Here is a 66,386-nt window from a genome sequence, read left to right on the forward strand (position 1 = left end):
GGAGAGGATTTCATTCCCACCCACTCTGTGCTAGCCCCAGCCCCATTCTTTGCTCTCTTCTTGGCCAGGGAGAGCTGGGGAAGAGAGTCCTGACCCCAGCCGGCCAGGAGACAGAGATCCTGTGGTTCCTTAGTGCCCCCTATAGGCCTAGAGGGCAGTTACTCGGAAGCTGGAGTTGTCCCGCCAGCCACCTGCCCCCTGGGCACCCAAGGCTGCTTCCCCTGCACAGCCTCGGGTTCAGAAGTCCACGGCTCAAACTGGCCACTAATTTGGGGAACCTCTCTTTCCTCTTAGCCTGGTGCTTTAAAACTCAGACTAAAGCCCCTGATACAATGGCCACAACAGTCTGGGGGTGAACACGTCTAGGGGACCTTCGGTTTGGGCACAATACAGCACGGGTCACCAAATAGGAAGTACTGCAGACTTCTGGCCCAACGCCCTGATCTCACCCACCCCCACCCCTACCACTCCTCCCCTCCACTAAATCGCAGCTGATGCTTGCACATCTCCGGTGAGGAGGAGCTCACTACTTTGTGAGTCAGCATGAATCAGTTGGCATTTTGTTTGATTAGTAATTGAGTCCAAATCACACATTGGGGGCTTATCAGCTCCTCTAAAGGGTGTCTTTGAGGATAGGCTGTAGTCCTCGAAAGCATCAGGAGCTAAGGCTGTTTCTAGACTGTTCCTTAGTCATTTCTAGAGCACAACTTCCTTATGGGCCTCACAAACCAAGATGAACCCCTTAACTTCTAGCCAACACCTCTGCACTCCATAGAGGAAGAGGGGAAGGGTCAGGGTCTGCATGGCTACTTCCCAGCAGGTCAGGCCCCCTTGAAGACCTCTCTAAGGACGTTTGCTGGCATCTCATTGGCCATTCTGGGGGCAGGTGTGGCGGAGAGTTAGTCTCCTTGACTCTCCAAGTCAGCTTGGAGTCTGTCACCAAAGAAGAAAGGGAAAAATGGATTCTGGGTCCACGAGGACTAGACCACAATATGGCCATGTTTGTTGAGGGAAGCCATGAATGGTTGGGCAGTTCTGTTGTTGCCTCTTACAGACACCAGTTTCCCTCTGTCTGCAGAGGAGACAAGGTGCTCTGTGTGCTGGCTCCCTCGAGAGTGCTCACCTGATCCCAGAGAACACCTCACCTCCCCACACAGGAGCAGACTCTCGCCAAGCTGGTGGGGAGAGATGCTATCTTCAGATTGCTCTCTCCTGAGGAAGATGCCAGGCAAGTGAACCTCCAACCTGCTCTGAGCGAGGCCTCTCTAGTACTTTCCCTAGAGAGAACTACGCCAGCGCACCTGCAAGGACCCAAGCCCAGCTCCAGACACCGCCCCTCCACCACCTGTCCCTGCCTCAGTACTCCCTACCAGGTCTGGGACCAGCGAACAACTCCTTTCCAGCAGACTCTCATGGCTTTGTTCCAGTTTCCCATGCTGCCTCTGGCAGGGGGAGACCACAAGAGGATGTACCCTCCACTCCGGGGAGAGAGCTCACTGCTTTCTCCTCAGATTTGTTCTGCCGGGAGCCAGTGTTACCCATCAACTCAAAGGGCAAACCCTCACATGTTTAAATTTGGTATTTAGGATGGTAGACAAAGAATGTGAGGCCAACCAAGATGGGCTTGGCCCTGTGGCTAACCTCTTCATTAGCTGCTTTCTGCCTTTCTGCTCTCCTGGCTCTTCAGGCTTAGAGAGGGGGCTCTGCACCGGTTGGGGAAAGTGGTCCCTCCCTCCTCAGGAGACCCATGAGCGTTTTCTGGAGTCTTATCCTTGGAACACCTTCTGGTGTTTCCACACAGGGCGGCTTCCCTGGGAAGGCAGCTGAGGCCCAGAGCGGTGGTCCTTTCTGCTGGACCCAGGTGTGGAGGTAGTAGGGCCCTGGGGGATGGATGACTTCTCTTGGGGGTCAGCGGAGAGGGCTTCCTTGGGGAACCACTTTCCAAATCTCCCCCAGGGGAGCTTCACTCCTCCCTGTGTGTCTCAATCGCTATTTCTTTCCCTTTCAGCGGCCATCTACATCATTCAGTCAGCACACCGACTACTTGTTACAATAAACCTCATTCTCTTTCGAGAGCATTATTTGAAGCAGGCTTCAGTTTTCGCCACCCTGGCGAGACGTGGCCTAACAATACCTCTTCCTCCTCCCCGTCACGTTCATCCATTCACTGCTCTCATGAGACTGAATGCGCTTGAAGAGAGAAGCCCTTAACCATACGATTAAAGCAGGATTTCCCTTTAAGATGGAGTTTCCAGGAATGAACTGTGTTTAAAAAGCAGGGACCACCTCTTTGGGAATGTGAGGGAGAGAAATAATCAGCTTCAATTTGTTAAGAACCATTTATCATGAATGCTTGAAAGCTATGTCTGTTTTAGATCTTTTCTCCGGTATAACTAAGTTATTGCACATACATCATGGAAGGTTTCGAGACTCCCAGGCTCTGCAGACGGCCCCCAACCCCGGAGGCCAGATATCTCCATTTCTTGTAACATAGTCGGGCAAAGACAAAGTGTCATTCTTACATTTGGCTAGGTAGTATTTCTTTTTAAAAGAAATTGTTGTGCTGTTTAATGTTAGGTCCTTAATACTTTGGAGCACTTCAAATCCTAATAGCAGGTTGAATTATCACTGCTTTGCAGCCACAGAAGATAAAGAAAGCTTAAAAAAAAAAATAAAATGGGCAGGTGCATGTTCTGTCTTCAGTTCAAGGTGGAAGCCGGAAGTGAAGTCCCATGACTATCACAGTGACAGCTTGAGCCCTTCCTAGCACGGCTCTGTATACTGAAATTATTATGGAGGAAAACTCAGCCAAGACTCCCCTCTCTCAGAGACTCAGCTCTCCTGCCTCCAAAGCAGAAAATCAGAGTAGCTGAGATAGAGCAGCAGCTTGGTTTGAATAAATAATTTAATTTCCTGGATAATTATTTTCCGTATAAAGTAGGATCCCATCTCCGGAAGATTTATGCCAAGTCCCCTGAATTCCTGGAAAATGTACATGGGAAGTGTGAACAAGAGAATTGGTACAGTAATCTACACCAGGATTATTTATTTAATAAGCCTTGATGGATGGTTTCATCTGCATTGTCTTTTAGGTGAGCCAAATAGGGTTCAGGCTGGACCACTGGTGTTACAGAGTAGAAAAGGGTCAATTTGACTCCCAGTCCGTAAATTGGAAGATATGAATGCTCAGTGAGAAGAAAAAGGAAAAAGTGTGGAACAGTGGATATAGTATATGACATTACTATTTAAAAAAAAAAAAGAAAAAAGTATATGAATACACACATATTTACTCATATTAATGGCATGACAGATATATTTGATAGCACCGGTTTCTAAGAAAGGGTAAGAAAAAAAGATTTGAAAAATAAGAAAGGATAAGAGGTGGTGGGAGGAAGGGGTAGGGGTAGATATTTTGTAACTTTTGGATTTTAAACCATGAGAAAATATTACCTATTTGTAAAAGAATACATAACATTTCACTAAAAGCACAATGTGACCCCTGAATGGTTCAGAGGCCTGAAGGTTGGGAAGCAGGACGAAGAGGGGACTGGCTCAGCCAGGCCAGCTGATAGCGGTGATGTCCCCTGACCCCAGCATGGGTTCCTCCTGCTACCCTGAGTACTCTAACCAGCTTAGGTCCAGGAGTCAAGGCTCTGGCTAGTTCTTCATGCAAGCAAAGAAGTAGTCACATTGGTTACTAGCTGGCATGTAATGCTTTACAAGCGAAGCGACAAGAATGCTTTTGTCCCCATCTGGAAACCTTGCTGTAGAAGGAGTCAGATCAACCAGAGGGTGATCCAGAAGCCGACCAGGTTGGGCTACAGCCTGGACGCGTGTTCGGGAAGAGAGAGTTGAAGGCATCAGCATGCAGCCTTGGGACCAGAGGGTTTGCAGAGCACCCCTGTCTCCAGCCATCTGAAGGGAAGCCAGAAGACCAGCTAGATGAGAGACCCCAGGCAGTCTGTGCATCTGGGGGCAAGCTACCCACCTCTCTGAGCTGCATTTCCCCCTCTGTGTTGAGGAGACAGTAACACTTATAACAATAGTACCTAGGGTTTTCTCATTCAAGAAATAACAAGGCAAGATACCTAGCACTTAGTAGGCACCCTGCAGAGCCACACCTGTATCACACATTTCCTGTACGAGCAAATAAGGTGTCCTGCATGGCTCCAGTGGGCAAAATCTGCGGGAAAAGGGACTTGAACTCCTTTAAGAAAGTCTTTGCCCTGGGACTGTCAGAGGAGAAAGCAAATCTTTCTTAATGGGCATCCCGGACATAGGGGTGCTTTGAGGAAGAAGCTGAAGGCTCTGCCTCGGCTGTCTCTCTGGCTGCCACAGAAGAAGCAGGATCAGGGCACCCCAGGCTTGTCCTCCCCAGGCTCCTCTCCGCTCCTGTCCCTCCTCCAGCCAGCCTGCTCCCAGAAAGGCTCAATTAAGAAGGCATTTTCAGACCTCTCTGCGGCTGGCACCACCACATTTTTTACATTCCCTGCTTCTGCTGCCTTTGGAGCTGTGAGGTGTGTGTGTGTGTGTGTGTGTGTGTGTGTGTGTGTGTCTCACCTACCTCAGGAGACAAGGACAGGAGCCCTGTGACCCAGACTAAGAGGGATTTTTCTCCTTTGACCTCATGATTCCCACTGGTAGAATTTTCTCCAGGTCCCAGTGCTATCGAAGAGAGATAGGAGTGCCTTCTTCAACAGTGTTCTTAATTGTGCCTTGACACTCTGGGATTTCTGAGCAGACCCTGTTGGGGGTTCGTGGGGGATTTCAGGATGAATAGGGTCTGGCCCCTGGCCTGGGGTAACCACAGTCAAGCGGGGGTGACACAGACTGAAGCACGTCAGTCTCCTCCCTGGAGAGCTATGACAGAAGCCGCACGCAGGAAGCTGAGTACCACGGGGCCCCAAGGAGCTGCTGGTGATGAATTCTGACATGAGGCTCATAGGTCCGCCAAGGCTTCGCACAATCCATGAGGCTGAAACCGGGGTTCACAGCTGAGTCAGAGGCTGGGAGTGGGAAGACGGACACGATTTCGGAGCACTCGTTGGCTTCGTTTCTGGTCCGTGAATCCTTTTGTTCTCCTGGGTTTTCACACCAGTGAAAGCGGTTCCCCTTTCTGGGTGTGACCTGCCCTGGCTTCAGACACCCCTCTGGGTGGGGCCTGGCAGGAAGGGCTTCTCTGGCCGCCAGAGCGGGAGCTGGCCGGACCCTGCCCAGATCCTGCCCAGATCCTCCCCACACCCCAGGGACCTGCTGCCCCACCCCACCCCCTTCCCTTTCCTCTTTCCCCCTCGAGTGCCCCGTCTGGGGAAACTTATCCAAGTTCCAAGCAGTAAATTTAAGGCCTTGGCAGCCCTCCCACAGATGACTCCCAAATTATCCCATTCCGAGGGTGGGGGCAGGGAGGCCAGGAGTTCAGGCTGGAGGGCTGGGCCCCGCCGTCCGAGAGCTGCGGGCGCCATCTGCTGGTGGAATCGGGCAGCCTGCCTGGAATGGGAGGCCAGGGACAAGCCAGCGGGGCAGGAAGAGGGGAGGGGGACAAGCCCAGGCTCTGACAGGGAAAAGAATTCACTGTTTAACAGCCATCAGACAGAAGAAGGAGAGCAAGGGGGTGTGCTTGCGCCTGCACGTGTGTGAGCCCGAGTTTGTGCCTTTGCAGATTCATCCGCGTTGACCGCCCGCCCGCGAGGCTGTGAGTCTTTGGGAGGGTGTGCTGGGATGGTGTGCGTGCTTCTGTTATTGTTCCATAGGGTGAGTCTATGGGACGGTCTCCAGAGGGAAAAGACAGTAAATAAAAAGGTAATGAGGCCCAGATGTATCCCTCCCAGGGAAGTTCCAGATGTCCTCTCCTTAATCCTCAGCCCAAACGTGGGTGATATGTGAGACTCAGTTGATTGCATTTTCAGTTGGGGAGAGTGAGACGCTGCCAAGTGATCAGGGCTACAAGCATCGTGGCCTGAGGACAAAGATCCTAGAGGTCACTCAGCCCATCCTCACCATTTGCAGAATAAAAACCATGCATTCAGTGAGGAAAACGCAAAAGAGAGATCAGCTTAGATTTCCTGGAGGGTCTCCAACCCTGAGTTCTGATGGACCAGCCACTTTCCACCCAACCCAGTCCTGGTGCCAGGAGGATCCTGGGCAGCAGCTCCCCTGCCCTGACTCTAATCCACCTCTTCTCTATTTACCCTCCTGAAGGAATTTCCTAACCCATAAATCTTGAGAGATTTATTATTTCCTGCGGCTCCTTTAGTTGGAAAACGTGGCTTTACAGTTCCAAACTCAGAACCACACTGGGATCACAGCTCTGAAGTGGGAGCAGAAGTTCTCCTGGCTGGTGGTCGGCAGGACACCAGCCTGCCATTACCCACGGAGGGGCCACCAAGGACACGGCTGACCTTTCCTGGCTCCCAACTAAGACTGCTGGAATAACCAGATCAGAAGTTTCTCTCTGCAGGTTGTAAGAGCAGCCCTATGTCCCAGGAGAATTGAAGGGCTTAGTCCCTCTCCTCACCCTACCTGGAAGAAAAGGGGGCTGGGCTCTCCCTGTCTGTTCTCTAAAACCTCTGTCTTTTCTCCCCGCTGTGAAGAAAATCTTCCTGAAACAGCTCAGCCTGATAGCCTGGCAGCCAGGGCCCCCTTTTTGCCTGTAGAACAAGTCCAAACGCTTTATAGGGTCTCCAAGCCCCGTAAGATATAACCCCCACCTTTCTCTATCACTGAGCTTTCTTGCCATGTTTTCGTGCCTGCACTGAATACCAGCCACATGGTTCTTCCCTGTCACCCGTCCTGCCTCTACCACCTGCCCCCCATGCTGAGCTTCTCTGCGCTTACCCTGGCCCTGCTGTCTTCCCCTGCTTCTTGCCACCTCATATGTTCTTTCTTCTCCCTCCACATGGTGATATTTTGTTTTCCAAAGGCTGATTTCAAAGGTCACCTCCTCCTGGAAGCCTTCGGGGATCTCCTCCTTAACTAAAAAGAATCTCCAGTCTACTGAGTCTACCAGTCTGTACTTGGTTATACCCCTGCAGGTTCTTGTAGACTGCTTTATTTTATAGCCCCACGCTCCCATGGATTACAGCCTCTCATAGATTTCGAGCACCTTGAAGGCAGAAGCAGCATGGAGTTCTCCTCTATCTTTTTCCTCACTCCCTTCCACACTCCAGTGACACTGTCCCCAGCAGTAAGGATGCTCTTAGGGAACCTTGTAAGTGATATTCAAACAACCCACTATTTTGACTTTTCCAATCTCTGCTATGCTTCCTTAGGACAAAGGAACCTGGAAGAGCAGCATACTTAAGGGAAAACAGACAAACTCTTCACCACGGTCATCCTTCTCAGGAGAGAGCATGGCCCGGAGTTCCAGTGGGTAGGGAACGGCTGTGCTATGGATTCACCAGCTCCCGACGTGTCTACTCCAGACTCAGGATCGGCAGGGAGGTCTCATTCCAGAGCTGAGGAGCTGCACTGAGAAGAAAGGAACCTGAACCCTCAGAATTCACACCTGGAGAGCTCTAGAAGGAAATCTCAATCCCCAGCACCCTCCATAGCTGACGGAGAGTGAAGTTCTTCTCACAGCACTGGTCTAGAGATGGGAGTCGAAGTTTTGAGGCCTGACTATGCTGTGACCAACTCTCAGCCTCAAGCTACTTCCTCCCCCATCTGCACGGGGTGGGGCTCATCATGAAGACCTCTGGGAGACCAGCACCCTGGCGTCACAAGGACGCACATCAGGCAAGCAGCCCTTCATTTGAAAACCTTTGCGCATTTGGTCTTCAAAATGCAGCCATCCAGAGCGTGTACATATCCGTTTCAGTCATCCATAGTTCTCATTAAGAATGTCCAAGGGGCGCCTGTGTGGCTCAGTGGGTTAAAGCCTCTGCCTTCAGCTTGGGTCATGGTCCCAGGGTCCTGGGATCAAGCCCCACATTGGACTCTGTGTTCTGTGGGGAGCCTGCTTCCTACTCTCTCTCTCTGCTTACACCTCTGCCTTCTTGTGATCTCTGTCAAATAAATAAATAAATAAATCTAAAAAAAAAAAAAAAAAAAAGAATGTCCAACCAATAAATCACTTATGGCCTGACCCTTTGAGATTATTATTAGTTGCCATTTCATAGGTGTGAAAAGTGAGATGGGAAAAGAACACACATATTCAGCACCAAGATTTCGTTTCCCTTAAATAATTTGTTATTTTTTCTGATTCTTAGAGTGACACATATTTATTATAAGTGAATGTTGGAAATATAGAGACGTTCACAGAGGAAAATAAATCTGCTAGAATCCTACCCCCACCAAGGATCTCTTGTGAACCCTTTGGTAGAGTTCCTTCCAGACCTTTGTCTAGACACATTTATAGATATTCTTTTCCAAAACTAATGTCGTGTGAGAGATGCTCTTTAGAAATCCTGGATTTTTGCATCACAAAATACTGTAAGCATTTTTCCATGCCTTCAAATATTCTATGGTGTTATTTTTTTTTAAATAGGCTCCACACCCAACATGGAGCTTGAACTCATGATCCTGAGATCAAGGGTCACATGCTCTACTGCTTGAGCCAGCCCGATGCCCCTACAATGTGATTTTTTTTTAATATTTTTTATTTATTTGACAGAGAGAGCGAGATCACAAGTAGGCAGAGAGGCAGGCAGAGAGAGAGAGGGAAGCAGGCTCCCTGCTGAGCAGAGAGCCCAATGCGGTGCTAAGTCCCAGAACCCTGAGACCATGACCCGAGCTGAAAGCAGAGGCTTAGCCCTCTGAGCCACCCAGGTGCCCCATGGTGTGATTTTTAATGGTGTCCTAGTATCCCATTAGGTAGATATACAATGTTTTACTTAACCAATCCTTTAAGGTCTCATAACTACCCTTAAACGCATTTGTCTAGTTACCTCCTTGGGTTATTCTTCAAAAGAGAATTACTGAGAAGAAATTCTCAGGAATAATGGGTTTTCTGAACATTTCTGATATTTTAAAACTCTCTTCTTCATTGACCTCCTTGCTGTAGCTAAGTCACCCAGCCTGTCTCTGGTGTTTCCGACTGGCTGAATGATGGGATGTCAAAACCGGAAGGGAGCTTAGGCATGAAGATTTACGGATCGTTTAACAGATGGGAAAACAGAGGTCCAGAAGGGGCAAGTGCCCTTCTCCAGTTCCCAAAGGGAGCTGGCGGCAGAGTTAGGGCGGGGGCCTGACTCTCTGTCCGCGGGCTGCCCTGGGTAACCCCTCTTCCCTGACGGACCCTGAGGAACATCAGCTTGAAGCACATTTCTCAGGGTTTGAATGTAGGTGCCACAGACCTGGACATCTACTGAGCTGGCATTCACACCAGAGAAAGGTCTAGGCTAAATGCCCATGAAATAGAAGCATCGCCAGCTGGGACACCAACTTCCCATGATCTCCACAAACAGAAATCCTCTCCTCAGGATAAAATGTTTTGTTTTCTCCTTTGAGGGATAAGACTGAGATGTTGAAAACAGCTGCCCAGGGCTGAGCCTCCTATAAATGGGATTTTACAGGGAACTCTTAGGAAGTGGCTTCAAGATTTGGGAGATTAGATATTCTCATTAAAATGAAAGACAGGGGCACCTGGCGGGCTCATGGGTGGAGTGTGCAAGTCTTGATCCCCGGGTTGTGGGTTCGGGCCCCGCGTTTGGTGTGGAGATTACTTAAAAATAAAATGTTTAAATAAATAAATGAAAGGCAGACCCAGTGTCTGAAGCCCCGGATGGGTGCAGTCAGCCCATATCTTTTCTTTGGCCTCCCAGGCACCTGCCATGCTTGTCCTAGGTAAATTCCTCACAGCTCTGGAGAAATCCTTCCATGGGGAAGGGAGCGGCTGGGGAGGCCCTGCTTATGCTAACAAGGCACTAAATTAGTGCATTACACGCCTCATTTAGCACAACTGTGCAAAACCTAAAAGTACTAATAAGTTTTCCTTCTGGGGTCAAGAATCATAAAAGGATTGATGATCAACCATTAATTAGCAGAGAAATTAAAGCTTGACGGCTTCTGTTCTATCCCTCCCTTCTTTCAAATGGCACAATTTGTCCAAAGCGCTTTTTGCAAAGCAGGCTTTCTTAGATGGGGTGGGGGGGTGGGGGGTGAGGGGGTGGGGAGTGGGGGGGTAGGGGGTGGGGGTGTGGGGGATGCAGGCAGTATCAGCAGGAGAGTGGCTTCCCTTCCCCTGTGACTCTCGGAGAGGTGACCGGTCTAGAACATGAGCCCTGGGCATTTTATCAAGGGAGAAGGACTTTGTCTCCTTTTAGTTATTTTTCCTGTTAGCCTTAGTGTAAGATACAGGTCTTATATTGGGAGCAATTTTCAGAGAAGGGCATTCTTCTTTGTCATTTGCACTAAAAAGTCAGTCCCTTTGAAGGATCTCAGCGGCACCTGAACTTGGCCAGGTGCTGCAAAGCAGACCCTTCTGGGGAAGAAGGGAACTCCATCTTCTGCATGAGTTCACCAGTGACTCCCAAGGACAGGTCTCGAACAATCCATTGTTCCTTTTCTTTCCCTTCCTCTTCGGATATGTATTTACGTATTACAGGAAGCTGGGTGTGCAGCTTTGTATACTTCCCAGCTGAAAATCTTGACCTTCCTGGAGATCTCTTCTGCAGTCAGTGCTATCCCCGCTTGGTGCCCTCATGTGCCCACTGGGTTTAAAGAGGGGGATACCCAGTTATAAAACACAAAGTGCCCTTAAGGGCACTGCGAAGGTAACTTATGCAGATGCTAAGTTTCCCCAGGCCTTGGCCCTGCCAGAAGGGCAGGTGAGTGTCCCAGAGAGCCAGAGGGGGCTGACCCTGAGGCTCTCCATCCATCACTAGATCTCCCGGGGGGCCTCAAATAAATTTAAACAAAAGCCTAGAGGAAGGTTCAGCTCATTTAAATCCTCGTGTGTTTCAGTCATGGCTTTGGAGGTATAAATACACCCAGATGTTTTAAGCTTTTCCCCTGTTGTATCTAATCACCAGAACAACTGGGCCTTCTGCACCGCCCCTCCCAGCCCCTGCAGGGACATGCAGAGAGCCTAATTAAAAGGGTTCTCCTTTGTTTCCTTAATAGCTCTCAGCCCTGGGGAGCCCAGAGCATTTGGTCAACAAGAGAAACTCTAAGGCGCCTTGTGAGGTGACTGCAGCTGGGCCCCACAGGGAATTGAGGGGCGAGAAGGGGCAGAGGCAGTACTGGGACCAGGTTCCTGGGGAGCATCCCCGGAGATGGATCTGGGTGGGGCCATCAGTGGGAGGGAGGATGGAGCCCGGCGGGGTTCCAGGTCCAGTTCCTAGGAAAATGTACAGGAGCTGTTGCTGAACTCTCATTTGCCCTGAGGGATCCCTTTCTTCTCTCCAGAGGCTCTGCTGGAGCACCCCCCAGGCCCCCTCTGTCCAACCAGCAGCCACTGCCCAGTTCCAACCCAGGAATGGCTTGAATGGGGCTCTCCTTCCAGTCTCTACCACTCCCTGAAATCGCCGTCAGCCCCATGCATCCCCTCCACCACCGCTTGGACCATCTTCCCCAGACACAGACCTTCTCACTCCCTGGCTCAGAATTCACTCCTGATCCATCCTTGCTTCTAGAATCCACAGCGAAGCTGCAGTCTTCTAGCCCTAGCCTCACCTTTGCCCCCGTCTCCCCCCACCCTCGCCCCAGTTATCCCACTGCACTCTCGGTGCTCCCTGAGCACCACTTGCCTTTCCTCTGGCTCTGCCTTCTACATGCAAAACACTCTCCACAGTTTGGAATGGAAAAAACCCAGGAGCCCCTCAAAATCAAATTACGCAGCCTCTCCATGGTGGAGGCAGGCTCTTAGCACCCCCTTCTCCATGTCCCATCTCTGTCAATAATGACCGCTACGGTCGTATGACTGCCGCGATATGATCTGTCGATATGTTCTCTGCAGGTAGTCAGCTCCGTGGAGGGAGGGGCATGTTCCATTCATCCTCATGCCTCCCCTCCTGGGCACAGGGTCAATATCTCTGTATGTACCACACACGGAAGGGGGACCATCATGTTGGACCACTTCACAGGAATTTCCTGGGTCGCTAGTCTGACTCTCCAGATCACTGCTAGTTAGATGTCAACTTCTCGAGTCCATCCAACGGTCCATGGAAGTCCCAACAGTGCAGCACGGGGCCCAGCAGGGCATGAGCTCTGTCCAGCCCAGACCACCACTGGAACATACACGCCTCCTTCCCCCTAACACCCCTTGTCAGAAGACACCCGCAGAACGGGCCAAAACTGAGTCTCTGAGTCAGGCCAAGGAACACCCTAGCTCAGAATACATATGGATAAGAACGCAATGTTTGGACCCCATCTCAGACCAATTAATCACAGGCTTTGGGATGAGGCCCAGGCCTGAGTGTTTCTGAGCTCCCAATGTGCAGTCAAAATTGAAAATCACTACTTCAGTCCAAAATAGCGAAACCCTTGCAATCCACTTTGGAACTCTCGAGAACATAACCAAAGCAGGCTTTCCGGGCAAGTTCTGCAAAATATTGCTACCCCCGCCCGCCTCAAGTATTTGAAGGAGTCAGACAGAACTAACACAAGTGGCTTCTCATTACGTGAAACCAGCTGACGCCTTGGTCATAAAAAGTTACCAGAGAAATGAGGAAAAGCCCCTCCAGACTGCAACCATTCAAAACCACGCAGGAATAGGGCTCCAAAGACTGGGATTTAAGCTCACGCCCCACCAGTTAACTAATTTCGGACAACTTCTCTGAGGGTTCAGCAATGTATATTGCTGAAGACTGGGGAAGAGGCTTGGAAGTATTCTGTAACCATGAAGGGAAGATGCTCCTTGTTGCTATTTTTGGTGCTGTGCTCATACTCTTCTGGGAAACATGACCCATGCCGTATTCATCTCTGTGCCCTTGCACTAGACCCCTGTGTGAGGCTCATGTCTTACCCAGAGTGTATACGGAGGATGGCAATGAATGATGAGGTTAAGAGTAGGTTCGCAGATGAGTTAGCAAGTGAATGGATAGGTGGATGGACGCTGGAGTTCTGTGTACACAATTCTCCATACCAAATCTCTGCAGAACAGAGACAAAGCTTGTCCCCTCCCCTGCCTCCCAGCCTTCAGCTGACATGACTCACACATGGAGCAGCTTAGCAGAGAAGCAAACATCTGGGACCCAGAAGCCCTGTTACACAAACCCCCCAGACCTGATCCCGAAGCTCAGGAAATGTACGTAGCGGGGCACTTCCCACATTAGTCCTCATGCCCTTCCCTCTGTAGTCCTGCAATCTCTGGGCAGCAGCAGGCCACGACCAAATAGATAAGGATAGGGGTCAGGGCAAGAGAAGCACAGGAAATGGGTGGCCTCCCCCAGAGCCTGCAGTGCCCTGAAGCAAAAAAGCTGTGGCCCGAAGGCAGAGACCACCGAACAGGGGCATGGGGCAGGACTCCCGCCATCCAGAGTAAAGAGCACTGGACTTGGGACCAAAGGACCCATCTCGAGTCCAGGGACCGTCACTCATCTTCCACGTGGCCTCGGACATATCACTGACTCCCGTGTCACCGGGCTGTGCCAAGTCAATGGGAAGAAAACATCTTTCTGGAAACTCCTAACATGATGCCTCGCTTTAAACATTCATTCATTCGTTCTTCCACAAAATTCATTTATGGTGACGTTCCAAGTCCCAGACACCGTTCAGGGACACAAGACATTCAATTAGTCCACCTTCCCTCCCTCCCTCCCTTTCTTTTTCTCAGAGTGGGAAGAGGACTTGGGTGTTATTTGGTTTAAACATAAAGGCAGGAGCCAATGAAATTATCATTGTTTTCCCTAAGAGAGCTACTTCCCCGGCACCAGAGAGGGGAGAGGCAGAGCTGAGAGTTGTGCAAATACACCCTGAATACCGCAGACAGCGAAGCATACACATCCTCAAGCTGTCCCTCCGCAGGCTGGAAAAGGGCAAATCGAATCAAAGCCCTTGATTGGAGAAGCCCGCCCTTGGCCGGGAGGAAACTCAGCGGGGCCAGATGTGTCCGGCGGTCCAGGAGGGCCGGGAGAATTCCGTGGGCTCTCCTGCATGTTCCACGTTATCTCCCATTTCCTTTGGGAGCCCAGGAGACACGGCCTTCCCAAAGCAGCCTCCGAGGTGGCCTGTGAAGCTTTTGTCCTTGGCAGCAGAGAAATTTCTGCTTCAGTGGTTGCAAACAAGGCTTGCATTAACTCCGGGCCTGTGAGGAGAGCACGTGCAACAAAACCCAGCACCGTGTCCCAGCCCTCAGACAAGCACAGAAACAAATGGTGCAGGAATTTTTCCGAATAGAATCATCCGCTCAATGTCACTGCATACATTTACCTACCTCCGTGCCTATTCACGGCCCCCTTTAGAGGGGGCTAGCAATAGAGATGGATCAGACAACATCTCTATGGCAACACCTCCACTGAAAAATGGTGGCAGCCACAGGGAGAGGAGTGATGACCTTTTTTTTTTAAAATATACGCAAATACAACGCTACTCACCCTGGAGGACCCCTTGGCTCCCAGGGCGCAGGGTTGTGTTTAAAACAATAGCCTACGGGCTCATGACAAGACTAATTAGGGGCACAAGGGGGACAGGCAAACTCAGGACCGAGAGTTTGCACAAAGAATTAAGACCTGGGGCCTCGGGGAGCTGGAATTTGTCAACAAAACTTACATTCTCTTTCCTGGAAACTCTCATGCTGAAGGAGTTCATGAGGACCTGATTTTAAGTGTCCAACAGTGAACAGGGAGTGAGAGACAGTGAAAACAAACAGTCACCAGCAGCAGGTCCCGAACAGGATCCTAAATCTAACAGAGGGTTGGAGCCCTCTGATGGGCACCCAGTTACTCCCTCTTCTGTGGGCCGGCACACATGGGCATTTGGGGAAGGGGTGGCCTTCCCACCTCAAAATTGTAGTTCTAAAGGGCTGTGGGGGAATGAGCCTGAGACTCTAGAGCTGGGAACCACCATGATCACCACCACCACCACCACAATTGTAATGACAGAACAGGAAGGAGGGGCATGGGTGCAACTGACATCCTATACTGAGTGTTTTAGAAAAAGACTGGGCACCATCTCTGGAGAGCAGTGTTTCCAGCTGCCCGCAAGGCGAAGACAGCGAAAATTGCTCTTTCATTTTGTTTCCTCCCGGGTTGCTTCATGGGTTCCAGAACAGAGCTGGGAGGGCAAGCGAACCCCAAGGTGGGGGAGCCTGCTGGGCAGACAGGCTCCGTTTCTATTAGCCCTACTTTCTTACCCCGTGACCTTGGGCAGGTCATTCACCTTGCTTGCCTCTCGAGCTCCTTCCACAGAACGTGAAGTACTCGCGGATGGGCGGATGGCTGGATGACAGATTCTAAAGCAAGCTCAGAGTATGTATACAGCACCCTTTACACCCGACACATGTAGGAAATGAGCTGTGAGAGGCGGGGCATCGGGCGGAGGGTGTGTGGGTGGGGCGCTCACCAGGCCCCCAGTGCTTGGACTCTGGAACTTTGAACAGCCTTGTTTTAAGAAACCTTGTTAGGTCTGTGGCTGATAGCATGGTCATCTGTGCTGGAGACCAAGTTCTGGGGTAGGGTTTGCCGGATTTGCCTGCCGATGGCTGTCCCGTGCCCTCCACAGCCCTCACCTGACGTCTAGGCTCCAAAAGGCCCCTGTCTGACTCTGGTTGGCTCTTTTCTTTCCTTTCTGTTCCTTCTTTCAAAATAGATACTCCTTTTATGGAGGGGCAAGAATTTCTATGATAATTTGTTTTCTAACACAGGAACCTTAATAAAAACTTCTCGGGGCACCTGGGTGGCTCAGTGGGTTAAAGCCTCTGCCTTCAGCTTAAGTCATGATCCCAGGGTCCTGGGATTGAACCCCACATGGGGCTCTCTGCTCAGCGGGGAACCTGCTCTCCCCCCTTTCCCATGCCTGTCTCTCTGCCTACTCGTGATCTCTGTCAAATAAATAAATAAAATCTTTAAAAAAAAAAAAAAACTTCTCATTTTCTTTCTTCCTTGAGAGGCTCTTGAACTTTAACACATACAAATTAGACTATGAAAATCATTCTCTTTGCTGGGATCTAGACTTCAAAGCAATTATCTCTTACAGAATTTAAAAAATCTATTTACACCATTGAAAGATATATTTTATATCCACTTGAGACATAACAAATATTCATTGCACTATATATATTGATTTTTCTCACTAATATTTTTTATAACTAATATATATTTGTTGCGTTTTCTGCAAGGACTACAAAACTATGATGAGGATTTGAAGCATCTCATTAAATTTAAAAGAACAACAGTTTTGAGTTCAAAAGCAATTGGTACCATTTTGTGCACACCATGAATTTTCATCTTATTTAATAAATTCCCTCTCTGGCATGATACACTATAAAGGCTTTAATAAACTACATCTGTTTAAAGGACTGATACCAAATTTCATAAAGTTATTATATGTTTTTGCTCTTTTCACAGTACTTTTTAAAGTGAAAGCAAACTTTTCTTCATTTGTCCTCTGTCGGGAGTTGGTTTCAGCCCCGGAGGGAGATATGTGACTGTGTGGTTCAGATCCACTGACGATAAACACATGTTGAAAGTCTTGGTGTTCGACCTTGCATTGTGTTCATTGAATTGGTGACGACGGTCATCTCCACAGGCTTTAGTGCCTCACATCGTCAGCTGCATGCTCTGGAGCTTGGCAAAATCATGGACTGAGCTTCTGTTTATGTTTTGTTTCTTAGGGCGTCTGTGGATTTGTGGAGGTCTCTGTGTCTGGCTCCCCCCGCCCCGCTCCCTCTACTGTCCTCAAGGAAACAGCAGGAAGATCACAGCCCGAGGTCACATAAAAATGTGTTGGTGTACAGGCCCCAACCCATCTTCTCATGACCCTTTAGAAGTTCTAGGAGATGGTCATGAGCTTGGGACTACAAAAGACAATCACACAATGAAGTTAGTTTCAAATGCTTAAGAAAGGCATTGTCTGCTGATTTGCTAACAACTGGGGACAAGTTCATGAATCTGTTGATTTCAACAGACATTTACTCCACTTCAGAGCATGTGGGTGTGGAGGTTGGGTGGGGGGGGGGGGGAGGTGTCCAGCATTAGGGATGTAATAACCCTATAATGCTATCTCTTGATATATCTTCTTCCAAATCTTCCAAATCTTTTCCCAAGATCTTACGGTTCATAAATCTCACTTTACAGGTAGGAAAACTGAGCCCCAGAGGAGGCTGTACCTTGCCCGAGTTCATTTGGCACGCGAGACGAGAAGCCAGGTGTGCTGGCGGTGCCCCAAGGTTACATTTTGTTTTTGGAATATCTCCATTATCTCCGTCATGGGCAGTATTAGATTCCTATGCTGTAGGTTTCACACCAACAATAGCGATTAGGGTCACAGACAATCTGAGTTTACTGAGATTTACACAGTCCCTTTTTGCTCTTGCTAATATCCTGCTGACCTAGGCAGAGAGCTGGAACGGTCAAATGCATAATGGATGAAGAACTGGCTTGCAAAGTGAGAGCTGAGATACAATTACTATTACGCCAGCGCTTCCTAGGGCCCCTGGCCCCAAGAGTGAGTGGCAGCCTCTCTCTCCCCACACAGCCTACTTTGCTGACTCAGCTTCACAGCCCAGGAGCCAGAAATAGAGCAGCTGCATCTGAGCGGGGGATGGGGCAAATCCACGTGGCCATTTGGAAGCCAGAAGCGTTTTGATACAGCCAAAAGAAAAAAAAAATTAAAAAACCCGCACATCTGTTTGTTTTCTTCTTAATGACCCAGTAATATTTCCCACAGTAAGCCCTTCCCTGCCCTGGGGGCTCGGGAGTGAAGTGGGGTAGGCTGGAGAGAGGGTCAGGGCTCAGAGGTCTGCTGCGCAGACCACTGGTACTTGAGGAGGTATCGTTGTGGCCGGGCCAGAGCAGCTGGGTCCCAAAGGCTGCATCCGTGGCTTACAGCTTTGTCCTGAGCACAGGCCGTGGCCATCCAGGGAAGCAGCCAATCCCCCTCTGCAAGCCCCTGCCTCCCTGGCCTCTGTTCTGCATTCTAAGAGGGTCAGCTGGGATGGTTAGAGGAAGTCAGGGAGAGAACTGGTAGAAAAGCGTTAAAAGAGGGGCTTTTGCGTGGCTCAGTCCGTTAAGCCTCTGCCTTTGGCTCTGATCATGATTCCAGTGTCCTGGGAGTGAGTACTGAGTTGGGCTCCCTGCTCAGTGGGGAGCCTGCTTCTCCCTCTCTCCCCCGTCCCCACTTGTGCCCTCTCTCTCTCTCTCAAATGAATAAATAAGGAAGGAAGGAAGAGAAAAGGAGAGGAAGAGAGAGAGAGAAAGGAAGAAAGAAAGAAAGAGAGAGAAAGAGAGAGGGAAAGGAAGAAAAACATTAAAGCCTAGACCAGCTGGCTGGAAGCACCCTGGACAGAGACCTGTGTTGGCACCCTGGCCCTACCTCTCATGGGGCCCTGGAGGCTCTTGTCTGCTTTCTGGACCTCACAAACAGGAGACCATTCTCCGGGTGCTGGAAAGCTCCCGCAGCTGCTGGAAGATCATTGGCAAAGGCAATACCAGGAATCATTAGGTGGAGAACATGTTCATGTATTTCCAACAGGCGTCTCTGAGTCCTTGCCATGAGCCTCCTACTATGAGGATGCAAGGGACACAGAGATAACTAAGACACTCGTGCCTCAGAGAGCCTTAAGACAAAGAAGTGGTAACATGTTCCCGGGTCCAGTCTACCTGCGGGGAAGAACTGTTTAGGGCAGAGGCACGGGTTTTATTTCTCTAAGCCCACTCTCTGAGCCCACCTAGGCAGAGAGCTGTAAGGGTCAAATGCATAATGGATGAGGAAGTGCTTGGATGAGGGATGGGCATGAGCTTTCCCTTGGAGAGGGAAAGCTGCCTGGCATGGGGGAGTCCCCGGGGTGGGGGGAGGGGAGGGTGGCCAGCTGGCTAATCCACCTGGAGAATCGATTTTATTTCAATCTGTATAACACACTGTTCTAACTAATCTGATCCTCAAAAAGGTTGTTCTGTTATGAGCTCCATCCTACAGAGGAGGAAACTGAGGCATGGAGAAGTAAAGATTTTTGCCCATCCCGCGGTGAGCTGCTAAGTGACAGAGCAGAGATTCCTACATAGGCAGTCAGCCTCCAGATCATCTATGGAAAACGTCATGTGTGTGTAAGTCAGAAGACTCATAGAGGCTAGAGAGAATATCACACAAGGAAAAGAGATTTTGTTACTTGACTTTTGTCATTTTGGTGTTTTTAAAAATTAGTTTTTATTGAAAATTTGAGTGAAGAGTTTGAAAGTAAGTTACCAAGGCTGGGGTTGCAGAGAAACTCGTGTTCAACCTTAAAGCTCCAACTTCCATCCCCGTGCCCACTGCAGTGGGTTCCCAGGGCCAGGGTGTGAGACAGCAGCTTCCTGAGGTCCACCTGCCTCCTTGCTTTCCTCCCATCTTCCCCAGCCAGGTTCTCTGTCACCTGCCTCCTCTCTGTCTGGCCTCTCTGAGCTTCATCTGCAAACACCAAATTGTGCATCAGCCCAGAACGTCTGGGTCTAGGATTTAACCTACAGAGGGCGACTCTTTCGCACAGATGCATGGATTTTAGCACTTTTTTTTCCCTAAAGTAAGTTATTTGCTTAATCCATCTCCTGCCTCAAGCAAAGGCATAGAGATCAGGATGCCGGCCATCACTTGATAAAAGAGAAGATGAGAAGATGGTCCCACATATTCTGAGGTTCCCCTGCAATTGTGTGGTCCCCATGCCCATAGAGTGATCCCAGTTCTCTTCTTTCATCTTCATAGCTGGTTGGAAGCAGAGTCACACAAGAGCTACAACTTAGAGCAAGATTGCCATCTCCCTAGAGAAAGCGACAGACCCTGTGCAGAGATGGGGTAAGCCAGGACCTTGTGTCTCTCGTGCTCTCCATGGAGATCATGCTTCAGCATTCTTGCTCCCACCTTGGGGAGCCCCACGAAGCAGGGGAAGGCCTTACCCACAGGCCTCTGTCACGGATACCACTCATACAGGCCAACCCTCTGGCCGGGACACACTGCCTCCAGCCTGTATGTCTACAAACTTTACTTCTTCTGCAGTGCCATAGAATTCGGAGTCGTGCCAGACACCGGCACTTGCCCACTGGGCAACACCACCCCACTGGACAACACCACCCCACTGGAAAACACCATTGCCCTGTCAAGGGACATAAATGTCTATACAGGGGCAGCTCCCCACCATGGTCCAGTTCCATGACACGCTCAAACCCATGAGAAAGCCCATGACCCCCAAGCAACCAGCAAGAGGGGAAGGGGCAGTTATAACCCACGGTGACTGTAAAACCTAGACTTTAGTTGATTTGCTTCTGCCTTTGCCCTGAAAGACATTTGAGTGAATGAAGAAGAAAATGAGAAGCAGGGAACCAAGATGACTCCAGTCTGAAGTCTGAAATGGAAAGCGAAGTTCTGATTTGAGATAGCCTGGCAGCCAGTCATTGTTTGCTCACAAAACTTACATCTCCTTGGGGAAAACTGGGACTCCAAGTTCATGGGGAGGCAGAGATCGCAGAGCTGTTCGGGGCTGCATGACTGTTACTCCATCCTTGCTCTTAAACGACCCTCTCTTCAGCCCTCACTGTAGAGTCTGTGGGCCCAGGTGGCCTGGCTCCTGCCAGCCCACGCTCCTCCTGGCAAGGCTCTGATCTGCCCAGATTCTCTGCACAGACTCCCAGGGATAACATCAGGAAGACACTGCTTCTACTTTGACTTCTCTGAAGGCATTGCCTGCTGTGTGGCAGGTGTGTTTTTTTCAATCCTTTCCCCCAGAGACCTCTGGGATGGGCCAGGCTGAGCTTAAAAGGATCTTAGCCTTTCCACTATTAGACTGGTGGGTTTTCAGGTCACAGTCCTTGTACCAGGTGCCATGCTGTGCTTTGAGGAAGCACTCACCCCGCCTCAAGCCCTGGATCCTGAGTCTTCCAGGACTGCTCAAAGGCCACCAATGCCATCTCCTCCATGAAGTCACTTGCAATCACTCAAAGCCACCAGGAAGACAGAATGTCTCTCTCCCTCTTCTGTGACCTCCTATGGCACTTTGAACTCATATTGGAGCACTTCTCAGTTGGCTTTGTATTAAAGTTAGGTGTTTGCCAGGCACCTGGTGGCTCAGTCAGTTAAGCCTTCAGTTCAGGTCAAGATCTCATGGTTCTGGGGTTGAGCCCTGCCTTGGGATCCCTGCTCAGGGGAGAGTCTGCTTCTCCCTCTGCTCCCTGCTCCCCAACAACCCCCAGCCACCGCCCAGCTTGTGCTCTCTCTCCCTCTCTCAAAGAAATAAAATCTTAAAAAAAAAAAGTTCTATGTTTCATGTCAAATTCTGACACCCATTCTAATGCATGTGGGTTTTTTCCCCCCACACCACCAAACAATCTTCAGACACCAGTTGGGTATCCTATAATTCATGTCAATTCTGATGCTATCTACTCAGAGATAGCATCAGATTTCATAGGTTAAGGGCTTGCTTCCTCAAGACTGCCCACTTCACATGACATTTGCCAGTCTGAGTTGTTAGCTGTGCTTCTGATAGACTGTAAATAGTAACTACTATAAATCAGAGGTTTCCATGACACCTTGGTCAATTAATTTGCTAGAGTGGCTCAGAGAACTCAGGAAAGCAGTTACTTACTGGATTCCAAATTTATTACAAAGGATATTAAAAGATACTAATCAATAGCCAAATGAAGAGATACATAAGGCAAGGTCCTGAACAAAGGAGCTTCTATTCCATGGAGACCGGGGTCTAGCATGGAGCAACATGGAAGTGTTCTGGTTCCCCAACCTGGAAGTTCTCTGAAACATATTCTTTTGGTTTTTTTACGGAGGCCTCATTACATAAGCACAATTGATTGCATCATTGGCCATTGGTGATTGAATTCAATCTTCAAACCATCACCTCTCCCCAGAAATCAGAGGGTGGGACTGAAATTTTCAACCCTTTATTCACATGGCTGTTTCCACTGGCAGCCAGCCCCCATCTTTAAGTGGGCTCCAAAAGTCACCTCAGTAGCATAACAACTCATCTCATTGTTCTTATCACAGGAAATTCCAAGGATTTTAGGAGCTCTGTGCCAGGAGCTGGGATGAAGACCAAATATGTATTTCTTATTATAAATCATGATGTCACAGCACAGGTATCTCCTCCAAAGACTGTGAGCTCTTTGTGGGCTAGGCTCAGAGTAGACCCTCAGCAAACATTAAGTGACTAAATTAATTAAAGAGTAGGTGCAGTAAATGCCACATTTCACTGACCTCCTGGACCATAATATATGGGGGGGGGGGGACTCTTTTCATTCACTCAGCAAATATGCATGGAGTCCCACTATATGCCAGGCACTGTTCTTGATTATAGAAAGTAACATAGTAGACAAAAATGTTTATCCTCCTGAAGTTTATAGTTTAGAGGAGGAGAATAAATTATATGGATGGGGAAAAACAATAAACAAAACAAATATATAAAATACATAGACTGAGAGCAACAACTAAAGTAGAAATAAGCAATGGAGAAAAATAAGGCAGAAAGGGAGATAAAGAAGCTTGGGATGGGGCCCTGGAGCATGTGGGCTGGACTGTAATCTATGGAGGTCAGGAAAAGTGGCATTTGAGAAAATACCTGAAAGACGAGAGAGTGAGATACATGGATATCTGGGAGAAGAGCCTCTGAGAAAAAGGGAACCACATGTGCAAAGGGCCTGAGGCAGGAATATGCCTGACATCTGAAGGAATATCCAGGAGTTCAATGTGAAGGAGAAGGAGATAGGAGTTCAAGTGAAGGAGATAGCTATGGGAGGTGAGGCCTGAGAGATAATGAAGACACAGGATGTGTAGGGCCTAGTTGGTGTTATTAGTAAAATAGGAAGCCATTAGAGAGTCTTAAGAAGAAGAATAGCATGATCCGACTCAGGTGTTACCAGGATCATTCAGGCTACTGTGTAGAGCATAGAGCACAGCAGTGAGGTACAGAAAGCTAACAACAGTTAGGAGGGTATTGTGATAATCTGGGCAGACTATCATGGTGACTTAAGACAGGCTGATAGGACTGGAGATGGTATGGAGTGGGAGGATACTGGTGCATTTTTCAGAGAGATACAATAGAATTTGCTGCTGAAATTGGATGTGGCTTTTAGGAAGAAAAAGAATAATTTGGGTGGGGAGGTCAGGGGTAGGGACTGTGATCACAGCAGCAGCACCAAGCAAGAATTAGAGGAGTGGAATTTGGTGTTAGAGTGAGACGGCAAATCTTTTAAGGTGTTTGGCAGGACAGGGAAGGAGAGAAGGAGGGTGTAGTCAAAGGGCATTTGGGATTCTATTTATGACTTCTGTTTAGGCTGTTGATGGTGGACTAACAGAAGGGAAATTGAGCATGTAGGAGAGGAAAGCAACTGGAATACTATCCTTGGGTAAAATCTGAACTCCAACGGCCTCTCCTCTTCTGGATCCGTGATTCCCCACCACCCCTCTCCCCAGGCCCACCCCAGCAGAAGTCTTCCAGTTTTCCAGTAGCCTGCAGGTCAGCAGTGCTCCACCTGGAGGAGGCAGAGCTGAAGGAAGAAAGGCCACTTCTCAGACAAGACCTGCCTTACCTTACCTCTCTCTGCCAACTCAGAATCCTTGACTAGAGAAGACGACCCTGAGAATCTCCTAGAACACCACCACCCTTGTACATGTTCTGAGAGTTAGTATACCCTGAAGGGCCTGGCTCCATCTAAGAAGGATATTTCAGCTTCACATAGAAACATATTTTTTTATGGTCAAGCATGATAAAAAGGTGGTCTTGTTCCATTTTCTCCCCCACTTTCAATAACATCAAGCTGTTAGTTTCCAGTTTCCTTAATGACACCCAGAATATTTCTCCTGCCTTCTGTAAATGCTCTCCTGCCAGTCATGCCCAGCATTCTTCATTACCATTGACCCCATCCCAGCTGACATCTCATGAAGATGTTAGATGGGGCTGGATTCCTGTGTGGGAGCTGAGAGTCAGGAAAGACTCATCCCTTCTTCAGTTTTCCTAACAGTAAGTGTTGTCTATTTGAAGTAGTGCATCATCAGTACCCCCCATGCCAGGCCTTGTCTAAAATGCCAGAGGTATTAGGATAGGAGTAGCTAGTGACTTTGAGATGCTCAAATTATCAGTTGGTTTCCTCAGGGCTCTCATTGGGAGGTTCATATAGCTGATGTGAAAGATGTTGATAAGCATTGGTCCAGAAACATCTGTGGAAGTTTAAAAGGACTTCATAAAACCTTTACCCTGGCAACCTTATGTTCCCATAAATAAACAATTTAAAGAACATTTTAGGTATTTTTTCCTCATCAAACAAAACTCTCATCCTAGGATACAAGTAATAGTCATGAATCGTTTGTTTCTGTGTTTATGTATTGAACTTGTAGATAGAGGTTGCCATGAAAGGGAGTTGCATGGACTTGCACGTGGATCGGAGAAGAAACTGGAAATAGAATCCTGATGTTCTGAACCCCAGAAGAAGGGTTGAGCAGAGAAGGTCACCTTTATCCACTTTGTGGGGGGAAGAGACTTTCTGACTGCCTCAGGTTCTGTCACAAGTCCACTCAGTTTGCTTATTTGGGATACAAGTGTAGATTTCTGGATGTGTATTTCTGGGGATCTCTTCTGTTTCTTTTTTGCTTTCCCAAAGATTTTATTTATTAATCTGAGAGAGAGAGAAGGCAAGCACAGAGGGAGAGGGAGAAGCAGACTCCTTGCTGAACAGAGAGTCTGATGCAGGACTCGATCCCAGGACCCTGAGATCAAGACCTGAGACAAAGGCAGATGCTTAATCCACTGAGCCACCCAGGTGCCCCATCTCTTCTGTTTCTGAACCCATACAGAGAAACAGGGATTCTATAAATCTACACATGGTAGTTTACATTTTTTTAAAGATTTATCTTTTTAACTAATCTCTATACCCAACATGGGGCTCGAGCCTACAACCTCGAGATCAAGAGTCGCATGTTCTACCAACTGAGACAGCCAGGTGCCCCATATCGTATACATTTTCTAAATGTGCTTCTGGTTTAGAATAAGATACAAGTAAGATGATCTATTCCAGCCCCTTATTCACGGATGGTAAAATAAGCTTCCTCAGTTCATGCAACAAGTCAGAGACAGGATGTGCTCAGACCTTTCAGCTCCTGGGCTGCTTCTCTCTCTATCCTGCTCTGATCCCCACCACAGCCTTTACTGATTCTAAACAGTCACTGGACTTTTGACTGAGGTCTCACTGCCCGGGAGATTTCACACTTTCCTAGGGGTATGTTGCCAAAAAAAAAAAGGCTTCTGTTCTGATCCTCTCCAATGACATGAGATTAGGAAGTCTCCTGCCCTTACTTGGGAAGATAAATGACTCAAGTTGAAACACAGCCTTCTATGTTGGCAGGAGCAGGTGGGGAAGGTGGAAGGGAGGGGGGACAAACACACAGAAACAGCCTGAGCTAGAGGTAGATGTCCCAGAAAGTAGACCTTGTGCTGCTCCTTACTCCCTAGGTGCCCTTGGATTCATTCTGTCCCATCTCAGTCCCTAGTCCAGGTTTCCCCCCTGACGAGTTGAGATGTTATGACAAATAGTCACTAGTGTTGTAGGTCTAGGGCTCTTTCAATCAAATAATGTCCTGCTTTTGTTCTTGGTTTCTTCTGCCACCATAACTAAGAGAAAGCAAGATGTTCACTAAGCCATACATGGAAGGCTCAGTGCCCTCAGAGTTATTAAAACCCATATATGTCAAGCCCTCCATAGAAAAGAAGAAACCCTTCCCTGGTATGTGTCACTGTGAGGGTGGGCCAATTTGGGTGTACATTCCTGGGACCAGATTCAGTGTCACAAAAGCCCCAACAGAGAGCCTGGACACAAGCATACCTAGTTCCCATCAGCAGCATCCTTCTATTGACTCAACTTCTGTTTCCAAGAAAAAGTAGCCCTACACAGTCATCTCTGGCCAAGAGGTCTGTCTTATAGATTAAAAACTACACATACTCAGGAACTAACCCTTCCTCTTTCAATCCTTTAAGCCCTTCTATTTTTATCCTTTTTGGTTGAGTTCCAGAGGAATCTGTTCATTTGTGGATTCACTCACCAATTCTGTGAACATTCAATGAACAATTCTTGGCTCCTATATGCCAGGCACTTTGCTAGATCTGGAGCTATAGGCAAGGTTTCTGCCCTCAAGGAGCTTACAATCTATGACAAGCAGATGAGTGGCGGCGGGGTGGGGATCACATAATACCTGTGTTTGTGTGATCCCAAACGGCTTTAAGGGCACTGAAGTTCAAGCGGGGGTGGGGGGTGGAAAGTGGAAATAATGGGTGGTCCAGTGAGGAAGTACCAGCTTATGCTCCGACAGAATTTTGCGAGGATGTGTAGTGCTCACTGGTTTCAGATTGATGTCAATTTTCTGTTAACCTGGAAATGAGGACTCTGGCAGAAAGAGAGGAGGGTGATGGGGTGATGGTTTTCTGGGCTCTGACATCATATTTATTTCCTAGGTAGAGGACAGAAAATCAGAACAAGAAGGCTGCCCAATGCCAAGCCCCTCCCTTTGGGGAGTTTGTGGTCAGAGAAGATTTTGTATAGCAATAAAGCATCCATTTCTCTCTTCCTAGTACATTTTGGCCAGTTTCTAGTTAACCCCCTTAAGTCTTCTCAGTGAAGTCACTCAGTCAGCTAAGCCTGAAAGATACACGACTTCTTGTTTTAAGCTACAGGGAACTTGTTATTAAAGACTATTACAACAGTTTAAGAGAAATCAGACCCTCCTACTCCGGAGCATCAGGAAGGCTGATGTTGCAAAGAATTAAAATCTCACATGGGGATTTCTGTTTCTGGTCACAACAGACTAACTGGTACATAACTTGCCCTCCCACTTTAAACAGCTACCAACAGAGACAAAACATATGAGGGACTGACTTCAGACACTGAACAATAGGCAGTGGGAGACTGAGCTTGGAGAGAAGTGAACTCTACAAGGACAGACCCATGGCCACCCTAGCTTTGTGCCCAGGAGAGCTTCCCTGCAACAGCTGACTTAGATCCCACACTGAACCAGGCTCCCTCTAAGCCGACAAGGCAGGGATGCGAACTCCAGACTACAGAAAAGGCTGGAATTTGTGTGGTGGGCCATCAGAGGAGAAAGAGCTTCCCAGAAAGGCAGGCCCCTGACACCTACTTGGGGACTGACTGAGAGTCTATCACTGAGAGTGGGCTGCACAGACAGAATCCAAGAATGCACAGGGCCTCGCAAATGTCACATGCTGCAGGGCGGAGACTCTACAGAGAGGCCATGAGTCCGGCAGTGCTGAGCGGAGATGCCCTGAGGATTCACTTGAGACCCCCGGAAAGCTATACCTTAAGAGGAAGAACCATGACCTAGGATTAGGGCCAAATCAAAACTAAGCTCAAGGCAAAAACAGACTCACTCTTGCAAAGAAAAAGAAACAAGAATGACAGGACCCCAAAGATCTTTCAATCATTTAACTGCCTTCGAGAACAAAATCCAATGTCCTTCAGAGGAAAATCTCATAGTCAGAACTTCTTATATTCTATTATTTGTATTGAGGAACGTGCAATCAAAAATCATCAGACATGGGAAGAAGTTAAGATGGGGTGATCCAACAAAATCAATAGAAAAGAATCAATCTATAGAAATGAACCCTAAGGTGAAAGAGATGTTAGAATTTACAGATAAGACTTTAAATGTAAAGAAGCTATTGAGAGAAATGACAAAATATTTTGATCTAAGCTATGATTACAAATCGTATCAAATTTTGTACGTATCAAATTTTGTATCGTATCAAAATTTGTGAGACTTCAGATGCCAGTCAGAACCTGCACTTCTAGTCAAGATGATTAACAAGGATCAGATTTACTCTTAGAGCTAAAATGACCAGAGACAAGGAGAAAAGCAGATGAGGTAGAGGAAACAACAGCTCTGAAGACACTGGCCATCAAGCAGTGAAGGACAGGGATCCCCGAGAGGTAGGAAACCAAGGAGGTGTGCCTATAGCCACCTCAGCATACGGCCTGAGCCGAGCTTCCTTGGAAAATCAAAAATAGAACTATTCCATGATCTAGCAATTCCACTTCGACTACTACCACTAACCTAAAAAGATATCCGCACACCCATGTTTCTTGCAACACTACTTACAATACTCAAGATACAGAAACAACCATGGCAAGAGGCCCGTGGTGTCAGGCTCCTTGCTCAGCTGGAAACTGCTTCTCCCTCTCCCTCGGCTCTTCCCCCTGCTCCTGCTCTCTCTCTGCCTCTCAAATAAATAAATAAATAAATAAATAAATAAATAAATAAAATCTTTTTTAAAAAATCTAAAAAATAAAAGAAAATGCTTAAACAAACCAACCAAAAGGCAGTTTGCCAGACTGGATTAAAAAAAATAATAATAATGAAATTGACTAAAAGCTTCCTGCTTTACATTATGTGAATGCAATTCTAAACATTATCAGCAATAGAAATATTGCTTACTTCCCAAAATATTCTTACCCCGGTCCACTTACCATTGATGACAACAGTTAAGCCCCTGTGGTGTGTATGTGTGTGTGTGTGTATATATATATGTATGTGTGTATGTGTGTATGTGTGTGTATAAAATTTGGGTCCCATGTTTCTCCTTAACATTAATCATAAACATATTTCCTTATTAGAAGCTTCCTGGAATAGGAACTTTTTTTATTTGAGTATAGTCAACACACAATGTTACATTATTTGCAGGTGTAACATCGTGATTGGACTTCTCTATACATGACCCTATACTCACCATAAGGGTAGCCTCTATCTGTCACCATATGATGTTGTTACATTTCATTGACTCTATTCCCTATGCTGGACTTAAAATAGGAGTTTTTACTGATACTCCTGCCTGATACTTCTTCAAATTTTGTTAACTGATCCCCCATCCTCGAACACTAAGATTGTTGCCAGTTTGTCAACCTTACAAACAACACTGGGATGATATCTCTGTGCCTAAGACCTTGATGTTTTTTCAGGTGATTTCCTTAGATGAGAAATGCCTCTTCTTGTTTTTTTTTTATGTTTGAGGAAATTTTTGGCATAAATAGCAGAAAATGTACAAATGAAGATGTGCGTGAGGGGTGCAGGTGGCTGTGCCCCACAGGACAGAGAGAGGCCAAGTGGGCGGAGCGACAAGAGGGGCATAGCCTGGGAGGGCTCTGGGGGTGGGGGAAGAGGAGCGCGTGCAGAACGGTCAGAACGGTGGGCAGAGGAAAAATGAGCCCATGGCTGCATGCAGAACAGAGATTAGAAATATGTGGAAGCAGACATGTTCCTACAGCTGGCCAATGTGACTCCTGTGGGCGTCCATTTTCTTTTCTTTAAAAACAGCCTAGGAACAGCTCCTGACTCTGTAATACTCCTTTGCATATGAAATGGGTTAATGTTGGTCAAGTGTCTGGAACTGGCACCTGGTGTAAATGTGGCTTCCGGGGGGAGCCTGAGCAGTGCCTAAGGGGAAATCCACACTGAAGGGCACACAAAATGGCGGCTCAGACTCCCTTTACCAGGGAAGGAGACTGGCAGCCTTGCCCTGGAGTCAGCTTCCCTCAGAGTGAATCTGGAGGCCCCTGTGGGGAGCCCACTGCCCTTGGTCTCTTACTCTGGCCAGTGGCTCCAAGATCGGCTATAAGAAAGGAAAGGACCAGAACCAGGAGGAGGAAGGTGCTGCCTCCTCCTTCCGTCAGCTCTTGGAGGGCACAGGCACTGCTTAGTAAGCAGTTTTTGTCGTTAAGCATCTCCCTGGGGAACTGGGGAACCACAGGACAGTGGAGATAATGAAGATCTATTGCATAAGCAGAAAAAGCTCAATGGTTAAATGCCTCCCCCTGCGCTCCCTGGGGACTCCTGCAGCCCTGTCTCCTTTTCATTAGCTGCATGAGAGGGCTCAACATGGATTTTATTTTCTCCCTCCTTGCGGGAGAAGACATTGATCCTGGCTTCAAAAGCTTCTCTGTCTGTGTTCCTTGAGGCTGAGAGTTGGGTCCCACTTGGGAAGACGGTTCTGCCAGGCCCAGCTGACCTGCTCCTCATGCCAAGGTGTGCCCTGGGCACACTTCTGACTTGCCTCGCTTCCCTTTCTGGGCCCGCGAGGTCGAGGACAATGCTTGCTCCCAGGTCCTTCCAACCACAGAACACCGCCCTCAGAAACAAGGGGCTACCTCCAAATGGGAGCCAGGGCCTTCTCCGTTGGTTTCTTCATCCTGAAAACACAGGGCAAAGATGACATGAATGAGGTCTCAGGACCTTCCAATCCTGGTGTTGGGTGGGGTGGAAAGCCACCGAGGGGCCAGGCAGCATCTGGATGCAGGGTCGGCTCAGGCTGAGGGGGCAGCCAGCAGGGAAGAAGTGGGGAGGGATGCCCTGCTTGACCCTCAGGCCAGCGGAGTCCAGGCATGTCTCCAGCAAAGGGCTTCTCACTCTTCAACAGAGCCTGGGTGTTGTCATGGCTGAAAAGAAACAGGTGAAAATCTTGCCACTAATTTCTAGCAAACATCTCTCAAAATCTTTAATGACTGGTTTGGGGGTTATATTCCACTTCTGGCCCTCATTGGCCTCTTCCCTTGCCTGTCTGCCCTGGACCTGGCTTACCAGTGCCTTCACGTAACCCAAGCTTGAGGTGTGTCATGTGGGTCCCTGTCTCTCCCCCCAACCCCCGCTGTGTTTATCCCATTCTTGAACTTGCCACCCTATCTCCCTCTATCCCGCATCTCCACTCTTAGAACCAGAACCCTGAAATTACAGGAGACAGCATTGCAGTTCCCCCAAGTTTGCTTTCCCAGGAGAAGTCAATGCCTACAGTCCCTTTGGTGTAGAATAATGACATTATTGGAATAATCACCTGAAGCAAAAGATTAAGAAAAGTGCTTTTCTTTTGAACCCAGTAAACCATCTAGTTCTGAAGCAGAGATACTAAATCAGAAATACTATCCCTGGAGAACAATTCACACCCCACACCTGGGAAGTCTACTAAGAATGGGAAGCAGAGAAACCAAATTGATATAGTCGATTTGGGGAGTGAGGCGTGCTCAGCCCACAGGACCCAAGTCAGGGGGAGGTGAGGAATAGGACTGAAACACGGGCCACGGTGCTCTGAGGGATTTGTAGCTCAAAGCTTCTCAACCTGAGAGCTTTAAAAATTTTTGACAAATAATTCTCAGTTCCAGAGGACCTATCCTGTGCATTGTAGGATATTTACCAGAATCCCTGGCCTCCACCCACTAGATGCCCCAAGTACCTTCTTCCAACTGTGACAACCAAAAATATTTGTGGTGTAGAGACTGGTACCTGTTCCCCTGAGGGCAGGTGAGATTTGCCACTGGGAAGAGAGAAAGAAACTATCAGAACTTCTACAGATTTTCACTTGATGATAAAACATAGAATTTAAGTTTGATTAACATTACTGATGCCATCATCCAAGATCTATCAGTGAGACAACTTGGCAGGTAGACAGAAAACTCATTTGTTCTATCTCCTCTCAGCTTATGAGGAGGGGTTATGGTTCATATGAGCCCAGTTAGGTGTTTTTAGTAATTATTTTAAATTGCAGATGGTAAATAACCATGAAGACCCCTCTGGTTTTCTCATGACAAGGCACTTAAAAATGAGGCACACATTTTTCTCTTATGAAAAAACAAATTATTCTAAATTTCCCCTTTTCTGTGGTAGGTATCTATTCTGTAGGTGAATAGATAAACATTTTTATACTCAATTTGTTATATACAATTGTCATTCACTGAGAAGTGAGCTCTCAAGTTATAAGAAGACATGACAGAAGCTTCAGTGCAAATGTTGGCAAGTATGTGAAGCAAGGGGAAGACTCATTCATTCCTGGTGGGAATGCAAAATGGCACAGCCACTTTGGCAGACAGTTTGGTACTTTCTTATAAACAAGATATTTTTAATATACACACAACTAATCTCTTCCAAAAAAAAAGTTGATATTTAACGATGAAGTGAAAACATGATTACTTTTTTTTTTAAAGATTTATGTATGTATGTATGTATTTGACAGAGCAAATACAGCAGAGGGAGAAGCAGGCAGACAGAGAGGGAGAGGGAGAAGAAGACTCCCTGCTGAGCAAGGAGCCAGATGTGGACCTGGGTCCAAGGACCCTTGGATCATGACCTGAGCCAAAGGCAGATGCTTAACTGACTGAGCCCCTCCAGGTGCCCCCAAACATGACTACTTTTAGAAATTCATGCTATGGCATTTCTGGCAAATAGCTAGAAAGCTTGAAAATTCCGCCTGTGAAAAAAGCATATCTAGATATTAGGTAAAATACACCATGTACACTTTTTAGATTCAGAAAGGAGCCAGTCAGAATGTAAGGAAAATCACCAGAAGCCAAAAAAGAGGGAGTCAGTGCTGACCCTGCAGCTCTTCTTGAGAGTGGGGGTCAGAGTCTGAAATGAATCTGATTCTGCTGGTCCTGCCTTGGAGAAGACCAGACACTCAGCCCCAGAACGCTGGGGTATTGGAAACGGGCCTGTCATAAAGTGGGAAGCCTTAGGGATACAGTCTCATAGAAAGCTGGACTGGAAATAACCATAGCATTGATCAAAGGAAGGTGAAAATGAAACCTAGCTGCATGAGGGGTTAAATTCACACTCCCTGTGCTGACTGGAAGCCCCAAGCAGAAGAATTCACTTTAAAGTGATCTGGGGTTACAGCATCCCAGGGTCACCTGGTAGAAGTCAAGTCATATCCTTCTGTAAGGATGCACTTATAAGCCAGACCTCATGGGTTTCCACAGAAAAGCGCAGCTGAACATGGGATTATGGGAGCTCACAATCCCAAATCTTAAAAAAAATGGGCACTATAACAAAAACCTGAAGAAACAACAAACAGCCTTGTGAACTCCCAAGGACTTCACATATATATATATATATATATATATATATATATATATATATACACACACACGTATATATATATACACATATGAAATACATGGCACAGAATAAAAAATTGGTATGTTTTAAGGAAATTAAAGGAAATGCTTTAGGGAATAAATGAGGAGATAAAAAACACAAGCAAAGAACAAAATATTCTCAAAAAGGCCCAGGCATTGGTAGCAAACAACCCAACAGAATTCTAAACATGAGAAAACAGAATCATTGTAGTTAAAAATTAAGTGGATGAGGAAAAAAAACCCACATGAACCTTAAGCATTAAATTAGGCACAGCCAAAGAAAGAATCTGTGAACTGGGAAGTTGATCAAAAGAAATATGCAGAATACGTATTTTTGGAGTCAACAGAAAGACCAAGTGCTAAAACAAAAAATTGTCAACCCAGGATTGTAAACTCAACTAAAATATAATTCAAGAAAAAGGACAAAAATACATTTTCAGATGAACAAAACTTGAGAAATTTTGCCATAAACAGAATAGTTACTAAAGGATTTTTCTAAAAAAGAACTACTACGAAGGAAAAAAAACCATTCCTGCCAGGAAGTTTCTGAGCTTCAAGAAGGAATGATTTCCCATGTAGAACAGAGATTCCTTTAAAAATTCCTAATTATTAACAATTTACATACAAATTTATTTACTTTGTAGTTTAAATGTAGTACAAGGATTTGAAAAAGAAGTATTAGAAGTTAACAACTTTTTTGCCATTTATCCACGTTAAAATTTTAGACCCTTTTCAAATTTTTTGGACCTTTGAAAAAAAGGAGGAAAAAAGAAAACAACAGCACATGGATGTCATTTAAAAACAAATGTTTGCTTGGAAATACAAATATACAACTTGGGAAGGAAGAAATAAAACTGTCTTCATTTGCAAATGATGATTATCTATGTAGAAAATCCAAAAGAATTGCCGAAAACAAACAAAAAAACTAAAACAACCCCCAAACCAAAACAACTCTTGGAAAACATAAAGCTAGTATAGCAATTGCAGGGAGCAAGGGTGATATGCAGTCAATAGTTTTTCTACAATAGTTTTTCTACATACCATAAAAATGAAATACTTAGGTATGAATCTAATGCAAAGTATATAAGATATGAATGCAGAAAAGTACAAAACCCTGAGAAGAGAAATCAAAGAGAAGCTAAATAAATGGAGAGATATTTCATGTTTGTGGATAAGAAGACTCAGTGCCGTCAATATGTCAGTTCCTTCCTAATTTGATTCAATGCAATCTCAATCAAAGTTCCAGAAAATTATTTTGTGACTACCAACAAATTGATTCTAAAGTTTACATAAAGAGGCAAAATTATAGCTGTCCAATATTGAAGGAGAAGAACAAATTCAGAGAATTGATATTGTCTAACTTCAAGACTTACCATAAAGCTACAGTAATTAAAATAGAGTGGTATTGATGAAAAGATAGACAAATAGGTCAATGGAACAAATAGAGAGCCCAGAAATAGACCCCCACAAATACAGTCAAGTGATCTTTGACAAAGGAGCAAAGACAATACAATGAAGAAAATATCTTTTCAAAAAGTAGCACTGGAACCACTGGACATCCACATGCAAAAAATTCATTCACAAAAATTAACTCAAAGTAGATCGCAGATCTAAATGTAAAAGGTGAAACTAGAATATAAAAGAAAAGCTAAATGACCTTGGGTTTGGTGATGACTTCCTAGATGCAGCCACAAAGGTGCGAACCATGAAACAAATAATTGATGGGCTGGACTTCATTAAGATTAAAAGTTTCTGCTCTGTAAAAGACTGAGAAGAAAAGCCCCAGACTAGCGGAAAATATTTGCAAAAGACACATTGGATAAAGGACTGTTTCCCAAAGTAGATGAGGAATTCTGAAAACTCAGGGCACCTGGGTAGCTCAGTGGGTTAAAGCTACTGCCTCCAGCTCAGGTCATGATCCCAGGGTCCTGGATGAAGCCCAGGCTCTCTGCTCAGCGAGGAGCCTGCTTCCCCCTCTCTCTCTGCCTGCCCCCTGCCTACTTGTGATCCATCTGTCAAATAAATAAATAAAATCTTCAAAAAAAAAAAAAAAGAATTCTGAAAACACAGCAATAAGAAAAGGAACAACTTGATTGAAAAATGGTCAAAAGATCTGAACAGACATTTCACCAAAGAAGAAATACAGATGGCAAATAAGCAAAAGAAGATACTCAACACAGTAAGTCATCAGGGAACCGAGAATGAAAACAACACTGAGATACCACATCATGTCTATTAGAAAGGTGAGAATGAAAAACACCAACACCACCAAATGCTGGCGAGGATGTAGAGCAAGAGGAACTCTCATTCATAATACAGAAATCGCACTCCTGGGTATTTAGCCAAATAAGCTAAAAATTTATGTTCACACAAATATCTGTGCACTAACGTTTACAGTAGCCCTTTTCATCATTGCCAAAACTCGGAAGCAACCAAGATGTCTTTCAGTAGGTGAACAGATAAACATTCTGACACTCAATTTGCTGTATACAATTGTTATTCACTGAGAAGTGAGCTTTCACTTCTGCTCAAGTTATAAGAAGACAAGATGGAAACTTCAATGCAAATTGCTAAGTGAAGGAAGACGGTCTGGAAAGGCTGTATGATTCCAACTATATGACATTCTGGGAAAGGCAAAACTGTGAAGACACTGAAAAGACAACTGGCTGCCAGGGGTTTGGGGGAGGCAAGGAGGGATGCACAGGGGGGGCCCAGAGGATTTTTAGGGCAGCAGAATTGTTCTGTAAGATGCTGTAATGATGGATACACGGCACTGTGAGTGTTTCAGCCTCCATAGAATTGGCAACACAAGGGGCGAACACCAAACTGAGGACTTCAACTAACAATGAAATGAAATCAATACTGGTTCATAGTTGTACTCAACAGACCACCCTAACCTACGGGAGGCCATGTGCAAGGAGGGGGGGGCGTTCCTAAGAGGGTACATGGGAACTCTGCATACATTCCACCTCATTGCTCTGTAAACTGCTCTAAAAAATAAATTCTATTTCCAAGCCTATTGGAATAAGTGAATTCAGGAAACCTCCAGGATACCAGATCGACATACAAAAATCAGCTGTATTTCTAGATTATAGCAATGAATAATCTGAAAGTTCATCCACTATAGCTGTAATTCAATTCCTCAACAGCCACGTGAGACTGGCCGCCACTCCATAGGACAGCTCAGATGCAGAATATTCCCACCATCATAGAAAGTTCTGTTGGACAGCACCACCTGAACACAGAACAAGGGCTCAATAGCCTCGCCTGAAAAATGGGCATGGTTTCCACCTCACCGGTTGCTGTGACTACTGAGAAAACTGATGTCTAGAACGTAAGTGTTGTTAAGTGCTGGTTTTGTTATGATGAACAAAGAGTGGGCAGCGCTGGTTGTTGGAAAACGCCCCACCTGGCCACCCTCAGGGCCACCGCTTACCCGCCATGTCACGTTGGAGCCTTTATTCCTCCTACCTTGGGCCTCAGCAAGAGGTATTTTCCGTTTTGTCTAGAAAATGCAAGAGTTGTACCAGATGCCTGTGACCAGTTCTGACATTTGAAGAGCCTCTTGATCAAAGGATCTTTCAATGATAAATGATTAAAGAAATGTTCGCTCCCCCCCCCCCCCCCCCCACTGAAGAACCAAACTGGGCTAAAATGTCAAGGAAAAGAACAGGGGTAAATCTCTTTTTTTCTCATTTTTATGAAAGGTCTTAGAATTCCTGGTGAAATTTAACAATTACAAACAAAAAATGATTCACTCTTTCAACATATTGATGAAGGAATGAAAAAAGGGCCTGTGGTGAGTGGGGGTGGGGGCGGGGGTGGGGGGTGGGGGAATATAGGAGTGGGGGGGTAGGGAGCCGCGCGGGGGAGGGGGGCTTGCAGAGAAAACCATAAATTTACAGGTTGACTCAACCTGTTCCAGCTGGCAGCTGGTGTGGTGGGGCTGGGGACACTTGACCTCGATATATCTTCGGAACAAAGTGGGAGGGAAGGGCTTCCTGCCATCCTTTGTCATCAAGCAGGCCAACCCTAGCTAATGGGAACTGTCACCTGGGCCTTTCCAGGTCAGAAACGAAGAACAGCAATTAACTTCTCCCGGAGGCCCGCGGCCCTGAGCAGGCCCCGCTAGGCCAGGTAGCTAAATCATTAAAGACACAGTTCTTTTCAGTGATAAATTGTGCAGGCGCGTGAAACCCGCTGCTGGCCATTAATCTGGGCTAATCAGGTTGAAAGCTCGGTTGTTTTATTTAGTAATTAACGGGTTATGTGAAAAACATGATCCATGGCCTGGGGCGTGTCTATAGAGCACTGTCCAGGAGGAGAGAATGGAGAGCGGCGGGGATTCTCTGGAGAGCCCCTCAGCCTTACGCAATTACAGCCACTGGCAAACGCTGAAAAATGACCCTGGGCTCGTATTGACACCCGGGAAAAAAACATTCCTGCCAACAGCACAGGCGGCGTCTTGAAGGCCGATAATTGCTCTGTCCCTCCTTCCCCTCACCGCAGCCTGCTCTGAACCCCAGGTTTCCGAGATGCACGTGGATCCTGCAAGCACGCAAGGCTCCTCAGAGCAGCAGCCAGCCTGCTTTGGAAAGTGGGCGGGACGGAGGGGTTGCCTGATGCAGAACCGGGGGTCTAAGGGGAGGGGGAGGAGGAGGGCTCGAGAGACGAATGGTTTGGGCTGAACACGTTGGCATCTTGGTGGTCAGGGATGGCCAAGAGGGAGGGGGACCTTGGCTAGTGGACAGATGGATCTGGATCTCAGATGGGCTGGAGCTATGGTCGCCAAGGAGTGCGTGTCAGGGGCAAAGTAGGAAAGGCCGGGCCCAGGGCCCCGGATGTGGCCCAGCTGGAGGTTTGCGGGGGTGGGTCTCCTCCCCAGTCCACCCCACCCGTCTTCCGCCAGTACATCTCTGCTGTTTACTGGCTTCTCTCTCACCCTCTTGCTCCACATCAAGTTACCAGAGACCAAGCCCTACCCGTTCCAACTTCTCACTTGCCCTCATCTCCTGTTTTCCTGCTCCTTAACCTGCTCTCCCCATCGAGGCACCATAGCCTCTGTAGCAGTCTGTTGCAATAGCTATCTTACAGGGCTGCCCAGGTTCATTCTTCAGTCTGCTTCAGCCTCCTGCAGGGCAGCCACGGTGATCGTTGTAAAGATCTAAAATTCTTGGGATACTCCTGAATGACGTCAAGATAAAATCAGAATCCTCACCGGGGTGGCCAAGGTCTGGCATGATATCTGGGCTTTGCCTGCCTGTCCATCCTTCTCTCCAGCCACCTCCTTGCCCCTCACCCTCTGAGATCCAACCATGCCACACTTCACTTCTACAAATCCACATTCACGAATCTACAAGTCTGTGTCTTCCTTGCCCCCTGGCCCCATGCTAGCTAGCAACCGCCAGGTCTCCGCTGAAATGTCCCCTCCTCTAAGAAAACCTATCTGGCCCCTCAAGCTTGCTTAGGAGCCTTCCTGTAGGTTCCCTCCAACCTGTGCCTCCAGCATGCCCTCCACTTTGTGGCCATTATCTTTTTGTTTCTCTCTGTGTCACTCCAGACTCTCTGAAATCACAGACCACAACCACAGTGCTGTTTGATCTTGCCTTTCTAGCTCTGCAAGGGTTCCTGGCACACAGTCGGTACTTGACAAAATTTGTTGAATGAAGCTGTGAGTTAAAGGGTTCACTGAACAGGAAGCCTCGTGAAGAGCACTGACTGTCAACCCTCACTGTACGGATAAGGAAACTGACCCCAGAGAAGGCCGATAACACACCGGGCCATATGGCAAATGGGCGGTGGACTCCAAAGGAAACACGGGTCTCCTGACCCAGCCCAGGGCTCTGGCAGCAAGCTACATTACCTTTCAATTCACGTCTGCCAACGGCTTTCTCTCTGGAAAGTTGATTGTTTAAATTCTTTGTGGAAGGCCTTCGCCCTTTTGATCAGTTTGAGCAATTTCTCCAGATAAGCAGCCTGTTGGTATAAATGGGAATATCTGATATTTCCCCACAACACCAATGACTAGAAACGATTTAAGGAACATTCCTTAATTTTATGTTAACATTCTAGGAATTTCTGGAGGCCGTTCAAGTGACAGGTAAGAGTGAGTGTTTGGGAGCCAGAAACCCCCCGGGGTTAAATCCTGGCTCTGCCGTGTATTAGCTGTGTGATTTTGGGCAATGCGCTGGACTTCTCTGTGCCTTACTTCTTTCATCTATGAAATGGGGATAATACTAACACGGACTTAATAAATTATCATTAATAATAATGGAAGATAATGCTTATTAAGTGCCAGATTCTGTGCTAAACAGGTCTTATCTCAATCTCTGAACAACATACTGTTCTTATTCCTGTTTCATGGATGAGAATACAGTGCGGCACAGAAAGAGTCCACCAGTTGCCCAAGGTCACGCAGTCATTTGGTGGAGGGGCCGGAACTGACTCACTTGGAACCATGGCGCTCTATTCCCCGCACAGCCAACACTTGCCATGCGTGCACCCCCTCGGCGCTGCCTGGTATGAGTGGGGGCAACACCAGGAGCACCTGTAGAAACGGTGTTTTGTCCAGGGCCTTCTTCCTAGTAGCTGCTCATAAATGGTAGCTTCTAGGACTGTTACTAGCCCGAAAAGTCTGTGTTCCAGAATGTGTTTTTTCAAAAAAAAAAAAAAATCCTCAAATTTCAAAAACATAAATTCCAGAATTTGTTTAAAAAAAAATCTAGTAATCTTTGCAAGGAAATCCGATCAGCAGGAGTGAGTTCCTGTGAAGCTACAGAAGGCCTTCTGGCCATGAAGGATCCGGGGGTCTCAGTGGGCCAGGAGATCTGGGCCTGGCCGGCTTCCAGTCCGTGGGCTGCCAAGTCAGGATGTGCCAGGCTCCAAGTGGTTTCATCTCCTCCCAGTCTGGAGGCTCAGCCCATGTGTGCAAGCCAGATGGAGGGCTGGGTCAAATATGTGAGGGGCAGTGCAGGAGCTCCTGAGAGGACGGTGAGAGCTCCAGGGCCCTTGTTTCCCCTGGGACTGGGCTGGGGATGGCCAAGAGAGGACACACCCCAGCTGCCCGGGCCAGCCATGCAGCTTAGGGGGACGTTCCCATTATCTTCTTCTCCTAAGAGAAGCCTCTCATCCCTCAGAGACATGCATCTTTTGTGGGCCTTACGGTCTGGGTGAGCAAGGGAAGGAACCAGCCAGTCAGGGCTGATTGGACAAGAACATCAGTGGCACCAGCCCTCAGCAAAGTGGGGCCTCGCTGGACTCGGGATATGGACGGGTACTTGCTCGGAGATTTCCTATGAAGGTCAGTGTTATCCTATTAAGGCTGAGAGCATGGACTGTGGAAGCATCCTCCCCAGGTTTGAGTCCAGGCTCTATGAGGTTCCAGCTCTATGACCTAGGACATTTCCCTGTAACTCCATTTTCTCCTCTGTACTAATGGGAACAATAACAGTGCCTACTTCTTAGGGTTCTGTGAATATCACAGGTGAGGGCCCATGTGAAGTATTTAGAACAGTCCTGAAGACGTAATGCTTGCTCCATATCCATTACTAATTCATGTGTCTATAACCTATGCACCCCCTGCAGGAATCCCCACAATGACTCACATGCAGTTACTGTCTGCTTGACCTCCTCTAGCGACAGGCAGCTCATCACCTTTCAAGGCTGTTCTTATGGCAACTCTGATTATTGGGTGTACCCCCCAACTCTATGCAACAATTAAAAAGCACCCATCGGTGGTGGGGGGCGTGCCTGGGTGGCTCAGTCGATTAAGCGTCTCCTTCAGGTCAGGTCATGATCTCCGGGTCCTGGGATCAAACCCTGCATCAGACTCTTTGCTCAGTGGGGAGTCTGCTTCTCCTTCTCACTCTCCCCCTGTGCTCTCTCTCTCAAATAAATAAATAAAAATCTTTAAAAAAAATAAAATTTATAAGTACCCGTGGGAAGTCTACATGTCCTAGAATGAAAGATATCCAACATATATTTGACATATTTAGCGATAGCAAATCTTGGCTCCTCTGTCTGGGTGATTGGATTCCAAAAGGAATGTGAGGAATCACCCTCCCATGGGCAAATTTTAGGCAACAGGGCAGGCTCATAGGTAACAGAGGAGAGTGTAGGTGGGGAGGCTCCTGCTAACTTGCCCAGCTGCCCATTAATCCAGTCGTAGGTAAGGTCAGTCCCAGACCTTGACCAGAGGAGACTCACTGGCTTCAAGAAGTGGTTTAGATTATTTTGTGAATGGAGCTCAGGACCCGGAATCGAGGGGAATTCTCCAACCCATCATTTTAAAAAAATTCCCTCAATTCTCAAGAGTTGGTCAAGCATCTGTTCTAGAGCACATGACACCTAATCAGGGCAATCCTAAATCACCATCTCTTTCAAGAAACCCCAAGAGTCCCGCTGGAAGCCTCCTGTTGTCCTCCTGATGGCCAGACCTCCTTTCTGCACCTGCTCTACCCAGCCACTGGGGGAGTCAGATTTCCTCCCTGCAGAGGGGAGGCTTGGAATAGTATCCTATAACCACTTGATTAGCATAGAGAGAATGCTCACCTTGTCTGTGAGCATGGTTTCTGCCAGAGAAGTTTCTGTAGGTTCTTGGAAGTCGGCAGACCTGAGCCACGTGACGGTGCAAAACTCCACCATCTTCTTTATTTTGTTTAACCTTAAAGTAAGGCTTGTGGGAGGTCTGATTCCCATTTCACAGATGAGAAGCCGAGACAAGGAGAGGGAAGGAACCTCCTTAAGGTCGCACAGCTCCCTGGCGGCAGAGGTTGGTTTATATCCTGTCTTCCAACTGCTCACTGAAGGTTCTTTCTGGGCAGCTCTCCCCTCCCCGCGCCCCCCCCCACCCCCGCCCTGGACCCTAGAAGCTTCCTCATTTCCTCCCGTCTTTGTTCTTGGACCAGTTCTGCTGCCCCGTTCAAATACCTGCCATCCTTCAATACCAGGGGGCAGGGAAGGTGGAGGAGGAGAAAGGTGAAAGAAAAACATGACAGAACGGAGAACTGTTGGAATTCCAGTGTTGGCACGGCAGCGATCGCAAACACCAAGCCTGTGCCTCCTGCCCTGGCCCCACACCTTCCAAGCTGAGTGTGGGGGTCTGGCTGGAAGTAAGAGGAAGCTCCTCCTGGCGGTGAGCCCAGTCCCTGTGCTCAGAGCTTCAGAGGGCTTGCTCAGGAGGCTCAGCAACAGGATTGGAGACGAGACAAAGGGCCCTGATGTGGGCCCGAGGGCATGTACTCCGAGGCCACACAGGTGCCTTAGAGCCTTGAAGCCATACTTTGAAGAAGGGCAGGGATGTGGCCAAATCAGGGAGGAGGGTCATGGACCATGGCCAACGTGGCAGCCTCCCCCGGCAGTGTCATTTACAAGAAACAAGAGACTGGGAGAGAGAGAGAGAAATAGAGAGAGAGAGACTAAGAGGGAGGGAGGGGGGGGAAAGAGGGAGAAAAAGAGGGAAGGGGAGAGAGAGGAAACCAGTCACTAGACTGGTCCTGTGCCTATGTTTTGCCCACTAGCCCCAGACCTTGGCATCTTGGAGTTCCAGGCAAGGATGGTCCAGACGTCCCCTCCCTCCAGTGGGGACTCTACGTTTTCAATTTTTTCTCATAAGGAGGGGTTCCTTGGGGGCTTTTGTTTCCACATCTGTGGGACAAGGGGCTGAAGGAAATTTCAGTGTTTGTTCCGCTCTCCTGTGACTCTAAATCCCACACGTTGACTTTCAAAAAGCCTGTGTCCCCAGACACTCCAGGAGGACCTACGTGAGATTTTATCCCAGAGAGAGGCCGCTGCTTTACCAAGCATCAAAAACAAGAAAATATTCCATTTTTCCGTGACAGCCTCAGGAGTGTCAGTGCGGCTCCCTAATTCAGCTGCACCCAGTTACCAGGTTAATACAATAATCTAGGTAGGAGTCGCCATGGCTTTCTTTTAATTCAGCCAAAGCTCTGCCTGGAGGATCCCACAGGTTCCTCCAGGTCCGAAAGTGCCCTTTTTAGGTCCTGGTGTAGGTTTCCAACTGTTTCCCCGCTTCCAGCAGCTCAGCGATATCCTTTTCTTAGGAATCTTTATAACCTTTTAGGAATACATGGGAAGACGTGTACACACCCATGCACATTCATTCAGCGAAATGTGCCCTTGGTCCAGCTTCTGTGCCGGGTGCCAGGCTGACAGTCTCAGGAGGGAGGCAGACGAGATAAGCAAGCAGAAAATGATGTCAGAAGCTAACACGGACATGTCCTGTGCCTTGATCCTCCAGGCATTCGGGATCAGACTTGAACACAGGAGATGAAGGCTAAAGATAGGAAACTCACATTGCCCTGTGCGCAGGGCTATGGCGGAGGTCACAGGGACCCAGTGGGCAGCCCGGGAGAGTCCCCCCTCCCACTGACCTGACTGGCCCCTCACTCCCAGCTCCCATCACGTGCAGCTCCCTGGGGACCCCATTGTCTACACGGATAAGCCGGGGTTCATTCGGGAAACTTGTCCCTGGGAATGGAATGGGAGATTTCAACCGTGGAGCTGGACTTTTGTGTTAATACAACCATGTTTTGTTTGAGAGTTTTGTCTTTTTTCAAATAACACCACACAGAGAACCCTAAGAAAGTCCCCAGGCTGCGACAGACAGACGCATCGCATCGTTTCTTTTTATCTCATCAGTCAGGGGAAAAAAAGTGAGAGAGAGAAAAGAAAGGGACGAAAAGAAAAAGAAGCCCCTTAGAGCCTCTCTCCTGTCCGTCCCATCAGCCACGTGGGTCTGCACAATTAAATCTCAATAGCTCCTTCCAGGGCTTTGTGGGGCCCTCCCTGCCCCAGGAGGACACTGGGCGCTCAGAGGAACGCTCCTTTGCACATGCCCTCAGGTCTCTCTTTCCGGCCATCACCTAGCAGGACTGACTGCTCCTGAGGAGTGGGTCATGTTCCCAGCCACAGGGGAGCCCATGCCTGCCCGAGGCGGCCCAGCCTCCAGCTGGGAAAACCTGCCGAAAGCTGCCAGTCCATAAAGAATACGGAGGCTGGCCATGGGCATCGTGTACCATTTGTGTGGCTGCAAAGAGGGTTCATCCCAAGTGTTACGCGGGTTTATAGCAAGAACAAGAAAATGGTTTGCTCAGAGTTTTTTTGCTTTTGTTTTGTTTTCCCTATTAAGTATCTATCTAAGGATCTATCGGGGGTCTTGTGCATTCACAATCGTTTAGTATTTTCTACTTTCAAAAATCGATTTATATGATAATGAAATTAAGAATGTGGAAGGATCTCTATATGAAATTACAGTCTCCCTGGTGCTGGAAGCGGGGCAAGGCGGGAGGACATCAGGGAAGGGAACCATGCAGATGTGAATGGAAAATGGCGACTGGTTTTATTGGAACCAAGAGGACTCACAGGTGAGTCTGGACGAGCTGGTTGAGTGGTATCTGTAGAGGCTTCACATGAGTATTAGGAAAGCCCTCGAGGATTTTTGAGCCAAGAGGTGATGTGCTGTGAGCTCCATCTGAGTGCAGTGACTATGACAGGCTGTGCTGGAGGATGGAGACGATGGAGAAGGCCACCATGAGTGGGTGGCCATAGTAGCCAGGCAGGTGTGGACTGGGTTGTGGCAACAGTGAGGAGAGAGTGGATTCAAACTCCACCCTTTACCCCCCAAAGGAAGGGGCCTTTGCAGATTACCTTCTGGTGGGCGAGGAAGGAAGGCCAAGAAGCAGTGTCCATGACATCATGAGTGGGTCATCTGTTACCCCAAGGCACCCCCCATCCATAGACAGCATTACAGCTGCCTGTGGCTTGTCGGTCTCCCACACTGGACTGTACGCTCCTTGAAAAGGTATCAGAGCAACCTCATATGTCCAGCATCTGGCCCATGGAAAGTGCTAGTAAATACATGTGTGGAATGAATGAGGGTGATTCAAATGTACCCAGTGCTTTCAGGAGAGCCTGTTAGTGAAAGCTTGGGCAAAGGGTTTATGAGGGAGCTACATTTTGGATAGTGTGGCCCCTTGGGTCTTCCCCCATCCCAGGAAGTTTCTAGCTGCCTCTATTCACGCTTTGCTTTGGCTCTTCCCATCTGATGCAGGTCCCATGACAAGACGAGCCCAGCCCGGACCCAGCCCTGCTCATCACTGATAGCCACCATGGCAGGATTTGTGAGGTGTCTGTTCTCTGCTACACCCCAAGGCTATGACATCCATCATCTCATTTAATTCCACTTCATCTTTATGGGGAATCCTTTCAAAGAGTCATCACCCCATGTATCAGTGGTAGGAGCTGGGGTCCAGAAGATGTCAGTAACTTGCTCGAGGCTGCACAAGGAAACACAATGGAACCAAATTATTCTGCTGCGAAGAACCTGAGGGTAAGACAGCATTGCGCTCACTGTTGTAGCCCCCACACCCTGCCCATGCCATGCAATTTTGAGTATTTATTGAATGAATGAATGAATGAATGAAACAAGATTCTTTTCACTCCAAAGCTCAAATACATCCTGTGCTTCCATTGCCTCATCTAGAAATAATATAAACCTCATGGACTTGGTGTGAGGTTACAAATGGGTCCTAGCTGTTTGTTTGGTAAACAGAGGGGTATGTAAGCCACCTTCTTTCCAGAATTCCCCAAACCCCATGCTGCAGATAATGCATACGGATGCCCTCTTGAAGATATTTGGCCTTCAGAGCTCAGCTCACTGCCCACTGGCCTCATTTGTGGGTCTGATCTGATACTTAAATACTGCTAACATCACTGGCTAGCAGGCAAATAGCAAACTTTCCGTGAGAAGCTTTTAACAAACTCCCTTTATTTCAGGAGTGTCTGAAACCTGCTCACCGCGCCTGGCCACCACCCGCTGGACCACACCTCCCAGCTCTGCCGCCACCTTGTTCAACAGCCCTTTGTCAAAGATCTGAGAAGTGAAAGATTAACTGAAGGGGGACATCTTTGGGGCCAGAATAAGTTAGCCGTGGGGCTGGGTCTCTGCCATCCCTGCTCAAGTTTCAGCTGCTATGGCCACACAGAGCAGGCCTTGTTCACTCCTGAAAGTTCTAGCCCCAGTTTTGTTCCAGGGACGTGAAGCCTTCAGTGGGACCTTTGTGGCCAAAGACATCTCCTGGACAATAGGGCTACCCTCCTTCAAAATGCTTCCTCCACCCTGGAGGGAGGGCCGAGGCTCACACACTTTTGGCTCCCCAGGACTTTGTGGACGTGGAAAGTTCCATGAAGCCCAGGAGATACGGAGAGCTCAGGCTTCTACTGTGCCAGGCCCCTCTTAGGCCAAGTCACAACCCAAGGGACAGCGGCTGCCAGCCCTTGCCTGCCTAATGGTGCCAACATCAACCAGATCCACTGGGGAGCAAGAAGAGAGATTGAAACTCAGCTGAGCTGTCTCACTCCGAGGCGGCCTTCTTCTGCCCAGTGCAGATAGAGACCCCTCTTTGTCTAGAGTGCCAAGACTATGTCATGACCAGACAGAGGGTTCAGTGGGGAAAAGTTATTGCACATTTACTGAATGCCAGGTGGTGTGGGAAGCACCTTAACAAATTAATATGTATTAAGCATCTATTATGTCCCAGGCACTCTGTTAAACAATTACTATCCCTCATTTCACTTTAGGTTCCCAACAATCTTACAAAGAAGGAAGGAATCGTACAGTCCTCATTTTACAGGTGACAGCGCTGAGGTTCGAAGAGTTCTAGTGACTTGCCTACGGTCCCACAGTCTGTAAGTGGTGAACTGGGATTTAAACCCACGTCTGTGCAACAGGGAAGTCTATATTCTTTTTCTTTACTCGTGTATAACTGACAAAGCATGTATGTCACAGACTGAAAGTGTAGAGTTGATCGTTTTCAGTGTACGTGAGACCATCCACCACTCAAGGGGCTGAACGTACTCTTTTCCCCGGAGTTCCTTCGTGCCTCTTTGTAGCACCTTTATCCTATCCCGGAGCAACCACAGATGTATTTTTACTGAAATTAGTTTACAATTCCTATATGATTCCTAGAACCATATAACATGTACTATTTTTTTTTAATGTGCCTTCTTTCACTTGGCATAATCATTTTAAGACTTACTCATATTGTTGCGTAGACCACCAGTCTGTTCCTTTCGATGGTCAAGTACCATTCCATTGCCTAGATGTACCAATGTTTGTTTATACATTTCTCTGTTGGTGGACACTGGGATTATGCCCAGTTTCTGGCTGCTAGAAATGAAGCTATTATGAATATCTGTGTACAAATCTTGTATAGATGGGGCACCTGGGTGGCTCAGTGGATTAAACATCTGCCTTGGGCTCAGATCATGATCTCGGTGTCCTGGAATGGAGCCTTACTTGGGGATCCCTGCTCAGCGGGGATTCTGCTTCTCCTTCTCCCTCTGCCCCTCCCCCTGCTCGTTCTCTCTCTCTCAAATAAGTGAATAAAATCTTAAAAAAATAATAAAACACAACTCTTGTATAGACACATACTTTCATTTTTTTCAGTGGAAACCTAGGAATAGAATGACTAGATCGTATGGTAGGTTACATATTTAAACATTTAAGAATGGGTCAACTGTTTTCCAAAGTGGTTGTAGTGTTTTACATTTTCTACCAACAGTGTATGAAGATTCCAATTGCTCCACACCTTTATCAACACGTGGTGTGGTCAGTCTTTAATTTTAACATTTCTAATAGGTATGGTGGATGGTGGAACCTCATGTTTCCACGTGCTTATTTGCCATCATATACCTTCTTTGCTAAAATGTCTATTCAAATCTATCACCCTTATTTTTATTGGGTTGTTTGAGTGCTTACCTGGAGTTTTGAGAGTTCTTTATACATTCTAAATACAAGACCTTAATCAGATATAAGATTTATAAATATTTTCTCCCAGTCTGTGGTTTGTCTTTGGAAGAGCAGAAGTTTTACATTTTGATGATATCCAATTTATCAATTTCTTCTTTTACAGATGATACTTTAGTTGAGGTATGTAATACATGGTTGCCTAATTTAAAGTTGTAAATATTGTTTCCCTATGTTTTCTTCTATAAGTTTCATAGTTAATTTATGCCCATGATCCTTTTCATGTTGTTTTTTGTATATGATGAATTAAAGCTTATTTTTTTTGCACATTCAATTGTTTTGGAAACATTTACTGAAAAAAACATCCTTTCTTCGTTGAATTGTCTTTGAACATCTGTCAGAAATCAGGTGTCCATATATGCATAGGTTTATTTCTGTGTTCTATTCTGTTCCATTGACCTATTTGTTTGTCTTTAACATAATATCATGTTGTCCCCACCTGCTTTATTGATTATCTTGTTCTGGTTTATTCTTCTTTGCAAATTTGTTTTGGTTTTTAAGTCCTTTGCATGGCCATACAAATTTTAGAATCAGTTTGTCAATTTCTACTAAAAAATTCTGCTGTGGGGCCTCTGACTAGCTCAGTCAGTAGAATATGCAACTCTTGATTTTGGGGTGGTGAGTTTTATGCCCCAAACGGGGCATAGATCTTACTTAAAAATTTTTTTAAAAAATCTGCTAGCATATTGATGAAACTCCTATCTTTAATTACATGCTAAACATATTTGAATTTTACCAAAAATCTTTGAATTTAGCATTATTCTTACTATTTTATAGATGAAGAAACCAAGACTCATATAGGTAACAGAATTGCATTAGAACTAGAACCCATGGAGCACCTGGGTGGCTCAGAGGATTAAGCCTTGGCCTTGGCCTCAGGTTATGATCTCAGGCTTCTTGGGATCAAGCCCTGCATGGCATCGAGCTCTCTGCTCAGCAGGGAGTCTGCTTCCCCCTCTCTGCCTGCCTCTCTGCCTACTTGTGATCTCTCTCTCTCTGTCAAATAAATACATAAAATCTTAAAAAGAAAAGTTTAAGTTCAAAAAAAAAAAAAAAAAAAGAACTAGAACCCATGACTGCTATAATTCTTGCTACAGTGGTAGAGCTTGGAAAAGTTAGCTGGGTCATAAATGGTGCCACCTCTTTCAGCTGGGTTTTCCCTTTAAACATTTTTGGGTTGTATTCAACCCATGAAGCCATCATTTGATGTTTACCTGACTGCAGAATAGACCTTCAAAACCCATCCTTCATGCTGCTTCTGACTGACCCTCTCTTCATCCTCACTTCTCCCACGAGTGGGAAAAACACATGCTCTCATCTATGTATATAGCACCTTCCCTGTGAGTCTCACTATGCATGAATACAATGACAACTTACTTACTGGGCCTGTTCATAATGCTCAAGTAATCATCTTCTTAAAAGCATGCCACTCTCTTGCCCAAACACAAAAAATGACTCCCAATGCTACTAAATTATGTTGACTCGTGGAGTTGTGCACGTTTGGAGCAAAAAGGGACCTTAGAGATCAAGCATACAAAACTGGGAAGAAGTCGTGTTCAAACCCTCCTGTTTCTGATGGAAGAGCTAATTACCAGGGAGAGGAAATGACTTTGATGCAAGGAATCTGTAACTCCACCAGTCTTAAGAATTCTGGTTTTGTTTTATTTGGTTTTGAGCTTTATGGCAGGATGTTTATTGCAGTCCCAGCCTAATGCTTTTTCTTCTAAAAATGCAAGAGTCACTCTGCCATTCAAGGCTCTCCTCACTCACACGCCTGCCCGTTTCCTATTGTTCCAGCATACTCCAGGCGGCTGGTGTCCACATCAGCAGGACCTTCCTGACCTCTGTGCCTTGCTTTCTGCTGGTCTGTCTGCCAGTGATGAGTACTCCTTTCTCTCTTCACATCCATTTCTTTGTAAAATACCCCTACTCCCTGTCACTTGAGGCTGATCTCAGATGCCACCTCTTCCATGAAATCTGCGATTCGTCCACATGCAGGCACTGTGTTCTTCAACCTCCACCCCAAGTTTCCATCATCCTGGGTCTGATATGAAAAATACCCTGGATGGAACTAAGAGCAGATTGGTGACTACAGAGGAGAAGATGAGTGAATCTGATGACAGAGCAACAGAATACCAAATGAGGGCCAAAATAAGACCCAGAGATAAAAAGAGAAGAGGAAAAATAGACAGTCAATGAGTAGCAAGATAGCTCCACGTGGCCTAATATATATAATGGGGTCACAGAAGAAGAGGAGAGGTTGCCCAAGAAAATACCGAAGAAGTAATAGCTAAAGTTTTTGTACATTTAATTTAAAAAAAGCAAGCAAACAAACAAAACAGCCCAGATTGAAGAAAGTCAATAAACCCCCAAGAAAAAGAAATATGAAGAAAAGTACAAGGCATATTCTAATCAAATAGCTTAAAACTGGTGGCAAAAAGAAAAAAAATAAAATAAAAGCAATTAGAAAAAATAGGCACAGTATGTAAAAAAGAAACAAGAATGACAGCATACTTCACCTAACAATGCAAGTCAGAAGATGGTGATGAAACGTCATGAAAGTTCTGAAAAAAAGAAAACGAACTTAGAATTCTATACCCAGAGAAGGTGAAGTAAAAACTTCCTGGGAAATATGAACGCTGAAAGGGGTCATCCTCAGCAGGCTTACACTATGCAAAATACTAAGGTAAATCCATTAAAAATGGATTATACTAAGGTAAATCCATTAAAAATACCAGGGGGACATCTGGGATCTACAGAAAGGAATGGTGAACTCAAAAAATGACCAAACATGGGTAAGGGCATAATAGCATGTAAATTCCTTTGAAAGATTCTCTAAAAAAAAAAAAAAAAAAGGAAGTCTTGGGGCACCCGGGTGGCTCAGTTGGTTAAGCCTCTGCCTTCGGCTCAGGTCATGATCTCAGGGTCCTGGGATTGAGTCCCGCATTGGGCTTTCTGCTCAGGAGGGAGCCTGCTTCCCCCCCCCTCTCTCTATCTGCCTCTCTGCCTGCTTGTGATCTCTCTCTCTGTCAAATAAATAGATAAAATCTTTAAAAAAATAAAAATAACAACCATGTATTGGAGAATTTGTAATATACGTTGAAGTAAAATGTATGACGGAATAGCCCGAAGTTGAGGGAGTACAAAATGGAAGTGTTCTCTGAAAGTTTCTTACATTATATGTGAAGTATAATATTATTTGAGGTAAAGATTTACATCATGAACCCAAAGCTAACATTAAGAATCAAAACAAAGAGGTATAGCTAACATGCTGATAAAGGAAATAAAATGGAATCATAAAGTATATTCAATTATCCCAAAAGAAGGAGAAAAAGGCGAACAAAAAATCAGACAAGGAGAAAATATCACGATGACAGACATAAAATGACTGTCAGATGATAGATTTAAGACCAACTTATCAATAATCACATTAAATGAAAATGGTCTAAATGCCTGAATACAAAGGAAATATATGTAACATAAACAACGATGTTAACCTTTTAACAACAGAAGAGTCAGGGTGAAATGTACATGGAATACCTGTCACTTTTCTTGTAATTTTTCTGTGACTTTGAAATTATTTTAAAATTATTTAAAAATAACAATTTAATAATTTTAATTATTAATTTAAATTTAATAATTTTAAAATAACAATGTAAGAATATAATCTTTGTGGGTTGCCTGGGTGGCTTAGTCGGTTAAGTGGCTGCCTTTGGCTCAGGTCATCATCTCAGGGTCCTGCTCAACAGGGAGTCTGCTTCTCCCTCTCCCTGCCCCTTCCCCTTCTATGTGCTTGTTCTCTCTCTCTTTCTCTCTTGCACACGCATGCATGCTCTTTCTTTCTTTCTTAAATTAATAAATCTTAAAAAAAAAGAATATGATCCTTGTAATTTTTTTTAAACCAATAAATATTGTTTTAAAAAAAACCTCTTGCATCTCTTTCCATATGGCCTGGTATGATCTCAGGTTTCCACTGTGCTAAATGCTGGCAGAGGTGTGCTCTGGAAAAAGCCCTGGTCAGGGAATCACGGGACCTGAACTACAGTTCTATTTCTACTATGTATTTGAGTTGACCTTTCTGAGCCTCAGCTCTCTCATCTGAACTGGGCACAATAAAGCATACCTCACCCAATGACTGTAAGAGAGATGGTGCTGAGACATGGGTGCCCAGTGAAAAGCAGGCCACCAACAAACAGCCTAAAACCAGGCCTTGGGAGCTTGAGTCCATCTCAGCTCTGCAAATGGAAGCTAAGAAGAACCTTGTCTCTGGAATCAAGGCCAAGTCCAGGCCAGCACCAGGACGGGGCCAAGTCCAGCTGGGCTAAGCTGGCCCACCTGCCGCCCTTGCCCACTTCCGGGGCATCCTTCCTGATGGCTTTCTCTGGGAATCATTCAAACGCTGACCACACCCATGCTCCTCCCCGCCCCCATACCAGCACGGACAAAGCGTGAACCCCCATGTTGGTCCCATCAGCTTCATCCTTACTGCCAGGGTCAGGCTGTGATCCTTGTCACTTCACACCCGGACCATGATGAAGACTCATAAAGGTCACCGAGCCTCCACTTTTATTTTACGCTGACCTCCAGCTCCTCACTTCCGAAGCTACTCTCCACTCCATTACTGTGGTCAAAATGATCTTTTGATAAAGCAATTCTGATTACGTCTCTTCTTTCTCAAAATTCTTCAGTGGTTCCCCATCGCCTTCAGGATGAAAACCTAAACTCAGCTGGTTGCAATGTCACCCAAACCGACTCTTCCATCTCATCACCCAGCCTGCTCCCCCAGACAAAGACGCAGCCTTGGCTCTTATCACACCAGGTCAGCTGTGGTTACCTAACTCTGTGTGTGACGTTTAATGAGCACCTGTTGCGTGCCAAAAACCCTTGTAAGTGCATTTTCACTGTAAACTTCCCCAGGCTTCATGACAATGAAGTAAGAGCTTACTGTGCCAAAGGGAAAACAGGATGGTGCATTTTCTGAACGTCAGCTCACAGGCCACCTCCTCTGTAAAGCCCACCTAGGCTGGATCTGCTCTCTTTTGCTCCTTTTTGGAGTGCTGGTTGTCTAAAGTTATTATTTATTTGGCCTGTGATCAGGATTATTACTCTCTTCTTCAAGTTCAGCCTCTACCAAATGGTATGAGCCCCTTGAGCTGAACGTGTGTGTCTTGTCCACCTGTGTCTCTCCAGGCTAGGAGGAAGACCTGAATGGAACGGAAGCCACACGCCTGGAGCGGGCTCCTCCCAAGGTCGCAGAACCCCAGAGCTTCCCAAGGATTCGTGGGCACCTGTGTAGACACAGCACCCCGGCCTCGCCCCCAGCTTCCAGCTTTTAGGGAGTCCAGTGGTGGGGTCTGGGGTGATGCTGGTGTGTGTCTTAGAGGGAAGTGAAGCAAAAGCATCAGGACAAGGGAAATGTTCCCAAGATTGCAGGGGCTGTAGGGTACCTGGGTCCCTCCACGGAGGCCCCTGCGCTGGTGGTCTCTGCCAGGACCTTTTGCCTCTGGTGGGTGGGGTGTCTTCACCGTCTGGCAATGACAGGTCCACCGCGTATGCTCAGGAGAGAGGGAGCCCGACTCTGGATTCAGGCAAGAGGGAGATCCAGAGGCTCCACCCGCTGCCTCGACAACAGAAGTCTCTCAGGAACATGGCATTTCCAAGTCAGTTTCTTGGCCAAGAATGTGACACAGTGTGACACAATCCAAAATGCAGAACTCCTAGAGCAGGACCCAGGGTGGTTGTGACCATGGGAAGCGCAGATTCCGAAAGAGCCCTCGGTGAGGGTGGGGATACAGGTGATGTGAATGCCTGCAGAAGTAGGTGACCTGGAGAATTCTCATGGTGCAGTTGTTTTGTTGTTGTGTGTCTGTGCGTCTGTGTGTGTGTCCCATGACATTAGCAGTGAAGTTCTTTAAAAGCATGCCAGGATAGATATGGCACACTGGAGGGAGCCTGTCCAGACACACTCTACATCTCAGGGAAGTCCCCTCCCTTTCCAGCCCTCAGTTTCCCCGCCTGTTGAGTGAGAGAGTTGAACCCTTAGCTCTGGCATGCTCTTTTGTCACCCATTTTAAGCTGCCTCTCATCTCCCAGCCCCCAATTTGCTTTAGGAATGTGAAAGGAGTGCGGTGTCACATAGCAGAGCATAGTTAGAGGGAGGCTCCTCTTCCCTCTCTCAGTTGGCCAGGGGTGGTTTTCAGGCAGAAGAATGGACCAGATTCAGGACTGGAATGACTCTAGTGTATTTGGTGGCATGGAGGGAATCCATAAACCACATGTCTTCTGATGTTTCTGAACAGTGGTATAGAAGGTATGGAGGTACAGTGGGGCATGGTGGGCTGGGCACCTGCCACCTTCCTGGGACATAACACCCAAGCCTGTGCATTGCCCGTGGCTTAGACAGTCCTCCTCATGCTCGAGGAACCAGGGACCACACACTGGTACTGGGAAGTCCCCAAGGGACATGAGACCAACTCTACGCTTTCCCAGAGCCCACCCCAACACCAGAGCAGGGAAGGGGAATGCCTGGGGCAGGGCAGAGCTGGGACCCATCGGTGCCAGGCTGTGCGGTGACAGTGCCCTGCGGGACAGACACATCGCAGGCTGGCTTCAGATGCCACAGGAAGTTTTCAAAACCATGCGGCTTAACACAGAGGGAACTGCTGTATGTTAGAAGTCAGGCGAGCGGTCGGCCTTGCAGGATGTGATGCCTGGGAGGGTCGCAGGCGGGCTTGGGGGATGCTGGGAACGTTCAAGTTCTTGATCTACTGGATACAAGGGTGGGGTGCTCTGGGACAGTCCATGAGGCTGACAGATGACACATGTGCATTCTACAGCAAACTTTTTTTTTTTAATAAACAAACCGAGAAGAGAGGAAAGGAAGCCCATGTCTTGGCTACTGTGGTCAGCACCCCTCCCCAGGGGGCAGGCAGAAGAGGGTGGGCGAGGCTCATGCCCCCAGCTGTCTCCCGGCAGTGGGAGGCTGGAAGGCACGGCCACCCGCATGTATTGGCAGAGCAAACACAGGGGCCTCCGAGCACACTGGCCCCTCTGTGTACACAGGGTGTTAGACCGGACTCCCCTGGGCTGCACTTCATGGTGACAAAGACAACAAAGACACCATCTCGGAACTGTCAACAGCATGGCCGTACTCGAGTCTTTGGTTCAATATTTGCAGAGTCAGACAAGCCATATCCACTCTGGCATATTGACTTAGATCCACCACTTACCAGAAATAGTGGAGGCCCCAGCCTTGCCTGCTCACCTGCCCGGGCCTTCAGCGAGTCTGTGGCCTTCAGCACGAAGCTGGGGGCCCGCTGGTTTGGAGACTCAGCCCTGCTTTGCTTCCCGGCTGTCTGTGTTGTCACTGTTACCTTCTCCCTGTACCTCGGGAGGGAGCCAGGCCTTTCCAGATCGCCTGTAGCCCCGTGTGTATGCCGAGGAGGCAGCTGGGAACCCGAGGCATGAAGTTCACAGCCTTGAACTGAAGCTTTCAGGAAACGGCAATTAGAAAGATTTTTTTTTTCCCCTGAAAAAGTTTTCTTTTTCATAAAGGAGTTAAACCCTACAAATGCCAAACATGTTAGCCTCCGGTTCAGGGTTTGACGTCCCCCACCCAGTAACTTCTGAGTGAGACACTTTCCCATTGACCAACACAAGAGACTACTTTCCAGAAACTCTGCCCCCTTTGTGAGCTCCGGGCCCCCACCGCGGCGGCCATGACCTGTGACCTCCTAGCTCCCGGCCTTGCCGTCAGCTGGAGAAAGAGAGGGGCCCCGCCTGCGTCAGCTGGACAGACGAGGGCCTGGAAACGCCGCCTGGAGGCTCTGCTTTCCGTGAGGCGCTGACCCCTCGCTGCAGGTGCCTGTCCCCAGGGCAGCTTGCTGCGCGGTCAGGTGGCAAGTTGCTGAGACATCTCAGCTCTCTGAGAATGACTCTTTTTTCCATTTGTTCCGAAGAGCTCTGAGGACACTGCCTGGCCTGCCCTCTCTCTGCCTCCAGGGCCCACACATTCAGTGAGGCCTCCAATAACCATTAATTTAGCCAATTTCCTGGGCCACACCGGCCCCCCGGGACCCCACTTTGGTGGGCGGCAGCGGAACAAGCCTCCCTGCTGTTTGCCTTCCCTTTTAATTACACGGGGACAAGCTTCCTTGGGCTGACTTTGGGAGGCAAGCCCCAGGCCAGCCTGGCTGCCCTCCACGAAACAATGCACACATGTTCGGGAGAATTCCCTCCTCGCCTAATCCGGGCTGGGAAGAAAAGGGCTTTTCTTCTTGTTGTCAAAGGGGGTCTTCGATGCTAAGATACCATTTTGTGTCTCAAGTCATGTCACGGGACTTCTGCCTCGGCCTCGCTGCCTGCTCTTTAGAAATGAAAGACACAGTCCTTGCTTCACCTCAGGACAAGTGCCCCCCACCCTGCCCTCCTCTGAAAATAAAGGGGGTTGGGGGCCTAGGGAAGCAGGAAAAGCTCCCAACTCCCACTGTTCCTTTCTCGTCCTGGCAACCTCGGCTTTCTGGACTATTTGCCCAAAGGATGAGTAGGGAGGGCTGAGCCTCACCTGCTGATCTCAAGGGTCATGAATATTCTTATAATCCCCTGGAAAGAAGGACCCTTTCATTAGAGGAGCAGATTCCTCCTGGAGGCCTGGGGGCTGGCCTCCCCCCTCCTCCTACCACCGGCTTGCCTGCTGGCTGCTTTCCTGCTCTGCGGCCTCTGGGTCTGGCTAGCTTCTCCACTCTTGGCGCAGGTTGCATGAAGAGCCAGATTTTCCTAAGGCATTGCTATGCTGCTTCCCTCACGACTCCCTGTCCCTCTTCTGCAGATGAATCAAAGGACATAATAAAGAAACCCCAGACATGCCTCCTGCTGCATAGAAAGGAGCTGGAGTCAGTACAGGAAGGAGAGCAAAGTGACAGCATCTCTGATAGTTGAGTGTACTTATGTTTACATGTTTTACCTATATTTGGCAGAAGAACTGGAGGTCGCTTTTGGAAATACCCACAAAAATTCAGAGGAAGAAATCAAAGATAATTAGAGCGAAATGTAACCAAGGCAGGGGAAATCTTAGTACCACCAGTCAATGTTAACAAGTAAGTTGCAAGTAAATGTCAGTTTCCATATGGGAGCAAGGCTGAGCTCAGAATGCAAATTAGGGCTTCCTAGAAACCCAAGAAAAGGGAGAAAAATGGTCTATGGATGGTCAGAGCATACTAGTCGCTCCGGGGAAGCACAGTTCTCCCTGACAGAGGGCTGAGACACTCTACCAACAGTGGGTCCTTAAACAAACAAAAATTTTCGTGCGCTGCATTAACCATATCACCCCTAATATTAGAACAGTTTCCTCAATCTGTCAAGCGGTTCAACCTGCAAGTCACATACCAACAATCACTGACGTTTGCTAGACTACTTTTAACCCTTGCTATGGATTTAAAATCTATCTTGAATTAGGCTAAGAAACTAAGAGGTAATTCTCATGGAGAGTGCATTGCTTCAGATATTTAAAAAAAATTTTTTTATTTATTTGATAGAGAGATCACAAGTAGGCAGAGAGGCAGGAAGAGAGAGAGGGGGAAGCAGGCTCCCTGCTGAACAGAGAGCCCGATGCGGGGCTCGATTCCAGGACCCTGAGATCATGACCTGAGCCTAAGGCAGAGGTTTAACCCACTGAGCCACCCAGGTGCCCCTGCTTCAGATATTTTAAAGAGGGTTTTGTTGTTGTTGTTGTTGTTGTTGTTGTTGTTTTAATTTACTTGACAGAGAGATAGAAGACAAGTAGGCAGAGTGGCAGGCAGAGGGAGAGGGAGAATCAGGCCACCCGCCGAGCAGGGAGCCCAATGTGGGGTTCAATCCCAGGATCCCGGGACCACAACCTGAGCAGAAGGCAGACGCCCAACAGACTGAGCCACCCAGGTGACTCTGTTTCAGATATTTTAAACAAAGAAATGGTCTGATCCTATAGTTAAGCATCATAGTACAAGCAGTGATTTTTAGAATTTTAATCTCTTAAAATTATTGAGTATCCCAGAGAAATTTTTCTTTAGATGGGTTATATGTATCGATATTTAATATTTAATATAATATTTGATATCGGTATTTTCAAAATTGACATGGAGAATCATTTAAAATATATACTCATTAATTAACTAAAAAATAAAACAACTTCATGTTAACATAAATTACATTTCTTATTAAAAAACTATAGCTTAATTTTTGAATTCTCTTTGATGTCTGGCTTGATAGAAGATAATTGGAGCCTTCCATTTACTTCTACATTCAACCTATTACAATGTATTGTTTTGATTGAAGTGTACGAAGAAAACTTGGTCTCACACAGTGATGTAATTAGGAAAGAGAAGGAGAATTTAATAGCTTTCCAGGTAATTGTGAATCTTCTTTGGTACTACACCAACATTTGACAAAGTTTAGTTGCAATATAGACTCTGTAATTGTTATCAATGAACTTTTCATACTCTATGATGTAAAAATCCATAGGTCTACCTTCCCCTTGGAAAGGAGCTTTCCCTAGGCTTAACTTGACCCCATCATGCATTAGCCATTTTGAAAATACTGGTTTCCTTGGTTATGCAGATCTTCTGATACATTTCTTTTTACAGTATCAAAAAGATACATTCATCTAAGTCATGAGAATAAAAGGCACAGCGTAGGAAATACAGTCAATGATATTGTAACAGCATTGCATGGTGACAGATGGGAGCTGCACTTGTGGAGAGCATAGTACAGAAAGGATGAATTACTATGTTGTACGCCTGAAACTATGTCACACTGTGTATCAGTTATTCTCAAAAACATTAAAAAAATTAAAACATGCTTTAAAAAAATATTCATCAAAGTCATCATTCATTTCACCAGAAAAATACTGAGAAGTTGTCACGCTCACTCTGTTTTTCCAGATTCCGCTTTTTGCCTAAATGTGTAAGTTTTATCATTGGAAACGAATACAACAGAGTTTTCCATGAAGTGGCAGGCCCACTCTGCTTATTTTTGAGAAAATGTCTGCCACATGAGCAAGTTTGAATTAGCATAGTTTCTCAATCATCCTCACCAAAATGGTGTTCCTTCAAAAAAGTGAGACTTCAGGTCACAAATCAAGTAACTGCATAACTATTCTTCCTCAAGGTGACCATCATATTTTGGGTGGCAAAGTGTTTTATGTGAACCTCTGAATTCATCACAGACCATGAAAAAGACATGAAAAGTACTTACAGGTGGAGATTAAGCAAAAATAAAAATCATTAAAATCATAGTAATACAAAATAATAAAATAAATGACTTTGCTACTTCATCAAGCCATTCGTTAAGTAAAACTGGCTTTTTCCTTTTTCTAAACTGTGAGTGTGTAGTGGTGCGGGCAACACAATATCCCTGCTTGATTCGATCTTAGCAGGGTCACCCACCGCAACTCTGGCACAGCCAGTGGGTATAAATGCCAGTGCAAAGGGCAAACAACATGTTAGTATTACTACAAAGTCATGTTGACCTTGTGAGCCTGGAATAGTCTTGACAAGCCCTGGGGTCCACAAACCACCTTTTACCGGATTCGGGTGCAGAGGAAGACCTGGTTTGTAAGACAGCAGTTACTCGAGGAGAGGATCTCCAGACGCCAAGTAAGAAAAGGCAAGCATTTCCTTATGCACATGTTTTACGTCTTGAGTACAGCTCTGACAGCTCCAAGAATTAGAAATGCATCCTGTGCTGCAGAAATACTTTTGCAGAAACAAAATACTTCAGAAATTTAGTGGTAGAGCCAAACCATTTGATTAAGGTTAGATAAACACTTAAAATAGGCTAACCACTGAATTCTACTCACCCTATCACAATGACTATCTTCTCTATCGTATTGTTACATTGTGAAGATCAAATGAGAGAATAGCTCTGATGGCTGTATGCCAATTAAGGGTCGTTTTATTTTTTATTTTTAAGGGTAGTTTTATTGGTAAGAGGCAGTTTTATATTAAAATAGTATTAAAATTTTCGCAAATTATCAGCATCAGAAGGACCTTTAGTGAATATCCAATCAAACCTTCTGTTTTATCAGTGAGGAAATTAAGACTGAAGATGAAAAGGACTTTCCAAGTTACAGCGAATCCTGATTATGGGTCCAATTTTTTGCCAGTTGAAGTGAAAAGTTGTTTATGCCAGTTAGCAAATGAAAAAGGAGACCACACGCACACGCGCATGCGCACACCCCACCCCCAGTAAACATACAGAAAGCAGTAAATATTAATTTGTATGTAACTCAGTATCTACATACTCTATGCTTTATTTTATTTTATTTTATTTTTAAAGATTTTATTTATTTATTTGACTGACATAGATGACAAGTAGGCAGAGAGGCAGGCAGAGAGAGGAGGAAGCAGGCCCCCCGCTGAGCGGAGAGCCCGATGCGGGCCTCGATTCCAGGACCCTGAGATCATGACCCGAGCCGAAGGCAGCGGCTTAACCCACTGAGCCACCCAGGTGCCCCTACATACTCTATGCTTTATAGACATGAACAATTAACTCATTTAGACAGTTTTCCCCATATTTGTGATGTGCTAAGTGTTAGGTATCTGAAAAGAGAGAACACAGTCCCTGTCCTCGAGATCTTTCAATCTTGTGAGGAAATGCGTGAGTGATCAGTAACTCCAGGACATGCCGCTGTATTAGGATGGACGTGTGCTTAAGGCGCTGATGAAAGCAGTTAACTCAGGTGGGAGACAAGGGAGTAAGGAAGGGGTCACATAAGTCCCATAAGTCCCCAGAGGAGATGGTGGATTGTGGTCCCCAGGAAGGCAGGAGGGTCGCCAGAGCAAGGAAGCTGGTCCAGCCTGAGCAGTGTGTGTGCAGAAAGGCAGTGTGGTGCAACGGGGGGCTCTGGGCACCAACAGGGATGCGGGATGAGGAGCAGGGCTGGAACTGCTCAGAGAGGTGGGCAGATCTCTCATCAGGAAGAGCTATGAGCTGACGATTTTGAACTTTACCTTGAAAGCTATCTGGAGACAGTTATTAATTAAGTGGTCACGTTTGCACTTTGGACACATCATTCTGACAAGAGTGTGGATGGGGGAGAAGGGACAAGGAAGGTCTGTGGTGGCAATAGAGGTAGACACGAGGGTCGTCTGATATGCGCAGAGGCCGTAGGATGGTGATGTGGGTTAGTAAGATGAAAACTAGGGAGACTGGTGATTGGGTTTATTCCTGTATCGGGGAGAGAGGGAGATTCCCGGATGTTTGTCTTGTGCACCTATCAGTCAGTGTCTGTCACCAAAATAGTGAGGTCTGGAGAAGGGACAGGTTTAATGGAGAAAGCAGTAGTCTAGCTGTGGACGGGTGTCTGTGGGACATGGGAGTGGACAACTGGAGATGGGGCTTTGGGGCATGGGGAGAGGACTGGGATAGAGCCAGAGAGTGACGGTCACTGCAAACATGGCAGGGAGTGGACCAGCCAGGGAGAACGTGAGATTGAGAAAAGGACACGGAGGGAGAGCTCTGGGCCACCATTTAGAAAGGTCCGCAAAGAGCACCAAGAATCAGCGGCTGCTTTGTCACTAGAAGGGAAACCAGGAAAAAATGGTGTCATCAAAGGACAGAAGCCAAAGAAGTAAGGGTTTACAGAGAGAGAGGGACGAGGAGGGAGAGGGAATGGATGCCACCGTGTTAAATGGCCAAGTAAGTAAAAGAGTGCTTGGGGGGGGGGGCAGTGGTGGCCTTGATGAGGGGCGTGGCAGAGCAGCCCAGGTGGCCAAAGAAAATGTGAGCTTGGAGTGAGCCAAACAAGGAATGATGCATGATTTCTCTTTCAAGGCCCCTGGCTGTCAATGAAAGGAAAGATAGTGTACACTTTACAGATTGACAGACTTCACAAAAGATGCCAATTTGTTTCTAGATCCTGGGATTCACGGGTATTTTAAAAGTTCATTCAGAGGGTCTGAGTGGCTCAGGAGGTTGAGCCCCTGACTCTTGATTTTGGCTCAGGTCGTGATCTCAGGGTCCTGGGATCGAGCCCCCCATCGGGCTCTGCCCTCAGCACACAATCTGCTTGAGATTCTCTCCCTCCACCCCTCCTGCTTACATGTGCACATGCCCTCTCTAAAATAAATAAGCAAATCTTTAAAAAAAATTTTTAAGAAAAGTTCATTTGCCTTATTTCCAAATAACTATATCCAGAGTACCCAGAACACAGTATGTTAAAGTGGTGGTATAAAATGAGAATAAAGGAAAACCCATTCGGATTAGAAAAATGCAAAAACAGCAAATGCAAACCACCATACTGGTAATCTAAAATTCTCCAAATCCAGTTTCCTTATACCCACATGGTGGCTAAAGCATGGCCTGGGATCCCAGCAGGGCTATTAGTAGAGAAGGCAATCCCTTTTCCACCTGGTTGTGAACCTAAATTCACTCAGCTCGCACCGTGCCCTCTCCCAGGCAGCCAACCAATAGTCTCTTTGGAAGCCTACAGTGTATATATATATGTATACATATAATATACATATATGTGTGTATATATATATATATATATATATATATATATATGAGCCTACAGTGTATGTATATATATATATTCACACACACATATATAAGCCTACAATGTAATATAATGCAGCCACCAAAAAAAAAATAAATAAATATTTCCATTTGCAACAACCGTGGATGGAACTAGAGAGTATTGTGCTGAGCGAAATAAATCAGTCAGAGAAAGACAATTATCATATGATCTCCCTGATATGAGGCACTTGAGAAACAAGACAAGAGGATCATAGGGGAAGGGAGGGGAAAATAAACAAGAAATAAAACAATAAATAAATAAATAAATAAAATAAAACAAATAAAACAAGAAATCAGAGAGGGAGACAAACCATAAGTGACTCTTAAGCTCAGGAAACAAACTGAGAGTGACTCGAGGGGAGAGGGTAGGAGGGATGGGGTGGATACTGGGGAGGCTACGTGCTGTGGTGTGTGCTGTGAATTGTGTAAGACTGATGATTCACAGACCTGTACCCCTGAAACAAATAATACATTATAGATTAATAAGAAAAAAAAATACAAAAAAAGAAAAAAGAAAAAAGAAAAAAAGAACCCTACTTTGGATTTAGGTCTCTTTGCTCATTCCTGTTCTAGTGCAGATTAACACAGGCTCATGCCCTTTGCCCCTGGCAGGGAGCAGCTGCTGGCTGTGAGCTGTCTTGTTCGAAGTCAGGGGTATCTCAGGACCAGTCTGTGGAGCCAAGGCACCTATGAGCCAGCAATGCTATTTCTCTGTGCAAACATTCCTGAGAAAGCAGGACCTCTCCTTACCTACAGCTCCCCAATGCCTCCCTTCTGAACTCACAACATCCCAAACTTCTCTGGCGTCTTTGCCAACAGTAACTTCTTCGTCTTGCATTGTACCATGCAATGCAGGCCATTTATGGGCGAGAAACAATTTACAGCACAGGATGGTGGTGAGGGGCACAGATCAAGATGAAATCCCAGCTTTGCCACTTATAAGCTAAGCCAACTCTGACAATGTGGACAATTTAAAAGCTGTTTTGTTTTGTTTTTGCCTATAAAATGGGGAAAATGATAGTACCTATCTCTCAGGGTTGTGGAAGTTACCAACATTCACATAGTTTAAGTGCCTACAACAGTGCCTGACAAACAGTACATGGTAACTAGTTATTTAGAAGGATTCAATAGAGAAACACCTTGTACCTGGTTTGGAGGCAACTATTAGAATGCCTTTCACTGAAAAAAGAATGTGATCTGGAAAACATCTTGCCTGACTTGGTTGGACAAGGACGCATGTTTCCTTGGTTTCTCTGGATGCTAAATTTAATCAGTGGCAGAAACTCAGAGGCTATCTGGGCTGGAGGAAACCTGTGGGGCTAACCAACTTGCTGTCCTTTCACACATCTGGTCTGGGGAAGGAAGTGTCTCTGACACGGTCGTGTGGGGAGCACAGCATGCTAATCTGAAGTAGGACTCCTGTGCTTCATGGTCCTGGGCTCTGCTTTGCCCTTCTGAAGAGCCAGACACACAGGCTTGAGCTCTGTGTGTGTGCCCGTGTCATTGCCTTCTTTCCTGACAGAATTTCTCCAAATAGGATGGCTTTTTTTGGGAACTAAGATGAACCCCTTGTTACAGATCGAGGATGAATACACACACACATACACAGTAGACAGCTGGCTTTCCCTTACGATACGGTACCCTTTAGTTAGTGAGATGATTTTATTAAAGCTGAGCAACAAAAACAAAATAATTATCAGAATTCTGGGCTACCTCTTCCTCCGTAAACCTTAGAGATAGAATGTGCTCTGAATACTCAGGATTCACCTAAATTATGCAAAATTGGCCTCGGGGCTATTTTCCCCTGTTGAAGTTCACCAGCGTGACTTTCAGAACTTGAAAAAGGTAGGCAAATAGAACAAAAGACTTTTACTTAAATATGTGCATCTTATTCAATCAGGGTTTCCTCTCAGCACCGACTTGTCCGTGGTCCTGGAAGTGGTATATTAAGTATCTCTTCAGGAATGTGCACACTTCTTTGCGGCTTACAACATGAAAAGGAACTGCCGGGTCAGGACAGGTGAGTGGGTGATGGAAGGGAGCTCCGGGCACGTTGCCAGCTTATTCGATACCCGCTCTGTTTTCCAGGCTCAGCAGGCAAACCTACATGGGATCCCAGACAGACTCAGCCGACTTGACAGCCTGGGAACTCAGGGAAGCCCTTCCAGTGGGCATCCACGTACTGGAAAACAGCGATAGTGCCGATGTTAGGAAGAATAAGAAATATATTTAATATATTTAGTATAGTTGGCATTTAATAAATGAGATTTCCCCCTTCAGTCCAGTCTCATCATTCAACTTCATTTAAAGTTAAGGCTCCATGCCTCTAAATGAAGCTGAACATCTGTGCACCTGTAAGCATGCCCAGAAATCATGCTCTCTTCAGAAGCCCTCAGGGGTGTTGTCACTCAGCTGCACTGAGGCTGGCAGCGGACAGTACGCTGCAGTTCAAATTGAGTTTTCACATGGTGATCCGTGGCCGGGCAGCATGCTGGTTGCGGATGTTTCTGTCTGACTTACACACCGTTTAGGATTTTTTCAAAAAATATTTATTTATTTGAGAGAGAGAGTGAGCAAGCAAGCAGGGGGAGGGGCAGAGGGAGAGGGAGAAGCAGACTGCCTGCTGAGTGCAAAGCTTGACACAGGGCTAGATCCCAGGACCCTAAGACTGTGACCTGAGCCCAAATCAAGAGTTGGACGCTCAGCCCACTGAGCCACCCAGGGGCCCCAAGATTTTTAAAATAGCTGCTAACATGCAAAAGTAAGGCGATTTCAAATAAATATCCAGATTCCCCAGGTTCTTTTGTAAAATGCCTGACTTTGGGGGCACTGAGTTTGTGGCCTGGCTTAAATCTTCTCAGAATAGAAACAGTCCCCCATGATCAAGACCCCGGTGGATGTCTGAAACTGCGGAGTTCCGGCCCTACAGACGTCATGTTTTTCCCTATTCATACATACCTATGATAAAGTTTAGTTTAGTAAATCTAGTAAGAGATTAACAATAACCAATAACAAGATAGAACAATTGTAACAATATACTATAATAAAAGTTGTGTGAATATAGTCTCTTTCTTCAAATACCTTATTGGCCTGTACTCACCCTCCTCCTTGTGATGAGATGGAGTGAGGGGAATGGCGTAGGCACCGTGACAGAGCGTTAGGACACTGCTGGCCTGATGATGCCTCAAGAGGAGGGTCACCCGCTTCCGGATGGGGGTTGCCCTTGGGTCACTGGAGTCCCGGGTAAGGGGACCTGTACTTGCTTAGGAGTCAGAAGAGAATGGTTCTTGTTCTGCCACTAATTGAACAAATTGTTTCTTCTCTCAGGACCTCTTTTCTGCTTTGGCAAATGGCAAGCTATCATTGTTCTAAAACTGTAACTTACTGGCTAAAGTGAAGCTGAGGGTAAAAAAAAGGATAGAAAACCTCTGCATATCATACTATCCTCCATACAGTCAGCCAGGTCGTGGAAGCTTTTAAAAATGTTTCCAAATATACCTATCTGGTTGCACAGAAGACTATCCAAACTACAGGCGTTAGTAACAAAAGCTATGGTAGTTCAGAAGGAGGGAACTCTTTTTTTAAGGAAGAACTACTCTATTTTATATACACAGGAGGAGCTCCGCTTCCCGCAACCAGATGGCAAACACGCAGTCGTGCCGCGTATGCATCTGCTCTAGAAATTTCCCTATTTCCACATTCTCATCTTGTAGTTTTGAGGAGGTTGGCTGAGCATGCCACGCCTGGTCCATGGAGGCTTTCTGCTTGGTTGGCTTCAGACAAAGTTACCATTAACTCCCCAACCTGCAAGAAAATTATTTAACACAAAGGATTCCAAAATGTCCTCCTCTCCCCCTACAAGCCTGCAAACAAATGGTACAGGAATGAGGTCAGAAAGGAATCCCCCGCCTACCAGGCCACTGAATTCATTTACCTACCTCAGAGCCCATTCAGGGAAAGGGGTGGAACGGGGAACAAGAGATGCTCGGAGGCCAAGTGGAGTTTGGGGGTCGAGCGCTACATTACGAGATTTGACAGGC

General features: G+C 46.7%; 2 long non-coding RNA genes across 2 annotated transcripts; one reads left to right on the forward strand and one right to left on the reverse strand.

Moving 5' to 3' along the window:
• Nucleotides 1-38,890: 38,890 nt before the first annotated feature.
• On the reverse strand, nt 38,891-41,953 carry LOC116600931. Its single transcript, XR_004289862.1, has 3 exons — nt 41,895-41,953; nt 41,517-41,628; nt 38,891-38,942 (listed from the first exon to the last, which is right to left on the reverse strand). It is a non-coding gene; the product is annotated as an uncharacterized LOC116600931 (long non-coding RNA).
• Nucleotides 41,954-42,013: 60 nt separating this feature from the next.
• Nucleotides 42,014-46,712, forward strand: LOC116600936. Its single transcript, XR_004289863.1, has 3 exons — nt 42,014-42,099; nt 45,037-45,315; nt 45,762-46,712. It is a non-coding gene; the product is annotated as an uncharacterized LOC116600936 (long non-coding RNA).
• The last annotated feature ends 19,674 nt before the right edge of the window (nt 46,713-66,386 follow it).

The sequence above is a fragment of the Mustela erminea genome, chromosome 1, assembly GCF_009829155.1.
Source record: "Mustela erminea isolate mMusErm1 chromosome 1, mMusErm1.Pri, whole genome shotgun sequence".
NCBI lineage: Eukaryota > Metazoa > Chordata > Mammalia > Carnivora > Mustelidae > Mustela > Mustela erminea.